The sequence below is a fragment of the Salarias fasciatus genome, chromosome 17 (assembly GCF_902148845.1).
Source record: "Salarias fasciatus chromosome 17, fSalaFa1.1, whole genome shotgun sequence".
In the NCBI taxonomy this organism is placed as follows: Eukaryota; Metazoa; Chordata; class Actinopteri; order Blenniiformes; family Blenniidae; genus Salarias; species Salarias fasciatus.
Window position 1 is genome coordinate 13,745,125 of NC_043761.1, and position 72,089 is coordinate 13,817,213.

General features: G+C 42.4%; 1 long non-coding RNA gene across 1 annotated transcript; it reads right to left on the reverse strand.

The window, feature by feature from the left end:
* Positions 1 to 15,852: 15,852 nt before the first annotated feature.
* Positions 15,853 to 36,595, reverse strand: LOC115404362 (uncharacterized). The gene is made up of 3 exons (XR_003933340.1): positions 36,520 to 36,595; positions 30,702 to 30,706; positions 15,853 to 15,863 (listed from the first exon to the last, which is right to left on the reverse strand). It is a non-coding gene; the product is annotated as an uncharacterized LOC115404362 (long non-coding RNA).
* Positions 36,596 to 72,089: the final 35,494 nt, after the last annotated feature.

Sequence of the window (72,089 nt, forward strand, 5' to 3'; positions counted from 1 at the left end):
GTTCATGGGTTGGGTATTGGATTTCTGAATGTAATATAGTGTCATGAAGGATGTGAAGTATCATTTTGTGGCCGAATCTCCGTAAAATTGTGAATCATGTGAATGTTTTGAAAATCAAAATGATGTAAATGACTGAGAAGATTACACCCTCTGTGATTTCTTCTTGTTTTCATTTCCTCAAGGAAACTACTCCACACTCTTCCGAGGCAAGCAGTAAACATAAGCTGTCAGCCCAGATTTGCAATTTTACCAAACAAACTTCTATCTCCACAAAAAGCCCGTTAGGCCCAATCAATGCCAACAGACTGACACCCGCAGATGAATATGTTAGAAAATCCCTTAGCTTGGAGAATAGGCGAGCAGAGAGTGCACTGGCATTCCTAAGGAGCTATCCATCATTATGATCTGAGCACACGCCAGAAACAGATGATATACAAACATAATATCATTAGCTCGAGCTTATCATGCATGAAATATAATTTTTCAGGATGGTGAGAGGAGAGAAAAGAGCAGAGAATACAGTCCTTTGAATCATTTCTGACTTTCTTTTGAAGCGATTTGTTTGGTGCAGCACCTAATAGGGGAAGAGCGATGGTAAATAAACTGTTAAAAATATGAACACACACAGATGGGTGCAACAACATGTGGCCAGCTCAGGTTGGCAAACTTCATAGACTTGCAGTGGATTAAAGGTTCTTGGTTCAAGGTCTTCAAATTGTATTTTTTGAGATTTTATCTAGTTAGAAAGACAAATCCATAAAATTTCTCATTTTAAGGTGTCTGAAAGGTAAAGCACATTTTAACTGATCTGGTTTCAAGCACTCAGTCTTAAAGGTAATTCCATGAATTGTAGATCAGCTTTGCTCAGCCAAATAGTGCAAGTAACATCCAGGAGTCCTTCAAATCTGTGTTAGTGCTGCCTCCATAGATTTAGTGGGTCAAGGAGAGCTGGGCACAGCAGGATGGTATGAGCACTGTGGGAAGAGTGCGAAGCACCAGACAAGGTCTGAGGAAGGGCAGCTTTTGATTAAGACCTTTCTACTACAATGCCTATTTGGAATTTTCACCTGCACACTGCTGCTTTAACGCAGCAAGGGTATCTGCAACCCTGTTAGGTTTTTGCTCTGGCTGAAGAGCAGTGTGAAGTGGCAGATGAATTGTGACACACAGTGTTGGTTGATTCTTTTTAAAAATCAAATTCAGCAGATCTGAGCTTTTTGAGGATTGCTTGCAGACTTTAGAAGTGTATATTGTACCTGTATGACAGGTTTGGTAAGAATGTTGTTTTTTTTTTTTCCACATGGCTAATTCTAAACCCAGTGTAGTCTCACATCCTTAACTTTTAAGCATACTTGTATCACTTAACTCAATTTTCATCCACCTGAATGACAATAGGTTTGAACTATAAATCATTAAAAGGTAGAAGCATTAAAATCCCAGGCAGATTTCTTTTGAAACCTTAATAAGTCTCAAAGAAAACCAGAGGGTAAACACGCCACACTGTCTTAGACATGCAAACGGAATGTATCACATTATTCTATCGCACGAAATGGAGATTTTATGAAATGACGTCTTGTCTCTAATTTAGTATTTATTTGGTGCATTAATAATTCAGAGTTTATACTCAGCAGACACATGAGGTACATAAACAGCGCTGGACTGTCTGCAGTTTAAACTGACATGATGGCATTGCACCGTTCACGCCTGTATTTCAGCTTCACAACCATCTTTGTACCTCATCATGTTACACTGGTCCTGTAGAGAATTGAGACCCGGTGAATATAGTGGATGTTTAATTGATCGTACTCATAGTCAAACCCCAAAACAAACTGATTGATTGTGCAATCGTTTTTCTATACCTAGTTGAAATGTGAACATTTACTTATCTTTACCTGTACAAGCAGATGACTGAGTGAACCTCAGGACACCTTCTAATGACAATACAATGGCCATAGATGCAAACCTAAACCAAATTTTTTAGGACTTCATGCCGTCAGTCCCTGCAGAGCAGATCCACGACTCAACCCTCCCAACATGTTCAGTGGGCCCGAGACTGTGCGACTCGGGGTACAGCTTTGGCTTTGGCTTTGACGTGCTAACGGATGATACCTGAACTCCAGGAGGGACGAGGCCTGGCACCGATGTCCAGTCAGGGCTCAGCAGTGCGAGCTGATGGACCACCCCGTGGGGAAGCAAGTGGCTACCCGAGCATGTCAGGCTGGAGAGGGAGGAAGACGTAGGGGGAGGGAGGAGGGAGGGAGGAGGAAGAGAAGAGGACAACCACGTGTAAGACAGGACATGGTTTGTTACCCTTCTACTCTACAGTGAGGCCGGAAGGAGGAGGGGAAAATGATGGAGAGGTTATGGAGCAGTGGCACTGATTGAAAAATATGACGTTTACACAAAGAAACACAAGGAAACTAATTCAATTTAAGAATAAAGGAGACATAACCCAAAAACAGCCCACCTGACTGTTTATATGCAAACTCTAGCTTTCCTCCATTTCCACATTTCTTTGACAAACTCTGTAATATCACAGTTAAATAATCTCAACTCATTCAGTTGCAGTGAGCAACCAACTGACTTTCAACAGATAGTTATAATTGATTGTGTTCTCCTGACATCTATTTCATAAGACATTTGTGAAATACAGACTTTCATATTGCCGGAAAAGGAAATCAAACCAACTTTATAAACATTCAGGTGCAGGTGACAGTGCATTTCCAAAAATCACATATTTTTGGTAAATCAATAACTAGTATAAACAAACAGCAACTACTCCAAGTGTAGTTCTTCAGCTCAAGATCCGCCCATTAAAGTAAGCATGGTAACCCATGGTTTAATAACCTGTAGCAACAAATATGATTTGGATGGAAACTGTTCTATGGAGTATCAGGAAAATTCCAGCACTTTGCAGCTGCAGTTGTCATCACTTCAGAAGCTCTGCGTCCGGGACCCACAGTTGGCATTGCATAAATAGCATTTTAGAAACGTGGTGTGTTTGGAGCCGGGCCTGATCAGGCAACTGTGGAGATTACGGGCTGCACTGTGGTGTGGCCTGCAGCTAAGAGTGCAAACCTTTTGCCAACCGTAGCTGAGACAAAGACATGGCAGGAAGCATAAAGGGGCTTTTGAGATACAAAATCTTGTTGAGTAAAGCCATGCTGCAAATGCAAAGCGTCCTCATCTGTTATTGTGCTGAAAGATGGCATTAAGGCAAAAGCACAGCTTACTCTTGACTAAGCAGCAGTGTAAGTATGGATTACATTGGAAAGTGTATTTGTTTTCCTTTTTTCTGCAGTTAGCAAAGCCAAACTGACTGGGCAAAAAAAAAAAAAAAAAAAAGTTTGCTCTGCCTTGATATGATGGAAACGATGAAAAGGTTACAGAAAAAATAAAATGCCAGACATATTTCGGATTTCACTACATCTTCCAGCTATATCTGTTCGAGTGTGTCTTCTAGCCGAGTCCCAAAGAGCACAAATTACCTTACAAATTTGTGCCAAGTCTCTAACCGTTACAGTATCTGTACCTGTATTACAGAACATCTTTCTATACAGCGCTGACATTCAGTGCAGGGAACTGCAAAAAAAAAAAAAAAAAAAACTTTGCTGGACATTTTCCCAGAATTCCCTACTGAGAATCAGTTGGTCGGAAAATCTGTACACACCTGGGAATAGCAAAAAGGAAATCCTGGATTAACATATCAATGCCTTTATAAAGTTAGAAGGCTGTGGATACGGGTTCTTCTTTCAAGGTGATGCTTTATTCTTAAGTTTTGAAGATGCAGAAGTGCTCCAATTCCCCAAACTTCCTGTCCACTTGGTAAACTTTGTTTAAAGAAAATGCACAGAAAGAACAGAAGTGCTTTAAGTTTCATCTGAAGTGTGTCAGGTCACAGAGGACAACACTATAGTTGGGATTTGGTGCAAATTTTATTGGTTTGTTCAAACATGAACACATAGAGAAGCTATAAATGCTGCATGTTTTACACCTGAAATTTGAAATATATCATCAATATCATTGGAACAAAAGTTGCTTCCCATGGATTACATAAAATTAGGGTGAGGCAACAGAAACTGAAACAGAAGTGTTTGAAAGAACAGATTTTCTACAATTCAGCTCTCAAAACCTGTCTGACCTTCCTGTCAAAGACAGCCTCAAATAACAAAAAAGCTAAGTTATGTTGCATAAAGATACACAAATGAACACCAACAATGGCGAGTACAGGGGCATTCTTCGCTTTTACCAGCAAACAAACACGCCTTCATTATCTTCACTTCAAAACATTGGCGGCTATCACTGCCACAGGCAGTTCTTGTCCAACAGCAGTGGTTTCCCTGTGTCTCACTTCTTTTTTTCTTTTTTTTTTACAATTCATGTAAAAATGACAAAATAATGCCATGGATCATAGTGACCAGTAAAATCCATGTTTTATACAACACAAACTCGGAAAGGCTGCACAGTCCTAGAGGGTCAGGGTAGTACAGTAAGTTTTGAGTGTGTGCTCAGCATCACTTACCCTAGGCCGAATTTTATTGCAGAATTTTATAGCAGAGATTTAGACGGCGGGATAGAAGGACGGAGAGGGAGAGACGGGGAAGAATGAGCTGACATTTTGATTAAGGTACCAACAAATTTTATTTGCTGTTTCAAAATGTCTCCTCTGTATTTCCCACCGGACGTCTGAGGTTAGACGGGACGGATATTCTGTCCCAACTTCAGCTGTCAGGCATCGATCCTTCCTAGATTACACATTGGCTGCAGCCGCAGTTCACAGCAAGACATGTGTTATAAATTATGGAGCAGCGAACAGATGAGGACTATATCTCCAGGGCAGATTTGCAATGTACCTAATGATAGGATTCAGCGTAAAGTTTAAACGAATGTAAAGGTCAACAGAATCCAAAGCGTGGAGCTGGGTTACTATTGACCTAAGGTAAATATCAGCTTCAAAAGAATTATTCAAAGTGAACATTTTACAGCTGCTACTGTACTAAGGCAGAGTGGTAGTTTTGCTGATGCCACATTCCGTTACACAGCTCCCTAAACCGAATAAAATTCCATTTGAACACAATTCAGAGCTAACTGAATATATTCATTTTCAGCAGACAAACAGTTTACACTCTATTAGGCTACCGAATAAGCCGCTGCATATGGTACAGAGATTGAAAGCAGGAAGTGGGCCGCAGCTAACGTGCCAACTCTGTACTTTGGGAATCCTCCATGCCTCAAATAGACAATTGTCTCTGGTCGCATTTATAAACTGACCCATCACCAGTCATCTCATTAGCCGTGCATCACTCTCACTTCTCTTCCTTTCCCCCGATCACGCGAACCTTTTTCAATTCATTATCAAACTGAACCGAAGCAAGTAGGACAAGTACGAGCTTAATGATCATCTCATTAAAATGGTGCGAATTTCCAGCTGAGGAGCGTGTTTGTATTGTATCTGATGGGGGGGAGAAAATCAGGTCACAAATTTGTTACCTAATCATTTTCTCTGCATGAACATTAAACTACTTGATTTATTTCTGTTGAGCTACACGTGAATGTGAAATCAGGTTTCGTTATCCATGTGAGCAGAGGGATAAAGTAAACTGTAAATTCTTGGTTGGTGCTTGGATGTCAACACCCCCCCTTTCAAATCCAGAGGAAAGTCTGGAGGAAGATTTGCCACTTTTGGGATTGAAATAGGAGTTTACATGTGTGAATATGCATCCAAGTGTGCTTTCAGATTATTTATGTAGTGTTGCACTTCTTTAAGGGTTAGCGTTGGGTTCACTGAGTTTGCCTGCTTGCCAGGATATGAAACTCGGTAGTGGCTACTGTGGCAAAGGGACGCTTCCTGTTTACATATTATCCCCTGCCTGGGACTTAACCTGATGTGCGGGGTGTGTTTCTTATAATTCCATAACTGTGGGCTGCCTGCTCCCCTTAAACTGTGCCCTCTGGTATGAGCCTGAGAGGATGAGAAAGCCCATCTCTTCCCTGCTCAGTCTAAATCTGACAGTCTTTTTGCCTTACGGGGTGATGAGGGGAATTTCTTTTTCTTTTTTTTTCTTTTTTTTTTCACTCTTCCCAGAGGGAGATGGGTGACTGCTATGCTCACAGCATATAAGAGGATCACACGGCAATGCTGAGGAGTTGGCCATTTCATGGCAACTCCGTGCCGTGACAGATGGGCAGTGTGCTATTGCCATAGCCTAGAGTTTAAAAACCCAAGCTGCTTACTGAGTGAGTGAGATGAGCGGGGAGAGATGGTGGGTGGAGCCACCGGACGGAAAAATAAGAAGCAGGGAGATAAACAGAGAGGCGAAGAAGTGACAAGTGGCATAAATGCTGTGATTTGACAAAGAAAAGAAGAAGAGTTTTAAGGAAATGCAACGTGCCAGGACAAAAACTGTGGCAAAATAAAAGCACAAATCGACTGTGGACATCAGAGGAGAGAGTATTGGAGCAGAAGCGAGAGCAAAACGCAACCAATCTTATAGCCAGCCTGGTGGGGAACCATACGTACGAGCACAAGCGCTAAATTAGTTTCACACAGCGAGCTCATCTGTTGCTACAAGAGTATCTCTTGCTCACAACCTAAATGGAGAAAACAAGACGACTTCTTCTCTGCGACAGATAACTCGGTTTGTCAGAATGAGAGCAAATCCTGCTCATGAAACTTTGTGGGTTAAACCACTTTTGGGTAACACAATGTTTCACATGAGGATTCATCTAACTGGCATATTTGAGTTAAATACTGTAGGAAATTTAACGACGTTAAGTTTTTTTGTTTTTTTTTTTCCTCTGAAAACTGTAGAAGGTTTGGATTCTCTGTGACACATTTATTTTGGTCTTCTTCTAAGTGAAAAGAAAATAGTGCCAGATGCTTAGCAAAATCCCTGCGAGTCCCTGCAGCACCCGGGCTTATTGTTGACATTTATCTTCAGGTTCATCAAAGCCCAACTCTGATACTGACACACATCTACTAACAGGCTAACTTCAGAAGGGGCTCTCAAAGGCTCAGATTGCTCCTGTACGTTCAGCTTATTCTCATTTGTAAGACTTATTCATCATTCAGCTGTCAGATTGTCAATTATATGCTCGGTCCAGTAATCAGGACTGGAAGGAAGTGCTGGATATAAATCATGTAAATCCTTTTTATCCCCAGGTGGGGAGGTATTTTTGTTGTTTCTCTCTGACAGGAAAGACAGTACGCGACAAGCTCGAGAAATGTGATTAATTAAACGTAAACAAAGGGAGCGATACAGCTGAAACAGTCAGATATCAGCGTTGTACAGTGTTAGAGCTAGTAAATTATCTCGAACAGGACTAATTGCTGAGTAAATAGGATACTAAATGCAATGCTATGCAAAGTAAGTCCATGGACCCAGTATATTTCTCTAAAACCAAGTTTGACTTTATTTCGATGTGCTGACACTTCTCGGACACTTCTGGAACCCGCTTACATGACACCTGAAGTGAAAACAAACTGTTTTTGTGTTTTTGTTTCAGGGAAGATTTCCGTTCATATAACAACATTTTGAAAACAACGTCAGCGGCTGAAGTCTTGAGTCTTCACTTGAAAACTTTGTCGTGTAAATGGGGTTGGAGTATGTTTGTATCCGTCAAGCCTCACAGCAAGCCGCTATACAGCAAATGTCCACGGATGTATCGCAGCAATAAACTGTACGTCTCGACCTTCATTTCCTCTTTTGGTGGATGTTGTGTGATGACAAGCTTGTTTGTGTCTTTTCTGCATCAGTGAAGCGACACTGCCTGAGGCGGCCATGTGGCTTCTTTGATATTGTCGTGCGAACGCTGTAAACTTGGAAATGGGACCTTCCCAACTGATAATTATCCCAGCTCCCAGCAGCATGAATGAATGCTTATTAAATTCTTATTTTACAAAGCGTTTTGTTTTTAGTCTGAATGAGAATAAACAGGGGAATCAGCTCAGCAAAGCAGCATTTATTCACATTTTTATTATTCTTTTACTTGTCCACTCGCATGTGTTTGCGTCCTCCCAGAGAGGATGAACTGTTTCTGGAGGAGAGTCTTCTGCAGGAATGTGGGGTTTTTTTGTAGCCCAATAACAGGGTGTCATTTCAGCTTGATAGTCACATTTATTGAAGTCCACATACAGGCCTCTATATCAAATGGAGGAGAAGACAGAGTACGGACGCCAAGCCAGACTGAGAAATATCTCAATCGACAACACACCTCAGTAAACCGGTCCAGTTCACGGACCCCATGATTACTAAACAGACAACTATTTCTGCAGAGTGAGGAACCTGTTGTGTCTGAATTGGAAGGACTTCTATGTCCAGAGACAGAAGGGATCCAGTTGCGGAGCGACAGGTCATGAATTCACTCCTTTAATAAACATACTCATCCTGGAAACGTCGTCCCCCATAAAATCGAAGGGAGGAAAAGAGCCGGCTCGCTGCGCTGATGCTCAGTTAACTTTCTCTACATTGAGACAATGAAGTTGGTGAACTGTCAGGAGTTAAGAGATGCTAAACACAAAGCTTGAACAAATATAGATATTTTAAACAGGATTTTATTGAATGTGAAGATAGGCTTGTAAACCCTCTCGTAGCCCGATTTGAAAGCTAAAAACGTGTTGTGTTTGTCTTAAAATGTCAGTTCAATTACTGAATTCACTAAACTGGGTGTGTGTGAAATCACAAATAAAACAAGAGTTTTAAGATCCCACAAATTTTACATAAATAGAAGTACAGAAGTACAGAAAGAATTTGGTGAAATGCAAAAGCACTTATGTACTCTCGTCATTTAATACTTGAACTTTTTATAAAATGCCATGACAGATTTCTGAGAGCTATATTTTGACTGTCTTGAGAAAGTTAACATTGATTTCACAGCTTCTCATGAGTTGCTTGATGAAAGTTAAAGCGTCGCTTATGTTTGGGGATCGGACAGACTTCTCAGACTGTGACAAGGTGCTGACAAGTGTATTGCCCATTTATATTTTTCTACGTTTCACAAAAGGGGGGCTGAGCTTCACAGCTGTTGATGCCACTGAGCAGTGGCTCCAGATAGAGGCGATTATTTTGTAAAGCTGAGGTGTGATCCGAGCGAGCCTCTGCACGCCTCTGGAGCGCTGACAGAATCAATACATCTAAAGTAGAAATCAAACCGCAGCAAACCGAGACACTCGAATACACACTTCCACCTCGGTGTGCTTCCACTCCTGGTACAATAGAGAGGCACTTTCCCAAAGGACCGCCGAGGACTTCGGCTAAGCTCCACAGGAACACACTTACATACGTCCATACAGCCGCGCACACGGTTCCCCGTACAGTCTTTTTCCACGCACATTTCCCCATCCCCTGTAGGGCAGCCGGCTTTCTTCAACCTCCAATTTATTGTGAATTACCAGCTGTCCTGCTGGAAGCCCCAGTGAACACTGCGAGCAATCCTCTCGACTTCCCTTTATTTATAAACTACTTCCTTCCAGATTTGCTTTGTAGGAAAAAAAAGAAAAGAAAAAAAAAAACCCCTCTTCCTTCCTCTAGAACAAGCAAGGAAAGAGACGTGACACCGAATGCAGAAAATGCAACAAAACAAGCTGTTTCAAGACTAAATCTCCTCTGTGTCTTGATACTATTAAGGGGTTGAAATGGATGAGCAACATGGAAAAGACAGGAAGGTTCGGGCAACTGGATGCAAATAAATGAGAGGAGATGGAGCACGCAACCTTCATATGCGCTCTATGCATTGCAAATCATGCTTACGTTATGCAGCCATCATCTTTTATGCAAATTGTTTGAGTGCTGCAACAGCGTCTGATACATATTCATGCGGCAGTAGGAACATGGCACCTGTCTGCAGGCCGGCTGGCTATGTTAAATCTCTGCGTTAATGTAGAGCATATGCAGAGAGGGCAGGATGATTATGCACGGGCAGATGAGACGCTCCTCCGAAAAAGTAAGACCTGAGGAGAAACGACCCGTGATGAATCCGAGCTACACCACTGTAAATATTTCCATGCAGATCTGTTTTTATTTAGTTAAACAGACAATGACCTGATTTGCATTTTATCTGATGCAGAAAAAAAAAAAAAAAAAACATTAATTCGGCGGCAGATTATAAAGACTTGGCACGCCGCAGACTGCCGCAGGTACGCAGCTGACGATAGCCGATGTTGTGTGAATCAGGAGGTGAAGAAGTTTCTCTAGGTGGGCAGTCGAGCAGCGAAACACAGGTCAGGTCCCATCAAGGTCTGATCGCACCAAGCGAGGAGTCGCGGCGGAACCGAGACGTGTGGATGAGGGCGACATGGGTTCCGATACTGAACTGCGGCTCTGCCAATAGAAACGTATTACCTCAACAAGTGCAGCTTAACAGATTTATCTGCCAAGAAAGAGCTCGTGCATCTCGGATAAATACATTTCATGTTAAAGGATGGGAAACATAATCCAGACGGTCGCATGACTGAACAGTGAGAGGGAGAAGAGAAATACGAAAAGTTAAAGCCCATCAGAACTGGGTCAAACAGGTGAATTTCAGTATATTAACATAAATAAACAAAGGCTAGCGTGAACATGCGGGTATGTGGGCCACGTTTATGCTCGGGCTGCCTGAATTTAGGTTATAGCTTGAGGGAAAAAGCCAGAAGACATCTTCGACAGCAGACGTGCAACAGAAGCGAGTCCATGTTAACGTGAAAAGACAATTCCCAGCGAATCCACAAATCTGGAAGCTCTCACGCTGCAAAACAACAACAAAAATAAAACAACTCGCCTAATTAAAAGCTACACTCAGAAAATTAGACAATGTAAATTTTGAGGCCATAAACGAGGACGCCGTGCTGAACCGCTCCCACTCGGCGCCGCTCCCCGCCTCTCGCTTCTGAAAAAGGGAATTACATGGCTGCGTGATTTTCTGTCCGTTCTCAAGTAGACATTAGTGAAGACATCCTGCCACTCTTGCGGGGATCCTATTAAGACAGGTAATTAAAGGCTGCGCAAAAGAAAATTGGCTGAGGATTGCATATTGAAAAGAACTTTGAATGTGGGCTATAAATCCCCTGTCTGTCTGTCTTTAGGGCTGCTTTGTCGGAGTGTATTATTCAGGAGCCTGTTTTGGCCGAAGCCGGAGAGAAACATATGCTAACGGGAAGGGGGACAGAGAGGGTGTCCAAGCGACAGCCATTTTGTAGGTGACCTACTTCTGCTTTTAATGAATTGAGGAACGGGAGGGTGCGCGTAGGCTTTGCCAAAGAAAGCCATTCGTCCTTGATGTGCCTTCAGTACACAGTGTGGCACAAATATTTTAGAGCCGCTGGCATTCCCAGGTGAAAGCAATGCTTTTAAATTACAACGACGCTGATTTATTCAATTCACACGTCAGCTGCGGTAACAAAAGCATTCATCATAGGAGCCTGATTTGCATTCCGCACAGTGGATGAACCGCGTTTGCCTCCCTGTCACACCAAACCATGTTTATAACTCCAATCAAATTATTGTATTCCGATGAACATTTTCATCACCCAACACCTTCTGAAAGCTCTATTGCCGAACCGCTGATGAGTACAGCTATCGCCAATTGATTGAACATTCGAGTGGAAAAAAGCCCTGCGTGAAATCAAGAGCCTGCAGCCGCATGTATATTGACAATTGAAGGATGACGCGAGAGAGCGAGACAATAGAAAGCAAGGCATCGAAGGGACTGTAAATGGAAACAATCAATATCACGTAAACACTCTGGCAGGAGGGGTCACCGGAGAAAGCACTCCAATGCACGCTCTAACTCAGATTGCTATTGAGGTAAGTGTCAATGCAACACCTGGAGCTGTGGAGGGGCTTATGGGTAACTTAAAAGCCGCAGCACTGAATGAGAGCCGCGAATGGATTCTTATTTGGAGTGAGGAGAACTTCACTGAATCACCTTTAATATGGACAAATGGCTCTCATTATCTTCTTCTGCGCGGAATACCAGTCAGTGGAGGAGGCCTTTAAGAAAGGAAATCTGATTCGAGAGGGCTCTCCATCTCTTCCCTGCTTTGCCTTTTCTTTCACTCCCTCCTTTCACTGTCTGTGATACTCAGGAGAGCACAGCCCGGAGAATACAGGGATGCACACTTCAATTTAGAAAGCATGAATAAACAATGGGGTTTCCATGTGCTGTAGAAATTTCCCCTGTCGACATTGACTCCGGCGCTCCGTGGCCGATACACTCGCGCACGTGTGGCGCTCACGCGCGCGCGCACAAACCGGATAAAGATATTTGGAGTTATGAACACTGACACGATGTGGAATATCTGCTCGCACAAAATATCTCTAATCACCGACTCTGACGGAGATATTCTGACACGTGGAAAGCGAAATGGAAAAAAAAAAACAAAAAAAAAAAAACACTGGCTGGATTTTACTCACGCTCAGTGACGCACACTGACTCTGACAACCACAGTTTTATGGATGTGCGAAGGGGAGCTAGAAATTACTTGCTCACAGCGGAGTACAGTGTGACAGTGAAAACTGCAGTGAGCACAAATTTGGATAATGGTCACACACACTGAAAAGCACAAACAGCCTGAAAGTAACACTGCTTTGTTACAAATCTGTCTGAGGCACACTTTTCTTAAGAGAACAGTGAGACGGAAACAAATTGTTCCTCCCTCTGTGCACAAATTACGATACGAGACTCATTGCGAGCGTGCACGTGTGTGTGTATGTGAACGTTCCACTATACTGCTGTTTGTGAGTTCTTCAGAGAAAGCATACATGCATGCGTATGTGTGTGTGTGTTTGTATGTGTGTGTGTGTGCAACCCCTCGATCCTGGTCCCTTTAATTCTGTGAGCTAAGATAATGAGAATTTTATCTGCGGCTCCTCTGAGGCGTGGGGCTCTGATTGAATGGGAGCAGAGTGTAACGGATGAGACGAGCGATAGTGGGCCGGCTAGGTTACACGCAAGGCAAGCGAACGCACCGCCAGCGTTCTCTATGGGGAAACGCGGAGAGTGTGTTTGTGCCAGCATTGAGGGAGGTAATGGAATGTGCTGTGTACCTGTGACAAAATGGGAGCCCCTTGGGTTGTGAAGGATGCCACGGCTGTGATAATAATAATACTCACTACTTATCTGGAAATAGGACATGCTGCAACACTGCACCATGCAACATTTAACAAGGGTAAACCTTGAGATTGTTTGTGATCATTCAGCCAGTGGAAAGGCGGGCAAACACTTGGAAGACTTCCGTCTCTTTCTGCATGCAACCTCACACGTTTCCTTGCATCTGCTGCCGTGATTAATCTTTTTTCTTTCTTTCTTTCTTTTTTTTTTTTTCTCAAGATTGATCTCCTTAATGGCACACCTGATAAGTCAGACGTCAGCTTCAGTTAACGGCCAACAGAGAGAGAGGAAGAGGGTGCCGAAACGTAAAAGTTAATAAGATAAATCAAATTAATTAAGCCGCACTACTTCTCCTAAATGTGGAAAGTCGACTGAAGCAGCCCCTTTTTTGCTCTATTTTCTCCAGAGATCCTTTTTATGGTTATATTCAACGTTTTACATCGACAGAGCAGTAATCCAAAAAAATCATGTCTTCTCTAATTGCCCGCCATCACTTTTTATCTATGACCCAGAAAGAGATGCTTATATGGTAAATGCATTTTTTTACTTGCTCATCTCATTGTGGAGAAAAAGGATAAGATGAAAAGCTTTGGCTAAAAATACGCCAGTGTCTGCCAACCAGGATGTAAACTGTATGATTATGTAAACAAGATTTTCAAATCATATACATATATATATGTATATATATATATATATATATATATATATATATATATATATATATATATATATATATATATATATATATATATATATATATATATATATATATATGATTTGAAAATATATAGAATATATAAAATATATATAGGTTTAAAGTGAAAAGTCTCAGTAAAAGAAGAAACACACTTTAAACTTTTAAATAGAGTGTTGCCTCTTTTTATCTTCAAAACATCACACTCACATAACAACCTCCTTCTAAAGCCTACTATTCCAATCAGGTTGCACATAAACAAACTCTGATTTTTAAAGTGCACTTTCTGGAGCATGTGTGTTGTTTTTAGTCTGGGAGCTCTACAGTCTTTTTTTTTATTCTAAGGTGATGTTGTCCTCTGGTGAACAGGTGAGTTCATGATAACCATTACACAGTGACTAATCTTACTCCCCGGTGCTCTCGTCATCCGGAGCTTTTCTCCCGCTCCAGTGATAAAGATGCCAAAGAAAATGTTTTTGAAATTACTTCTTTCAGCTTCGTGATTCATTATCAGACAAGGATCCATCTGCGTCAAACCTCTCTTTTCCACGGCAGCAGAGAAAATTTGTCTCTCGTAATGAAGCAGAAAGACGAGACGGATAAATAAATGCACAGGCCTCTTGGCTGACTTGTCTGGGTGTGCATCTTAGTTTCTTTCTTTTTTTTTTTGGGTCGTGTCAGCTGGCTTTGTCTCAATGGGGTTTTCCCTAATCACTAGACACTTTCCTATTAAGAAAAGGACACTTTTATATTGATAAAAGCACCTCCAACACTCACATAATCAATCCTTTGAGTCACAAAGCAAATGACGTGATAAATGTAGATAAAATTTAAAAGGGAGAAGCTACTTTATGAAGTATTTGTAAAGACTAACCTGGGAGATACTGACAAACGAGACTTATATGAAGAGGAGTTAAGTCTGAAGATGACAAAAGTCACGTCTGAAAGAAAAAAAAAAAAAAAAGAAAATCTCTAACCCTGGTGAAATTAAGAACCATGATTCCAGATACGTTGAAAGAAGTATAGCTGACTATTAGAGTGGGCCATAGGTGGCACTCAAGAAGATTTATTCATAGCTGAGAACAAATGTCAACAGTGATCACTCTGCAGATGCGATATGAGACGGGCCAGCACTTGATGGGCACAGACACATATTGTATATGCATTAAATACAGGTTACATAAAAGGTTTCCAGTGTTCCCTCCATTACGTCAGGTAACGCTAAGTGACGGTTACTGTGTGTACATATAGGAACATCTGAGCGTGCAGCTTTGCCATGAAAGTATAATCCATGGGTCTTTAAAGAGGATCAAGTAATTGGCAGCGTATTCCCAGGATGTCCGCTGGGAGGGATACAGGTAAACTAATCTTTGTATAAATATTGCAGTTAATGTATTGCACTTAATGTATGTGAAAGAAATGATATAAATGGCTTACTTAAGCATTGACCAATCGGTAAAAAAGCTTTAAGCGGCGATCATCCCTCATTTGTATGTATGTGTGTGTGTATATGTGTGTGTTTGTGTGCTTGTTTTTTTTTTTTTTTTTTGTCTTATACTGGTGGGAATTGCACACTGACCCATAGAGACTCAAGGGGACAAAATTAAGGGGTCTCTGTAGGGGAAATCACATGTATTTTGGTTGAGTTTAAAGTAAATCTGCAGAAACAAACGTGTGTGTGTGTGTGTGTGTGTATGTGTGTGCGCGCGCGTGTGTGTGTTGTATTACTCATTTAGTGGGGACCCTTGGGGGCAGACCACATTAGACAAAAAGCAGTCCCCCCCCTCGCCGATTTAAATGCATTTAATAGGTTAAGCTGTGGCTGTTAGAGGTTACAATTAAGCTGAGGTTAAACGAATCGAGTCAGAGTCAGTTATTGTGATGGTTAAATTCAAGCTCGGGGATTCAGGAGTGCATTAGGGAAATGCTGGTGGTTAGAGGTTACCACAGATTGCCCATCTATTCAACGATTTAGTGCATAAACACATGCAAGCGTGCACGGGGGGGGGGGGGGGGGGGGGGGGGGGGGGGGTTCATTTGCACAGAGGAGTCTGGTGAATCTGTAAGGAGGATGAAAATTCTGTTGAGAACAGTCCAAAGTGTACCGACAGGTGAAAGAACACAGGTTCAGCTCCTCATCAGTTCACTCAACCGACCTCTGACAGTCACAAAGTTTCACTGCTAACATGATTCTTACACAAGCGTTATGTTGATATTTAAAAAGCACTTTGAGACGCAGATGTAATCCTTCACTTTTCCCGTGTAAACACCAAGGAGAAAAAAAAGTAATTCCAAATTACTTAATTCGGAATACACTAATTCTGAGTTAAAAACGTAGCCTTGGCCAGTGTATATGTGTTTCATATAGCCAAACAGTGATTTCATGTTTAGCACTTTTTTCCCCATAACAAGTTTGCATGTTCTCCCTTTGCATCCAGGGATTTTTCCAGAAATTCTGGTTTCATTCTCAAGTGCAACAACATGCTTGAGTTTAATCAATGACTGCAATGTTACCATGGCTGTACGGTACATAAAAGACTGATCACCCACCAAGGCAGAACCCGATCCCCGCTAACATTTGCTCCAGTTTATGGAATAGAGCAGGCTAATATGCTCAGTCAACAGCATTAAGGAGAAGGAATCAAGGAGGCCATAAAAGTGTCAGAATTAAAGTACCATTCTGAACAAAGAGTGGAGGCTTCAAAACACTCAACCGCTTCGATTGCTGTCCTCTCATCCCCTCTGAGTGGTTTCATATCAATTTGCAAGTTTATTTATGTGACTCGCAGTAATGACCATCTGATCTCAAGAAAATATATGGCATTTCCATTGAGACTGGAGAATTTATTTGAAATTAAGTAGCACATTTCCGCACACTTGGATTTGTCACCTCAAAGAGAGAAGTCTTTTTGATAGGTTCTGATGAGCATGGTTTGCTTTTATAAATCTGTATTAAGACAAAACCTGTCAAATGTGAAAACTTGACTTTGGCCAGCGTGGGATTTGAAACTGTCAAAAGAATGGCAACAGACAGACGAAAACAATTACTTCAGTTTCCAGCCCAAGAGCTTACAACGCAGTGTGATGCTTGAATTCCCGACTTCTTCAAGTACTGAAGTGAATGACATGATAAACAATGCCTTGGGTCCTTGGTGCAATGGGTTTTGTCATTGTGCAGCAGATCAGCGGTAAGGAAAGCAGATATTGTAAAAGGCTCCGTATGAACGATCCCAGAGTCAATACGAGGTCAGAACTAAATAAACTTCAGGGATGCTGGGACTATTGACCCACAGCATTAATAGTTTGAGCTTCCCCACATTGACATGTGCTCACATGTTAGTGACAATGCCCTCTAATGGACACATTAATTATGAAAAGAACAAAGATGGGAGGCTACAGAGAGAAATGCTGCCATTCGGCACAAACACTGTTTTGGAAAGGAATAGGATGAATGCATGGTCGAGAAAAGAGCGGGAATGAACCCCGACGACAGAAACATGTTTCTTTGTTATGTGTTGCAACAGAGCATTCGTTCATGAAAAAATAATGCTGCTCCAGAGGTCGTGAACAAATAAGTTTGATGAATTATTCACGTAGCGTTAGACGCTCGAAGAGCGGCAACATTGCAAGGTCACTACGCAATGGTCTCCACTGCACTGAAACAGGGTGACTTCACTTCTTTTGGGGAATGTTCAAACAACATTGATCATTAAAAGGTCTCTAACTGGTTTATTTTAAGCTCCATTTATCTAACATTACCTAACAATGGTGCATTTGGATTTTCTTGGAAAAAAAAGTACTTTTGAAATCACTCTGCCTCCTTCTCGATGGTGGAAATGCTGCTGCTGCACATGCATACCACAGCTAAATATTTCTTCTGCACATGCTCAAGTAGATCTACAATAGAAATAATAATGGCGGCCTCCAGAGTGTCATGACTCCCAGTCCATAATTTCCTGGGAATGGGTAGTTTTATAGTTGACAGTCCCCTGCAATACTACACTATTTGCCAAAAAGAAACTGTATCTGCTGCAAATATCAAACCGGTGAATAATATATTATTATCAAAACCCATTATTGGCAAAATGACATTTCATGCAATAAAAACTTTTCTGAAAGTGTCGTCCTTCAAACAGAAAAAAACAATTTATTTGTGAAAACTACAAATAAAAAAGTGTTCCTCCCAAGGCTGTGAGCAGAAAGCACGTTTTTGAGTTAAGGAACTGTAAGACTCAAGAAAGTGCAATATCATTGCAAAGTGGCATAACAATGATCGGAATTCAACGATAATAAAGAGATATAACTTCAACATATCTCCAGGTTCACGCCTTTTTAAAAGTGCATTTGGCCTTCATCTCTCCCAGCAGCCTCTTCCACTCTGGCAAACCGAAACCATGTGGAGATTGTGAAGTGGGAGGTTGTGCATTAACTCCTACTCTGAGTAAAAGACTTTACATCTTTACACAGAGAAACCATGGGGTGCATAAGAGAGACTTTTCTAGCAGGGGGTGAAAATTCAATTTCATTCTTTTATTTCCCTTCATCTGATAGTGTTTTTTCCTTCGTGGGAGTCGACTGATCAAGCTCAAGCACGGAGGATGTAGTTGGCAACTGTCTTTCCTCTGAGCTCCACTCGATATCATTCTATTAAAGTTTGAGAGTGCTTTTCTACATTTTTATTGATGTGCCAGTCGCTAAACAGTAGCAGTGTTGAACAAATTGATACGTAAGATAAAGTCATAACCCCAGTGTTAACCTTTTTTTTTTTTAAACAAATTCCTAATTGCTTCTTTGAAAATACTCAAAGACAGAGAGCTTTGTAAGTGGACCCTGAGGGATAAGAGTCAATGAGAGGTGCTTTTAATAATGCATGGCAGGGAGGCAGGAAGTCCTTCAAAGCTCTGCCAGGTTTTTTTGGCAACAGAGACGTTGAGGATCTTTGTATTACCTTGACACGCTCAATCTACACTAAAGAATGAGACTTACAGCCAAATTAATTATTTCGCATGAGCCGGAAGTGTTGGTTTCACGTGAAACATAAGATCAAATAGTGCTGTAATTTTGCTAACAGATTTAACTGCGAAAGAATTTCAAGGCTCACGCCAGCGCTGCCACATCCTAAATATGACCGTTACAGGTTCGTCTTTGCTTCTCGTGTCGGTACTCTAGGGGATTTAAGGGGATTAGCTATATATTTCAACTTTACAAGTGTGTGGTTTCCTTTAAGGCAAACTTATAAAAAAAAAAAAAAATAAATAAATCATCAACACGAGTATAGTGTTCCCCTCATCCACCAGAAAAGCTTGTGACTCATTACTTTACTGCTTTCTACAGAAAAAAGAAACCTTTCTGCATGTGGTATTCAGCCAGTTTGTATGTACTGTCTGCACTGAATGCAAAGTATGGACTCACTTCCGCTGCTTTTTGAAACTGCCGTGAGGTCGCCCTTGATGTTGTCAGGCTGATGGCAGACTCACTTCCACCTCGCATTTCAAGATGAGAAGTGACTCATTCAGCGTCAAGTGTGCAAAGGTGGTGCAGTGTATGAAGCTGTCCTTCCCGGAGATCGGGAGCGGTATCATTCTCTATCGCTGCACTCCACAAGTACCCATAGACGCGTCGATGCTGCTGGTCAGTTTACAATTCTTAATGCTCATAACATTGCACATTGCACTTTGAAAGGAGAAAATGATTACTTATTATATCAACAATGTAATATGATTCAGCGGCATAGTGCAGAGAATATGGCCATGAATATGAGAAACACTGAATTAATTCCTCCATCAATGGCTCAGCATCATCTACTATTATCACAACCTCTAATTATTAGAGTATTCACCTATCAGTTACCTACACTGAGACCTTTGGACCGAACGATGATCAAAACAGTCAAAAACGCATTTTCGCCAGGAATTCTTCCAGATGCGCACGTCCCGTAATTACTGTTCAGTTTCTGAAACATGCATTTGTCCACGCTTATCAAGACAGTGAATCGCAGCTTGTAAAATATGAATCACACACCGCTACAAATGATTGAGCTCAATAATTTGTCTTCCATCCAAATAGCTTTTAATGACTACACAGCGCTTGTGCGTTATTGTAATCGCTGGTTGTTAATTGTATTAAATCATAATTAAGAGGACAATGGAAAGACAAATTCAGTGTTGGCTCCATTGTTCTGAAAAGACAGTTATTTTTCACTTGAGATTCTGTATAATGAGCAGTGCCGTGCCATAAATAATATTTAGACAGTGGCATTGTTCCGGCTTTCCGAAATCAAAGTAATCGAAATACCAAGCTTTATCTCTGACTGGAAGTCTTAAAGTGCTGATCCATTATTGTCTCCCACAGCCTGTTACAACAGAAAAAAAACTGCTGGGTTCATATGAATATCAAACCGAATCTCATAAAAAAAACAGTACAAAAATGTGCTCTGTGCAAAGCACGCATGTGTGTTTGCATTCACAGAGTACACAGTGTGTGTGGTTACTCTATCCAGCAGTATTTGGACAACATTTCCACCCAGATGCCAGATTTTCTCAGAAGTGGATCGATGCAAATGGCTAGCTGTTGCAATCACAGATGCCATAAGCAAGGACAGACCGGCAGCCAACATCTCTCTCTCTCTCTCTCTCTCTCTCTTCCTCTCCCTTTCACTTGCTCTGTCTCTCCATCTCTGCTACACGCAAACTCTCTCAGTGGCACAAAATGATCTACCCCTCTGAGCAAGAGTCTGCACTACAGGGCGGCTGCTGGCATCCATTTATCAGCACTGGGCACATCCAGAATATTGTCTCTCCTTCTAGCAGGGAGCAAATCAAACAAATGTTGGGAAAAAAAAGAGGACAAATGATGAGTGAGAAGGAAATGGGCAGGGAAGAGGAAAAGCTGTTTAGCCAGGTTAGCAGATAAAAGCAAAGCACTTCAATTAAAATGCTACATTAATGTCACTTATGAGAAAGTCGAGTTAGACCCACAATGCACTTTCTGCTCTGCGCATCTCTAACTGCTGCCGCCCACAGATCCCACCAAACACACACACACACACACACACTGGATCCATGTGCGTTCAACCTTCTATTCCATCATGACTCCTCCTCCAGCTCTGATTATCTGTCTGCTTTCAAATTTCTCTCTCACTTACACTGGCTATCACAGTCTCTCCCTTTTTTATTCTTCCATCTAAATTCCTTTTCTTTAAATTGCTTCCTCTTCTCTTGAGCGTTGTCCTCCATCGCCTCCCCATTTTCCTTTCCAGCTGTTACCTCCCTCCTGCACGCGGTGAATTATACAGTGTATAATATACTGTATACATCCAATTACCTTTACAAATGTGCATGAAAAGATGTGACATGTTTATGTATGTAAATGAAATGCACATTTAATCATTTGTATATTTTTAGGGCTGAATCGTAGAATATGTATTTCAACGTGCTTTTCTTTTCTTTTATCGTTTCTCCTCCTCCCGATCTCGCCATGCTATGCGGCGGTCTCGCCTGGTTGACTCGGCGCCGGTGGCCTTGCAGACGCCTAGCTGTGCCCATTACCTTAAGCACGTCTGGCTGGGGTAAGCGAGATTAGGGGAGGAATGAATAAGGCTTCTACAATGCGAGTGTGGGGGTCACGAAACCATAAATCACCCGCTCGCCTTCCACAGCCACTGCACCTCCTCCTGTGTCAAAAGTCTTTGACCCAACTACAGTTTCCCTCCCGTGCCCCTCCCTTTTGCCCTCAGTGTCGCCTCTGCCTTCCCCTCCTTACCCGACTGCTTTTCCACCTCCGTCACTGCCTTTCTTTTCTTATCTGCGCTCCACTCTACTCACTGTACACTTTTCCATCAGTTTGTCTTTCTGTCTATCTCCAGCACCCTTTTCAGCTGTCTTTATCTCAAAGTTATCTTTCTCCCTGCCCTCTCCCGTAGCTTTAACGTGCTGTCTCCAGTCTTATTCCTTTCTCTTTTTTTCCCCCCAGCTCTATCTTCCACATTCTGGTCCTCCTGCTGCTTTCAGTGGAGCGTGTAGAGGAACAAAAGAGGCAGTCTGGGTGGTAAAATCAGTCGTACTTTGGATGTGAGCAACAGCACCTGAGATGGAGAACAGAAAAAAAGTCTAGCCTCATGATTTTTTAGCACACAGTAAAACAGTTTTTTTTTTTCTCCTTTTGTTTTTTTTTTTTTGTTTTTTGGACTCCAGTGCCTTCACTGTGTTTCCGCCATGCTGGCACACAATTGAAAAACATGCGAAGAGCCTAAAATGGTTTAGGGACAAAATACCTTGGTACTAAATGGCTGTATTTGATGAGATTAGATTAAACGCTAATGATCCCTGTGGGGAAAATTGGGTCCTTACCGCAGAAAAGAAGGAATTCAGCATGGAAATAAATACAAGATGAGCTAATAGAGAGCATAAAATATGTGGCTCACATCTGCAACCACTAAAATCTTCTATTCTTATTATTGCTATAAAAACAATGTTTTAAGGAAACAGACTGTCCTAACAACGGTGGTTTATCTTTAAAGGTATCAGGGTGTGTCGACTTTTTTCAAAGCAAAAATGACAGGGATGTGCAGTGCAGGGCAGAGTTCACTGGTTCATGTCTGACTGCTTGGCAGCCATAATGAGAATCTGCACAGTAATTTATAGCCTGAGTCAGGGCATTAGTTCCATTTTCAAACTGGAATAGTCACAGCAGTTCATCCATATGCTCAGAGAACCCCAGAGTTTTGTAATGAGGCAATAATGGAAAAAGAACCAGGGTCAGATGCATGTGCACACACACACACACACACACACACACACACACACACACACACACACACACACACACACATATGAGACAGACTTTCACGATGCTATAAAGTGCATTTCCATTTCAGCAACACCGGGGCTGCTGAAGTTACTTCATGTTGTCTGAGAAATTAGAAAAGTGAGACAGCCAGTGGAAGATGGGTGAGGAGGGAGGTCAGAGATGGATGGATGAGGAGGTCTTGGAGAAAGATATAAATGGAACGGCAGACAGTGGGAGAAAGAAAGACCCATCATCTAGCGCAGTTACTGCCCCCAGAATGACAGCACTGTGTCTCGGTGCGTACAGGTGTGTGACTGTGTGTGTGCAGTTTGTTTGTGTGTGCAGGTGGATGAACGGCAAAGACACACAGCCTTCCTTATCAGCGTGTGTCATCAATATCATTGCGGTGTGGACCCAGCTAATTGCCGTATGTCAGAGAAAACAAATGCTCGGCCAACGCCACTAATAAAGAGGTCTGACAACTGCATAACTAGAGTGAATGGACTCTGCCATCGCCTTGGGTGGAATACAGATGTGTTATAATTATGTCACGAGCTTAGTGATGGGGAGTCATGTCACCTTCCCACACGCCTTCCTGAGTTGGACATGTTGCCCCCTGCTGGCTCTGCTGGAGGTCTCCAACCGATGTGCTCCAAAGACAGAATACTGGTTTTACAAGAAGACAGCCAAAAAGTGAAAAGGGGAAAAATGAGTCTCTGTACGTGCTGTTTCCTGTGAGTGGTCCATGGGAACATTTCTTTTTTCTTATGATATTAATGGTGATATATGACATAAAATGTACAGTGATCAGGTGAGTCACTGTTCTAAATCCAGCTTATATGAATCCATCTGAAAGCACAAAGTGTTTCTGACTTTAACTTTCATAAAGTTAAAGTCAGAAACTTCTTATAGAAATGAAAACTATGAAACTCTTTCCACTTTATATGTCATTCAGGTCCTGGTGTTTCAAGTGCTCTAAGTGAGGAAGCATTTTGTTCTGAGGGAACTACATGTCCAAATGCCTTCATTATGCCACCGGATATTTGTTTTGTCATTAGTATTGGTCAGATAACAAAAAGGAAAGAAATTTAAAATGATACCACCAGGCTTTTTATGAACTGACAAGGAGGTAGAAGAAACTTTTTTTTTTTACCTTTTATTAAATGATTATAAAAGTTCTTTGAAAACAGCGGAAATACTGAACAAACTCTCAAACTGCTGCCAATATATTTCAGATTTTTGAAAATTACCTGTTATAGCCAGCGCCGCATGACATGCTATAAACAGTATATTCTCAGAGTTGAATGTTATATTTCATGAACGCTTTCAATTCTCGAGCACATTTGCCAGTGATTGGAACACAGATGCAGAAGTCAGACGCTCCATAACAACAGCCCACACTCTGTCTGTGATGACGCTTCTATTTCAGGCAATACAATCACATAGAAAGGTGGAGATGAAATGGCTTAGTCATAATCAAGCATTCCTTCCACGGAGGTCTGCCCAACCCTGTAGAATGGAGCAAAGCTAAACTGTCCCAATCACCTTGATATGGACTTAATGAGTGGCTTTAAATTCATCTGCCAATCACGCTGACTTAAGGCAGTGAATCCTCAGCCTGAAAGACCGCACCTGCGTATATCTCGGCGTAACTACATCAAAAGTTGATGGTGGAGGAGCGCATGGCGGCTCATTGGTATGAGCATAGGGGTCTGTTCGACAGCGTTAAGCCTCGGCAAGTTCATTAAGCAGCATGAGAAGGGAAAGACGAACAGTGGGGCAGATAGACTGCCTTGATCAATGTAGATGAATGTTCTGCACTGCTGCATGAGAGGCCACAGGGATAAAGCCTGAAGTGAATTAATGTGTGTGCATTAAGGATGTGCAAGTAAGTGCATGTGTGGGCGTAAGGAAAGAGTGAGGGCCAGTGAGAACATGCAAACAGCAATCAAGTGCTAAAGACAGGTGAGAAAGAGAGTCAGTAAAACTAAAAGGTACCAAAGAAAGCCACGAAAGTCATGATAAAGACAGAGGATATTTCTGACATGAATCCACATATGCAGTGATGTAATCCTTTAACAATCTGAACGAAGCACATATTTCTAAAATTATGCTGAATGTAAATTCAGTGAAAGCAATTTATAAATTATAATTAATTGTAAGTTAATCTCATTCACAGAATGGAGGTTTTGAACAGGGTCAACTCAGACTTCATGTCTCCAACCTCCTCTGGTACAGGGGAGAAGCTTCCTCTCACTTGGTAGTTGAAATCAGTTTAGACAGTCCTCTTCTTGGATTTCCCAGCACACCCTCACTAAACGGTCGGTATACTGCTGTTCTGCCTCCTAATTCAACTGACCACCAGATGGTGATCAGTTGACAGCCCTGCACCTCTCATCACCTGAGTGTCCAGAGCATACGGTCTCAGGTCAGGAGAAATGACAACTAAGTCGATCATCAATCTGAGCCCCAAGGAGCTCTGGTACCAGGCACACTTATGAGCATCCTTGTGTTTGAGCATGGTGCTTGTTATGGATACTCTTCTTGCACAGAAGTCCAATAACAGCTCACCACAGGAGGGCCGTTTCCCCAGTCAGTCACTTCCAGGTCACCAAGTTGTTGCCACCGTGAGCGTTGCCTACTCGCTCTGAAAAGACTGAATGCTCTGAGCTATATATTGAATAAGAGCATGCAACAGAGTTTTCTCCCCTGCACCTTAAGCCACAGGGAGGTGACCCTTCCACCCACCAGAAGAAATTCTGGCTGTACGGCTGTCGGCTAGGGGCTCATGAGTATCCCCATACTCACTTAGTTCCAGAGCCACTGCTGTGCATGAAGGTGAACCCAATGGCTACTGGTCAGAACCTCTCAACCTCTTGCACCAGCTCTGGATTCCCCCCCGGGGCACCACGCGGCGGCTCGGCAGGGGCCAGAGGGGTATTGCTCAAGCTGTGTTCAGCAATAGAAGACATCCATTGCTGCTTATACTCTGTTACGTAAAGGCCAGGATATTCTGGGGCTATCTTGGTTGACATACCTTGACAGTATAACATGGAACTTGGGACTGGCAGACTAGGGTGGTGGTCCCTTTTCAATATAGAAGTCTAGAAACTGTCTGCCAACTGCTGGGGTATCACACTTCTCAGCATCCTGGGGAAAGTCTTTGTTGGTGCATATAAAAGAAGACTCTGACCCATAGACAAATCTCAGATGGAAGATGAACAGAATGGATTCCAGCCTGCCTGTGGAACAACAGACCAGCTTTTCACCCTCTCTAAAATTATCTAGGGGGCACGCAGTTGAATAGACAATCCAGTGTATTTGCATTTTCTGGACTTACAACCATACCCCCTGAGACGTCTTGTGAAAGATGCTCAGGGAGTACGGAATAATGAGGTAGGGGTTGGGTCGCAGAGTGACATCTCTGCTTTTCTTCTCCTGATTCCATCACATCAGGGAAAAGTTCACAATTGAGAATAGAACAGTTGGGATGCAGAACAGGATCAAAGTGAAAGTCAAGCTGCTTTCACTCCATGCTGAGAGAGGTTGAAGGTAGTTGAGCATAGCTGCCAACTCTCACACGCTGGCCATGAGAGGAGGTGTGGCGTGAGAGAGTATGAATCCAATCAAAGTTATGAGTCTCATGGCTAATGCGTGAGACCTGGCAGCGATAGTTGAGGTAGTTTGGGAATCTAATCAGGATTTGCTCTGGACCCACCCACTAGAGTAATCATATCTCTGGTTTGGCCTGAGAGTAGCTTAGGATCTCTTCAAAAGTACTGGAGGAAGTTGTAGGGAACAGACATCTATGAGCTTCATACTGTATTGTACTGATAATCTTCATCAATAGTAGTACATCGCGTGGAAAATGTGATGTCTTTTTGAAAGATTCAGACTGAACTTCTCATTACTATTTGATGGTTATCCATTACATTTTGTGCTGCTGCTGGGATGTCAGCTGTATACTTTCCGTGAGCGCGATAGACACAGCTCCACAAACAAGCCAAAAAAAAACAAGATTGAGATATCAAACCGCCGACACAACCTGGCACAGTTACAGGAAGAGCCAGAAAACAGGATAGAGATAGTGAACTGCAGACACAACCCGGCGTCTCTTCATCATCGAGACGACCGTGACAGGCGCTGTGATGGTATGATGGGAAAAACTTCAGTCACTTCGGTCAAAAGGGAAAGATGGAAAAAGAGAAAAAGATGGAGGATAGGGAAAAAAAAAACAAGTGTTCTGTCTGTCTCCCAGCCTGTCTGAGTCTGTCCCAAGGCACTGTCGTCTCCCTAAATTAGAACACTTTGGGAAATGAAGAAGGGCGCTGGGAAGGCGAGAATGCTTCGAGGAGAGAAGAGGAGCATCTGAAAGAGTCTACTGTTTCAGGGAGGAAGCCGCTTTTCCAAACTGCAATGTGTATACAAAACAGCAAAGAGGGGGGATGTGTGTGTGTGTGTGTGCGTGTGTGTGTGTGTGTGTGTGTGTGTGTGTGTGTGCAACTGAGTAAACATTTATAAAGCGAAAGAGGAAGTCAAGGACGAGGCCAACTCGTCTTTAATATAGTTGAATTGTGCCGGAAAATCTCAAAGACAGATGCTGGAATATCATTTGAAAGCATTTGGTTTCTGACTGGCTCAGCAGACGAGCTGGCTGGCACTTGTTGCCAGCCAAGCTCAGAGTCCCTATCCTGATCATTATTTTGTTTCATTTCACTTTGTCAGCCTGCTCCACTGTCAATCTGCTTTGACTTTTGTTTTATTTTACTTTCTCTTTCCTCAGAAGCACTTTTTTTTATTTTCTCTTTAGCTTTTCTGCCCACTGAGGTAAAAACACATTCGAGGAAACAATATTGGAATGTACTGAAGAATCTATAAGCACCTGGCTGAGTTTACCGGTTGTCTGTACAAGAAGAATAGAGCAGTTCTATAAAGGCAAAGACAAAGTGACAGCATGTAGCAGCGAAAACATCTTCAGGGATGGCGATAGAACACAATGTACATGATTCATGACTGAGAATCAGACAAATGCTCTCTTGTTTTTTTATTTATTTCTCTGCATGTGAAGGGGTGAACAATAAAACTGGGCGTGATTGTGGTCATTACCTTAAAAAACTATTGTACTTCAGAATAAAGGAAAATTAATTGGAGTAAAGGCAAGAAAAGGAAATCACCTCAGGCATGATCAAGCCCAGTTCACTTGATTCAACCGAAATACTGATTCAGTATTTCATGACTTTTCAAAAGGGTGCAAGAAGCACTGTTCTGACGGATGCTCAGGATGCAGATTGTGTTTGTCTCTCTTCCTTGGGATTTCAATGCCACATTCAGTGCCAAACAATGCATTTCATTGTGCAGTGAAATAATCCTTGCATGCTCAATTGTTAAATCAATAAGCAATGGGAGGTTATTAGGCCACAGCCTGTGTGAGGCTGTGGTAACAAGTTTTCTTGCTCTAAGGACAAAGGAGCAAACATTTGACAGCGGGAGGAAAAAAAAAATGCAGCAAACAAAAACATCTGCTATTATTCAATTCCCAGTTGGGGCATATCTTGACCTGATGAAAGAGAAATGAATAAATCATGCTCCATTAAATGTCATTACGCCTGTTAGCAAAATCTAATTCTACTAAAGTTCAGCGCCAGTTTACAAATTGAATGTAATTGCCCAGAATGCAAATGGGCTGGGCCGTTGTTTGTGTGAATGTGAGACCAAGCGGGAAAAGTGTGTGACGTGTGTGTGTGAGAGTGAGAGAGAGACAGAGTGACAGAGAGAGAGAGAGAGAGAGAGAGAGAGAGAGAGAGAATGCATAACCAGGAAAACCTTTAAGCACCACCATAATGGGCAACACTTACTCTTCAGAGTTTTCATTCAGAAGTGAGCGGCAACAACGCCAGGGAATTGTTGATTGTCAAGGCTTTAAAAACTGATGGTTTCATTTGAGGAAAAAAAAAAGAGCAGGGAGTAGAGATGGGGGAAATGTAATTACCCAGCGAGAGCTGTGTGAGAGTTTTACTGTTTGATAATTATCCCTTAAAGGCATGTTAAACTTTTCCTTAGCGATCTGTATAAAACTCCACAGAGACCCTGAAGTAGAGGGGAGGTCACCCGGCTTCAGGAGGGAACAGAGAGGCAGAAACAAATTAGATAAATGTGAAGGAGGGTGAGGATCAGATAAGTAGAGGCTTGCTGTGCAAAAACAAGACAGCACAAAAGCTAAAGAGAAGAACAACAGGAAATAAAAACCATACATCACAAAGCAGCATAGTCTGGAGGACAAGTTATTACCTTGCAGAGCAAACAGATGCTTCGACATGTAGCTACTGTTCTCCCTAAAAGGAAATGTTGGATTTTTGTGGAAAGTATTTGTCTTTTTTTCCTTTTTTTTTCCCCCTCCCGTTTGGGGGCTGAGGCTTTAAAGCGTGCAGCCTTTTGGAATTGGATGACTGAAACATTTGATGGAGCACTTTTCATTTCCTCAACTCACTTTACCGTGCCATCTGTCTCATTCATTGATGTGGCAGCACAAACACACACATGAAGATCATCATATGCAGGGAGTATTTAGAGCAGCTCTGCTTTTGCTCCACACACACAAATGGAATCGGCATGATCCGTGTGCACCAATACTGTATTCTACCGCATTGCTAAGCGGCCCATAAAGTTCTCCAGTCAGAACAAGCAGCATGAAAGCCTGACCTTATGGCACTGCTGGGAGTAAAAATGTATTTGAGTAAAGGATCAACATTGAAATTCCAAATAGAAACAAGTTTGGAAGGGAAAGTCAGAAAGAGTCAGGTCTGTTTACTCTCCACAACTTTTCATGGCACTGCCCTGTTCTCAAACTCCAGTTGGAAACTTTCCAGAATCTGCCAAAACACCATGCGGATATATTTAGCTGGAAAACACACTCCCCCACACAAGCACACACAAAAAATTTTCTGGGTGGATTTTGCAACAGAGAATTAAAATCAAGCATCTGTGATTCATCATGTCTCCCGTCTCCTCATGAACTCATTAGAATGTCACATTAACCTCGTGCAGCCAGATCCATGTCACATCAGACCTTTTCATCAAAGATGAAGCTGTTTATACTTCTCCTCCTTATTGGCGAGCCTCCAAAATAAACCAAACAAGAAATGTCTTGATTTGGAACTGCTTGCACTCTTTCATATGAGCCCTGGTTATGTCCATGATCCAACCGGCGTAGATCAATCTTGTATAAACCCATAATGTCTCCCTTGTGGACAGAGTTAAGCGTCTTTATCAGTGACATTAATCTGATGATGAACTCTTTCTGATTATTAGAATAGAGTAGAAAATGCCTTATTAATCCCAGAGGGAAATAACCATGAAGGATTGGCGAGTGCTCCAACGGTACACGTGAGTGGATGTCGAGGCCCCCAAAGAATTTTTTGCATGTGTGCAATTATAAGCAAGTTCCCCCAAAGTTTTACATACTGTAGGAGGGAGTCATATGAGCTGAGCCAATCGGTAAAATTCAGACCATTACGATACTTGAAGGAGAGATTCAAACCCAAATTCACCAAACAAAACCTATTTTCTAACATTGCCTTTTTGGGAAAAAACTAACTTATAGTATCACTTGAAACATATCAAAAATCAAGCTTGGCTCAGGCTTTGAATATTTTACTTTATTGTATATATAACTATATGACAATGCCAAGTCTTTCAAAGCTCTCCAACAATATGAAAGCACAGTTTCAGTCATAGGGGACACGAATGGGTTTAAACAAGCATTTCCTCTGATGTAGGACATCTGTGTATTACACGAATGCCTGTGAATTTGCATGAGTTATTGTTTGTGTCACTCGGTGTGTGTTACTTGATTTGCTTGCAGGATCCAGTTCCATTACGCCGGAGAGCCAATTAGCATCTCTCAGCTTGACACCCGGCTCGTCAGGACTGGCACGCTCATACATGTTAATTGCGGTCTTGAATGGCCGCAGAGGTTTTGACTGCCTCATTACAGTGAGGACATGCAACGAACAACCACTGGGCTGATGTGGCGAAAATCTCCAAGCCACCCACCCACTCCCCTGTCACTACCTCTCAGTCACTTCTCTTCAGTATGGCTTCCTGGGTCTCTCTCCACTACAGAGTTAGTAACACTCACTTGAAGGAATGACCTTCTACCGAAAGTGGAGCTATCTTAATAGAGTGCCGCAGGAATGAGTCCCGAACGTCGGAAACAAGCCAGGACCCTGCAATCATTGGCTTTTCTGAATGGATTTTTGGTCAAATGCCTGAAATAGGGTCAGTTGCCAGCAAAGGCTCGGGCGCAATAGTTTTCTGCAGTTTACTCCATGAGATCGAAACAAAAAATGTCAGTAAATAACTTGAGTTGTCCCTTCTAAACCATGTCTTTAAATACATTCAGCTTCACACTCAGTGGCATTTTTAAGAGTGGACCAAAAACTGTAAAGATTCTGCATAGCTGACACGGCCTGGAACTTCAGAAATGCCTTTCATAACTTCATGAACACAGCTATTTGCTTTCAAAATGTGGCGATATCTTTTCTGAATTTATATATTACAGTATTCTGCAAAGTCTGAAATCCAAAACGTTCTGTATTTTAATTCATGTTGCTTTCAAAGTCTCAAAAGAGTCAAAGCATACCACTGTGTCTTTAGAATTGAACTGATAAATACTTCTTTTCCTGCACAGTCTAGATGGCAGCATTCATACGTCCACTAACAGAACACACTAACACAACTATTGCACCAGTTTCCACAGAAGTTGTTGCTGAAACCACATACTCATGCGATGTACGGGGCTTTAATGCTCTAGTTTGTAGTTGGACCCACCGTCAAGCCACTGTCTCTCGTCTTATATTAGACGTAACCGTACCGAGGGTATGAACGAATCTCTAAAACTGCGCGGTTGTCCTCACATGGCCAATGCGTTGTCCTCAGGAAGGAGTAGAAATAGTGCATTATTCTCCCCATTACTCTTCAGTTTCTGAGATATTAGCCGACGCTGCGGCGGCGTAGATAAATGTGAAGCCATGCTTATCTTAAAATGTTGTGCGAAACCTCTTGTGCTTCTGAGATCTCCTGGTACAGACTGAACTCGACAACACTCTGAATGGCGAATAAAGAAATAGACGACACACCTCTTGAGAACTTTCAGTTATGAATTCCCGTCTCCCACTCTAACATCTCCATTGTTTTTCCACATTGTAGATTTTTCTGGATAGTAACTCCAAAAAAGCTTCTGCTGAAGAGTTGAGGTCGCTAAATCAAGTGAGAATTTTAAGGTTTAACAGTGACAAAGCTGAAGTCAAGGTGACAGCTGCAGCTCACTTATAGCCTAATATAAATCTTTTTCTTTATATTTTCTGCAATAATTCAAAAACCAATATAGAAAGCTTTTGCTTGAGAGGGAACTACAAAAACGCCTCATCCCCAGAGCTCTCTATGCCGCAGGTTAAGAAGCTGCAGACAACAAATGCGGTGTTATGGTCATCTGAGAACGATCCATTATGAGACCTGACAATTCAAAGCAGTGGCTATATTCTCCAACCCGGCACTGCTTCTTTCTGTTCTGTCACTTTGCCACATCTCAGAGATTTTGGTTGGAAAACAACAGATGAGCGAGCTCACGCTGCGCTGATAGCGATGCCCCATATTGGCAGGAAACACATGCAACATCAGCAAAACAGTGCCAGGGAGTAGCAAGAACAGAGGGACACTGGGGAGAAGATATGTTCGAGAAACAAAGGCAACAATGACAGAGTTTAATACGAGCGATAAACCAACTGTGAGGGAAAAAAAACAACAACTAACATTTAGAAAAGTTAGAGAAAAGCAATAAAAGGAAGAGATGACCTGAGGAGATGAACTCAAACAAAATGATTGAGCAGTTCTGTAAATGGATAATAAATAAATAAATAAAAATCATTAAAAAGAGAAGAGGTTGCTCAAAGTTCAATTGAGATTAAATAAAGTGAAAACAAATTCATCACCGACTTCAAGTCTGTCACACTTGCAAGTCGCTGGTCTCAGAAAAAAAGACGCTGGCTGTCTGGGCAGTTTGTGTTATACAGATAATAAGCAAAGCTTTAGCCATTAAAGCCACAAAAGATGCTTTGATTCACTCAGTCTCTTGTATTGCAATGATGAAATGACAGAAAAGAAATGGTCAGACTTTAACATGGCAACTTATGTGACAAACATCACCAAAGACTAGTGAAGACAATCAGTAGAGACAGTTTGATTTAACAGACTCGGGAGAGTTGAATGAAGAAGGTGCCCACAAGAGTGATCTTCAGTTAAAAGAACAGATGAAAACACAGAAAAGAAAGCAACAACCAGATTAGTCTGGATCAGCAGCGCATTGCTTCTGGGGCAGGTACTTCTCTCTGAACTATAGAGACTAATCCATCAATTCAAACACAAGAGCTGCAACCTCAGTTTCTTTCTTTCTTTTTTTTTTTCTTTCAGTTTCTAATTCTCACCCAGACTGCATGACACCTGCGCTGTACACCGCTCCAGTCTACACGAGAGGTGACGCCTGACAAAGCCAGGAGGACAACATCATCAGCAGACAACAAAGATGGCACCTTAATGTCATCCAACTGGAAACAATCCAGACTGGAGCTGCATCCTGATGCCCTGCGCACAGAGAACACTCATGTAGAAGGTGACAAAGGGCATCGGATCGAGAGGAACCTGGGTTGACCTAACACCTGATGCATTGCTCACAACAGGGAAACCTGCTTCTCTGAAATCCCCAAATCATAAAAAAGAACAAGATCATGAGCAGCGGAGCTGATCGGGTGAGTCTCAACATTTTTAGGAGGAAAAATAGAGAGAAATCCTAAAAATTTAGGTAAGAATTTCCAATTACTGCTCACCAGAATGGATAGTACTTAACCCTGTAAGCTTTAAAGAATAACATATTTCAATAAGTGTAAGATTTAATTAAATCTTAGTGTATGAAAACATGTACTTCATGTGCCAAGCAACAAGAATATGAACTGGGTACACTGTCACTTCAATGTCCTACGTGGCAGCAACAGAAATGCACTTGTTCACATACTGTATAATGTTCTGCTTATTTAATTAAGGTTGACATGTTGGGTTTGGATGAATTATGCCAACGTTGCATGGCCGATATACGCAAAGTTGATACAGTAATATTAAAGTGTTTAACGTGTAAGTTAGTCTGCTCTCTGCCAATCACTGATATAAGGGAAACGCTGCAGCCTGGACTGAGTGATTGAAGCTGACTCCCATTCAAAGCTCTCATTTTATTACAGCGCTGCTTCCAGGACACTGGCCAAGTTCTTCACTACAGTAGAGTTTGTGCCTGAACTTTAATTTTACACACACACACATTTGCGGATGCTGATGAACCTCTATGACATCTGCTGTGAGGCTGTTCTTGAAAAAATTAATAAGAAATACAATTTTTCTGAATTATTTTTGTCAAAATATATGCGAAAATAAATGGTCAATGTTGGAGAGGAAGCAGAAAGGAAAAAATGAAGAGCGGAGGAGAGAGAGAGAGAGTCCTACAGCATTGAGGGGAAGGTCAGAGAAATACAGGCAGATGTTAGATGATGTCCCAGAAGTATTCTCTTCAGCGAAATGTGCGATTCCCGCTCTGGAAGCAGAGAGAGGGAGGGAAAGAGAGAGAGAGAGAGCACGTCAAAAACAGACACAAACAAGAAATACTCCGATGGTGGCAGCGTCCCAGCTATCAATGAAGTTCATGCATTTATGTTAATTTGGCTTGCAGATGTAAACACATTTGCATGCATGTGTATATATAAACATAAACACAGACACAAAAAGCTCTCAGATTTGCATTTTGCAATCGTCCTCTTGTCATTGCTAAACCACTTCCATATTTCCCCTTGTGAATAAACTCGGTGAGGAAATGCACAGACATTTGTTGCCGTACCCTTTATCTTTTGCTGCTTATAATACAGGCCGCGTTTTTCCCGCTGTTGCCAGACTGCCACAGCAACGACACACGCACCTGCAATAGCTACGTCAGCCCACCCAAGGACATCCAGCATGTCAGCTCTGATTAAGCCTGCACTCAGCCTGTAGAATAGAGTTCTTGGGTTGGGTTGGGGGGGGGTATGGAGGAGGTGAGTGTGTGTGTGTGTGTGTGTGTGTGTGTGTGAGAAGAAACGACTTGTGTCCAGTAATAAATCGCCGCAGGCAGCCGGGGCTCTACAGAGCCGCAGCCCAGCTGACCCCCAACAGATGCCGGCTGGTCTGGCCCTGCCAGGAGCATCCGGCCTGTGGACCGGCACCATCATGAGCGATGGCCGCCATCCAAAGTGTGGGGGGGGGGGGGGGGGGGGGGGGGGGGGGGGGGGTCTGCCGCCACAGGCGCAGGTGTAGACATCGTTAACATCCAATAAGAAAAGAGCGGAGCCCTGCGGGTGGGGCAAAGTGATATTGATGGAGGTCTGTCTGAAGTTGCCTGGTTCACTGAGCAAATATGAGAATAAATATGGCCTTTTGTATAGCGCGCACCTTTCATTAGTATTAACCAACACCTTCAAACGTACACGTGGGTGTCCACTGACAGTGGGTTGACAACTTCCTTCTGTTTGGAGGTTTATTTGCGGTTGTTGTTGACAATTCTACTACACTCCCCGTCCTCTTTCAAAAGATGCAGCCAGCACACGATGCAAAGCATGATCCAAATATACTCTTCTGGTGCCAAGTCGGCAAAGTCAATTATGTTTGTTGTTTATTAGAAAGTTGGAAGAATATATGACCATTTGCCAAGTTGGAAACATGGTCGACTGCAAATTAATCCTGTGAGGATTCATATTGTTTGGCAAACATTCTTTCCTTCCTCATTGTGCTGAACTTGCCAGGAAAATGAGTCGCTGTGTGGAAAACAAGAGCGTCCAAGGCAAACAGCAAGAGGACAGACCGGGATGGATACGAAGCAAATGGTTTGATGACTAACATTCAAGAATGAGCTTCTCTGGTCATGTAACCTTGTCCAATGTCAGGCAGAGTCTGCTAATGAAGTTTCGTCTTTGAGTGTAAATTATCCTTTCATTACATTTGCCAGTCTTCATTAAGGCGCGCAGCCCGATGTTAGTTTTCAGCAACAGTCTCTTCAAAAGAAATGGACTCTTTGGAGATAACATCAGTAGTTTTTGGGATGTTTGAAATCTGAAGGAATCATAAGTCCAAAGTCTTATGTCAGTCACGGTTTAATGTCCAGGGGTAGAGCTAATCTCTTTAATTTTGTAAATCTCACTGCTTCAAATCTGACGTTGAACCATTTCAACAAGCTACACCAGATGTCATTCAGATCTCAAAGAGAACTCTCTTCATCTGAGAACTCTCTCATATGAGCTGGTGGAGGCGACTGAAGGAGATGCCGTGTTTAAAAATGGCATCACTGTGGCTACTGTCTTTAATGAGACCAAAAAGAGAAGAAAAGTTCAAACCTACCTTGGCTCTTCATCAGCTACAAAGATACAGAGATGCCTCTGGCTGCGCCTCTGGCTGGGATAAGGAGGACTCACGAGATTGAGCCCATATAACTATCTTTGAATTTTTTTTTTTTTCCATTGGATTCCATAGGCCTGTAAAATTCATGAGGGATAAAGAAAAATACACGTTTGAACCAAGCATTCATGAAGCACAGCAAGTTCTTCATACAGGTTTTGATATTGTGCGCCAACATCTAATAACTGTAGTTCTATGGATATTCTATTCTGTGTATAGGCAACTGTGTATTACAGGCAGGTCAAAGGTTTTTCAGTTCAAGGGTCACATACAGCACAGTTTCATCTTGAGTGGGCCGGACTGGTATAACAGTGCCATAGAAACCTTTGAATTTAGATTGTAAAGTTTTTCTGTGTCATGGCGCACAGTACACATGATGAAAATGTCTATATTTTCACAAAACTAAACAATCACTAGCAAAAAGTTACCACAATCTTAACATAAAGTCAAATTTAGCTAAACGTTCTGGTGAATAGAATACAATGAAATATCCATAAAGTTTCTCCTATACCTGGAATGGAGCCTCTTGGGGCTGGTCTTGGGCCACAGACCTTATATTTGGCACCCGTGGTGTAAAAGGGAGTTTTGGCTTTAGAAAAAAAAAAAATTGCATTGAGAAGTGTACTTAACATGAGAACATTTGTAGATAAGCATGATTAATTAATGAGGGAAAATCAATCAGAATCATTAAAAAAAAACAACTAACAAGTAATTTAAATGTCTAAAAAAATCTATTGTGATTGACTTTGATGAATTGGACAATAAATCTGCGTTTGTACGGCCAATATAAACCGAAATTAGATGTCTATGTTACCTGGCGTCAGTCTGCAGGAAAGTAAAGCCAATGAATACACGTACGAAGCACGCAAGGTCACATGTCAATTCGCCTCATAACTGTGTGTGCATATGATGAATGTGAACAGCCATGAGCCGCGTGTGATCATTCACACACAAGGAGTAATTATTTTTAAGGAGCTAATCTGAGATGGCTTTTTAATTAAAAAAGATTATTAAAAAGCACCATAATAATAAAAGCCATGAGGAACTGTCTCTGATCTGATTTACTCGTAATTAATCAATATTTGGTAGCATTTCTCTGGCGTGCAGCCACTTCCTGCATTACTGTATATTGAAGCGCGTTACATGCCGAAGGCCGCACCCATGATGTTCACACTCGGTTTAGCAGCTAACAAAGACTTCAAATAAAACACTGCCACCTCCACAGAATCGTAATGTTTATATCTACCTTATCTGCAGTAACATATGATTATGCCCTTCAAACATCCTCATCAATTTGTCTCGTTCGGGTTAAATAACAGCGGCGGCGTATAGACGTTTCCGGGGGGCCTGATAAATCACCGGTTGGAATTTCACGAGCATCTGCATTTTTTTTTTTTTTTTTTCCCGTGCAAGTTTGGAGGTGGTGAAGCTGGCAGGCACACGCTGTGAAGGATGAGTAATGACGCCAAATTGAGAGGCGGAGGAAGTAAACACACTGGGCTGTTGTTTCTATCGGACATTTCACCCCAGGGCTGTCGTCACAGAAACCCCTTCCACTAAAATTTATGACGAGCCGCCCGTGCCTCCCACTGCAAACGCTGAGCAATTTTACACCTAGGGGGCACAGAAACCTGCCTTAGCCATTCCTTAACTCCCTCTTCCTCTCTTTTTGCTCTTTGCCTGTCATTTGTTTCCTCCACCTGCGTGGTTAGGTGTGGACTAAGTGGTTCCTGTCATCTCAGACAAATTGTTGGGTGCCACGCACGGAACCATGGGATGGTTTAGCGGAGACAAAGACCAAAAGAGATGCAAGCACGGTCCCATCTTCACATCTCAACCTTAATACGAGCGGTGCATGAACTGACAATCGCTAACGCTACCCTCTAGCCAAAAAAAAAAAAAAAAAAGGAAAGAAAGAATCCAAGCGCTTTATTTTCTGGCCTTCTTAAACTGGTAGGTCAAGCTACAGGGCTGGCCCACAGCCCACGTCTCAGGGATGAAGCTAAGCCTGGCCGTATCCTCAGCCTGGCTGCCAGTCAGCACGTCCCACAATCCCTGGCAGTGGGAGGAAAAGCCTCCTACTCCGTCCTTTCCATCTTCCTTTTTTTTTTTTTTTTTTTTTTTTTTTTTCCTTGGATGTAAAGGTTATCTGCAGCCATCCTGTCTGGGGCCTCTGGCAAGAGTTGGCGAGAGTGGTCCGCCCGCCACAGGTGTGAGCGCTGCAGATAAGCAAAAGAAGGACGCTGTGGGTGAGGAGGTGGGACGGAGGATGGCAAAAAAAGATATGGAGGTCCATCATGTCCTGGGACTGACCTTCATTTACAATTTCGTACACAGATTAGGTGCTCCCGGGATGAGAAAAAGAAAATGACTATTTTGCAACGCTAAACACCACAGAGCCGTAATCCTCAATGTTCCGGTTAGGACATGAGCGAAAGATAACGACACAGAAATACAAAGACGGATGTCAGAGGTGCTGGTCGAGAAACAGCCTGCGCATGCAGCGCGGAGAATAAAGTATGCGTCGCGTAGCAATGGAGAGAAAGGCGGATGTGCACTTGGCTTCGGAATGTTTAAAGGGCTGTAGAAACATGAAGGATTAGGATCAGGGATATCATCTGTTCTTCCCGCTTTACAAAAGTGAACACAGAGAAACAGCGGCAATGTCCCAGGGTTCACTAGCTCACTTTCAGCGTGCGTAGCTCCCCCATTAATAACTAATAGGTGGAACATTAGGGGGAAATGGTGAGTATGTCTTGAGGGCTTACATTAGAAGCGCGTACAGCATCCCCTTATCTGTGTGTAGGACAAGAGAAGGGTGGGGAGAGAGAGAAAGAGAGAGAGAGAGCGACGGGGTGCGTCGTCCTCTCGGTGACTTTCTTCCTCCATTAACTGCCCTGGGAGGATAATTTGAGTGTACTAAAAGTGCACGGAAACCACGCAGATGTATGCAGACTGCTGAGCACAGGCACATGTGCAGCCACTCCGCGGCGGAGGAGCGTACCCAACGACGTCCCCGCTACACACGAACACACACACAGAAAGACATATGAATATCGCGCATGAATAATGAATAACCAAGAAAGAGTGGGGAGAATGATATCGCTGGATCCAACTGGATCTGCAAGCAGGGAAACTCGTCAAACAATATGTGCCACATCCCGATATTAATTTTGACTGCAGTAAGCCCTCAGTATTGACCGCCCTCTTTCCATTTTGAGCGTTCATGCATTGTGCTCTGCAATATAATCATCAGAGGCAGCAAGACAATATGCAGACTCCATTATTACGTATTATCCACATAATGAAATACATTAAGGCTCAATTGAACTGTACTGAACACGTTTTCAGACAGAAATAATGCGTCAAATTGACTTTTCTTTTGCGCAGTGATAAAAAAAAAAAGCATATAACTGGGATACTGATAATGAACATTATGTGAGCTATTTTGTTTTATCCCCCCCTTTCAGTTCAAATTAAATCCACTCAATAGCGAGTGTTAAAGGTAATATTGAAGGTTACAAAAGAATGAATGAAATTAGCAATTTTTGTCCTGCAATTATGTTTCATTTACTGAAGTAGATGAGTTATAAAGTGAGGGGACTTAGATTTGCATTATGCACACAAATACTTCTCTAAGACACCATCAATGCGACACTGCGGTGTCAGAGTTGAGACTGCATTGTGACAGGATATATAAAAATATTCAAATCAATTAATCGAAGGACTTATGCAACACTCTGAAAGCTGCGAATGCTGCTTGTATGCTTTGCACTGTACATAATTATCATAATAACTAATGATGATTCATGGATTGTTTTTCAGAGATCAGTGATGCACTCAAATTGTGGCATGATTAGGGAGGAAAACTGCCCCCTGTGCACTCAAGTAGAGGACACCACTTTTTGAAATACAACCAAACATGTACATATGTCTGCACACATGCACAGATAATAAGAGCGAGAGAGAGAGAGAGAGAGAGAAAAAGCGAGAGACCCACTCTTCTATATCTCTGGCTAATTTGAGACTCGGGCTGCACAAACATCATTAATCAAGCTGACTAAGATTAGTCACTGGCAAGCTCCCCTACCTGTTTATTATAATTAAATCGATGTACGTGTCATTGCAGGCGTGGACCCGGAGCATGGTGGAGGTGTTACGGACAACGCAAAAGATGGGCTGGAAAACAAAGAAAACTCACAAAAAAAGGTTGAAAAGCAGAAATGGAGAGATGAGTGAACGATGTAAAAGAGAGAAAGGGAGAGAGGTTTACTGCTAGATTCAAGCAAAGTCTTACAAACTGGACATGGAGGAACCTTGTTGTACTTAGCGTTAAAGATAACCTCAGCAAAAAAGGGTTCATGTGGAAAGGCTCTTTTCAATGTGGTTCAGACTGTAAAGCCCCCTCTGTTCACAGTTGCAAAGCGTGGCAGAAAACATCTCACAAAAGAAAGAAGTCATGATGGAAAAGCAAGACATAAAGAAAAGAAAAGGGGGGGGGGGGGAAAAAAATGCCTCCTTTCAGAACCTGACCGAGAAAAAATGTGGCGGACCAAACACGTTGAAGCAAACAGTCCCCCGTGTGAGTTCTGCTCGCCAACTGAAACCAAAGTTTGTGTGTTTCGTTTTCCGTGTCTTCTTTCTCACGTAGTACCAGGGGTCCTCCATGATTGTCAGGAAATAAAACAGAACGGTACATTGGCTTTGCTTAAGAAGCCACTGTGTCCTCAGTGCTGTATGAGTAAATTGCTCCAATATATACCAGCCTCCACCTATTGAGGAGAGGGGAAAGATGAGGAGATGAGGAGCCAGGCGGGTGAGCAGGCATGCAGAAAGGCAGATATTTGATTTGTGCCAGATATTGGGATTGGGGGGGGGGGGGGGGGGGGGGGGGGGGGGGGGGAACGCAAGTGATAAAGCAAGTGAAGCCACTAAAACTTTTTTTCGCCGATAAGGTGACATGTGGCTCATAAAGGGAAGGTAAATTGGGAGACTGAGGTTTATGACTGTGGTGGTTTGGGCAGTAGAGGGCCGGCGGGGAGGAGCAGCTGAATCAGAGTGTGCGAGGACGGACTCATATCTGGCCGGCACATATGGATACCAGACTCGCCATAAAGTGTGTTTGTCAGGGAATAAGCTCCATCCTGCCATAAAACACCTTCCCTGTCAGGGATTTTGATAACTGCACCTGAATATTTTATGCACAAGATATTGTGGCGATATTTTCCCAAATCTGTTTGTGTTGTTACAATGCAACCACACAGATGTGGTAATTATGCTTTTGGCTGGACTAATGCACAGTTTAACTGTCCTTCAGAAACGGGCCTGCAGATACCGAATTAATTTAGCTTCAGTGATCTGAATATTCCCATTTCAACAAGAATAGAGTACATGAATCAAAACTAAGCAGATAACAAAACTGAGGTGCTGATAATGTGGCTGGAGTGACTCACATTTCAATGGCGAGAAATAAGAGGTGAACCGCCGGCGTGGTGAATAAAACATGAGCGCAGCGATAGGGCCACACTGACCAAAATGAGACAGCTATGGCTTTGTACTGCATCAACCCTCGACCCTATCGTCAAATTGGTCGACTTCACATAGTTCCACACCCCTAACACACACACATACACAAACACACACACACACACACACACACACACACCTGAGTGCTGCAGGAGAGGGTACTGAGGCTTGTGATTAGATGGGCTCCCATCTACATTGCAGCCTAAAGGTGGCAAGTGTCGCACTTTATTTCTCAAAATGAACACGTTTCCTTTCGACTATCTTCCAGTGAGAGGACGAAGCATGTCCTCGCTGCAGAGTCCGTCTGTGCGCTTTGATAAAGAAGACAGAAATAAGCCTAAAGATTCTCTTGCAAACTATAAAAGATTTATTATATTCTCATAGTTTCTATGAAATGTTTTTATTTCTGAAAAGTAATTAGGCTGATGTCATCAAATTGTGGAAAATTGATGTTGGAAGACGATAGCGATGAAAAAATTCCACTGAAATACCAATTAAATCATGACTAAAACATTTTTTTTACGCCAAAATGAAGGCAATGTGCTTTTTGTAAAACAGAAATGAGGCTAACGCTATCACCCTGGCTGTTTTGTATGTGTGCGTGGCTTGATATTGTGTGTTTTGAGTTAACTGCATATGAGAGAGCTCTGAGTTCCGGATTTGAAATATTTTTTAATTAATGGAACCCTGTAATAATAACCATTCAGCCGAGGTCGGGACATGTCCGCGAACCCCCAGCAAATCGCACCATGAATAAAGCTAAAATACTTGCCAACCACTACAGAAACAACTGGCCCAAAAAATTGGTGACACCCTGTAATAAAAAGAGGAAAAATAATTGACAAGGCCTGTCTCCCTTGTTGCTCAAAATGTCTCCTTTTTCCAGCGAGTGGGTTCAGTTTCAATGCAGTCTGCAGCGAGAAAAAGAGACGGTCCCGAGGAAACGGACCCCCTGCAGACAGCCGAGGAGACTGACAGAAGAATATGCTTACTGCTTTCAATTAAACAGAGCCAAGTGAAGCTTCATGTGCAAATTCCAAGCTCTGGGCGCCGGCGTGCAGGCCGTTGGCAGGCAGCTCAGCGACACCCTGCCCGTGATCATGAGGCCAAGCTCAGCCATAAAAATACTACAGAAAAGCAGGCTTGGCTCCCAAATCGTACTGGAGAAAGTGGAAATCCTGCCCAGGGCTGCAAGAGTTACACATTTTCTTCAGTGCCAGCATCCATGCACATGCCATGGCTGCAGCGCTGGTGTTAATCAGATGCTGCTTTGGAGCAGAGGACGACTCCTGAGCTTTGTGGGTGTTTGAAGAGGGATGTTCTGAGGTCGGCGTAGGTCATGGGGTAAATGCCTGTGTGTTTTAATCTTATGGGTATTAGGACGGGATCCCTATATGCTGATGGATTGCTGATGTCAGCTCATTAGTGCGGCACTACCTTTGCAAAGTCATCAGTCCATGTAGGTGGAGCGGTGCTCGTTGGCTTAGCGGTGAGCAGGGCAGAAGACAAAGCAGAGGTGGCGAGCTAAAAGCATACCCACAACCGAACAAATGCAATTTATGCATTAAAGAGACAGCATTACAGCAATGAAAAGTGCTTTCCTGCCGGCTGTACTATACGCACATGAAATGTACTAAAAACAAACCGACATGTTATTATGGAAGCAAAAACCTCGTATGAAATGCAGGAGCTTTACATGGCCGCTTTCATACATCATAAAATGATGTGAGTAAACATAAATCAGATGTGGCGGGATTTTCAGTCACTCTTGAACACTTCGGGGAGGATTTGGACTGACATGTTAGACAGGACTGTAAAACTTAATAATCAAAACACCAAGTTTCTTTGGGGAGAGAGAGAAAAAAAATGTTTTATCCCCCCAGTAGCAAGATAAAACACTCCGGTGGAGTCTGTTCCAAGGATAACTGAAGCTATTCTGGCAGCCAACTGTGGTCCTACTCTTTACTAAAACTTAAATCTGTCACTCACCTGCATAACTCAGGTTTAGGGCTGCTTCACTGCAACGGTGAGACAAAAGCGGCAAAGCCAAATGAATCCAAACAAGATATGAACTCTTCCAGCGCTCTACAAAACACAATCGGGTCTAACTTTGAAGCCAATGAGGTTCTAAACAAGCACAACTTCCTCTGCCATGTTTGAGGTCAGGGACGAAGGAGAATTAGGACACTGTATCTGGAGATTCGTTGGAGAGGGGGAGAAATCGAGGTAACGCCGAAGAGACATCGCTTGCTGTGTAATGGAGGACTGCGGCGGGTGGCTCGCCGCACGGCGTGCTGGTTGCCTGGAGCACCATGGCAACAGGGAGAGAAAAGGATTGAGAGAGGCGGAGGTTCAAGGACTTCACTTGTTCCAGCAACATTTTAATTACTTTGGGCATCAGCGTTTAGAGAAACTGATGCATCGAGGAGCTCCAGCAACAACCGGGGAAAATCCCCAGAAGTTTTGATGCTTGATTTTTTTTTTCTTTTTCTCAGCATTTTTTTTCTTCTTCTCACATTTGTGAACTGACTGCAACAATTGGAAATACAGTAAGATGAGAGAAGCAGCCTCATAATGAGGGGGGAGAGTCAAGGAAAAGCAAGAAAAGAGGGTGGAAAGGAAAAGCAAGAGAAAGACAAATGAGAAGGGAGATGAAGCAAAGTGAACGCAGATAGAGATCGACAGAATGGGAGATACAGGCTGTTTGAAGTAGGAGGTTGGTAAGAGATATGAGGAAGAAGGACCGAGGGAAAAGGGATCAGGAGGATTTGTAAGGATATGAAAGCTCCAGCATTCCCCTTTTAGATACACATACACTTAAAACAAACCAAAAAAAAAAAAAATTATTTGGAGGAGGGAATCATTGGGAAGAATGGTGCTGTGTTGGTTTGATTGAGAGTGCAGATGTGTGCACATCCTGTATGGCGACGATATCTGCAACATACGTGAATTCTGCCGGTGTATTTTTGTATGTTTGCTCATGTCGGTCTGTGTTGCAAGAATATAGCATGGAAAGGTTTTTTTTTTTTTTTTCCTTCCTTCCTCACACCATGCCTAACACGATCAGCGCTCATTAAGAGCTCTCCAAAGCCGATGCACCGCACAGACGGAAACGCTCTCCAAAAGACAACCCCCGAACCCGGGAAAAACACACGGCTTCCGGCCTCTAAGCCTCTTCTCCGGCGTAGACAAACTGGCATGCACTTCAAGCTCTGGCATCGGCGTTTAGACTTAACGTGATCCAAAAAGTCTCACGTGGATCTTTCTACCCATCTAAAAAAAATAAATAAATAAATAAAAAAAAATTACATTTAATTGAGCAGAGTTACATTTCTTGTCATCATAACTGATAATAGATTGAAGAAGTATAGTTAGTGGTTTTACATTGAAATCCAGAATCCATGCATTCACTTAAGTAGACTGTGTAATCTCTGCCTTCAGGATGTAATCTACCATCTCATTTGAGTAGTTTTATGACTGTATCAGATTATATTACTACTATTTTGTTAATCAAATTTGTCTAATCTTATTACATACTCTATAAACCATTACTGGCCAAACCAGTCCACGGGTGGATAATCCTGTGTCATAATCCTCCTAGTAATATTGGTGAACCTTTAAAATCCTCATTTCATTTCGTCACGTGCGGCACTCCAGCCGTGTCGCTGCATCTGGCTGAACGGCGGAAGATACAAGGGGGAAAAAAATAACGTCAGAAAAGAAGTGATTCATTTTGTGAAATGCGGCAATTCTTCACCGCGATGCTAAAGCAGGATGGTGGGAGGTCATACGAGCACATCTTATGTGCATAGACGCGCCTGATAATGCGTTACGACAAGCTAATCCATTACACCTGTGGATGTAACAACTCATGTAGTGCTGTAATATGTTGTGTGAGACGAGGCGATGGAGCACATCAGGGGTATACAATCGTCCTTGTCTGCAACATGTTTCTTTCTCGGCGCAGGAGGGTAAGTATTTAGATCCCCGGGGATATGCTCACGGATGAGAGTGGCCTGTGGCTGTCCCTTTGTTGCCTGTAATGGATTATTTCATACAAACATGCAGTTAGGCTGCGTTGCTGATGGATAGTCGCCATTGTTATGGTAAAGTCACTCTATCGCCTCCCTGGCTCCACCATTAATCTCAGTCAAGTCAATGGCGCCATTGTGCGAAATTCCCCATTAAACTGTACCACCTTGACTACAATGGAAGTGTCAGTGCAGTACCTTCCAGACTCTTCTTTCTGGGCTAGGGAAGAAAATTAGATGCTTTCCTAACAGATTGCATGGGTTAATAGGAGCATTTCAGGACCTGTAGAATGTAAGAGAAAAGAAAAAGAAAGGTTGTGTATCTCATTTGGAGGTGGATTGTCTGTGGTTACAGGTTAAAGGTAACTAACGCCATTTCCTCCACAGGAGTGAACCCGGCTAACCTTCCGTGTTAAACAACATGGGTGCGTAACCTTGGATTGAGGGATGGATTGGATTGAGATAATGGAGAAGAAGGAGGAAAGAAGAGACAGAGGCTGACAGAAGAGGCGGGAAAAAAAAAAGAGCGACAAAGGTAGTCTCCACATCCACGCTGTCAGGCTATTGTCCAATGTCGCTTCTCTGTGTGACAAAATTCTTCTCTGAGGCTCGCTCGGTCTCATTTTCCCGTCGCCTCATCTCCCATTCTTGTTCTCATTCTCTCGTTCCCCCCGTCTGTCAATTTGTGAAGGCCCCACATCATTACTGTCAAAAATCACACTGCAGCGCCACTACAGAAGCCACACACACACACACACACACACACACACAATATCACATACACAGACACACACTCGTACTTACCGCCCACTCATGTGTTGAAAGAGAGTGACTTTTTTCCTCTGACACTCAGTAGCGAGCTTCTCCCGTAGGAATCCGGAGCCAGACAGACAAGCAGTGTGAACTTGGAAGAACGGAAGTCTTTGATTTTCCTGTCAGACAATTTTAGCCCCTTGGCCCCCATAAAACACTGTCTCTATGTTTATCTGATTGTGTCGCTGTCTTCTTAGTGTTTGATGTGCTTGTTGCTGCTCCTAGTCTCAAAAACACTGCAGTCGCTGCATTCACGATCCGTGCCATCCCATTAGTATACCCGCTCGCCATACAATGCCGGCGACCTTTGGCTCGCCTCATCGAACAGATGTTTGTTTAAAAGACCAGAACACAATCAGCTCAAGCTGGAACAGAGTGAAATGAGTGTGAAGAAGGGACAAGACGGAATGAGAGAGAACCTTCGTAGATCATTTAACCGCCGGGTTCGATGAGAAGCTAAAACCCAATGCCTCTTGGAGTCAGGGAGGCAGGTGATTAAACCCTGTCATCAAATCTCACACCTCCTTTTCAAACCACAGGAAGCTGCTGGAGAGCTCTGATTACCATCAATGACACTCCACCCCATCCATCTGATCCCCTGTAAGAGGCTGTTAAATCCAAATGGGCTGCCCTGTTAAAACTGGTGTCAAGTAAATAATAGATCTTTTTTATCTATAGGTGGGGAACTGGATCAACATAAAAGTGAGCTTATCAAATCCAATAGGTGAACAGTTAAAAGGTGCTCTAATCAGATCTGGGAGTGCTTCCTCTCATGCACCTCTTGTTAACTTCGGACTGGGAAAGGAGGTTCGGTGGTTTCGCCTTGAAGTGGGAACAGTAACGACGTGCGTCTGTAGGGAAATTCCTGAGCCAATGAGAGGCAGTGATGTTTCACACTCCTGTCATTTAAACAGACTTCATGTCTGAATTTTAGTTCAATTAATGTAAAATGTGCTTCATACAGTTTATTTTTAGGCATTGTTTTGAACTACATGTGAAGTCATAGAAATAATGTGTGACTGTAACATCAGCTCCACCAGAGGAGCTGATTTCTGTTAATAATAAGTAAAAACAATTAGAACTAAAGTTCCAGTTAGCTTGACTTTGCTCGCTTGTGAAAGAAGTTGAAGCCGTCCTTTTCCACCCTTCCACTATGAGAATTTCCAAGAACTGGCGTTATTGCCTTCTGTAAAGGAGGATTTATTACTATTTCACTAATCTCTTGTTTATTGAAGAAGGAGCATCGCATTAATCCTGGACTAATCCTGGTAAATGTCATCTCACTTTTTACAAGATCTCTCTTCTCCATTTTGCATGTTCGAGGTTTACTCCAGCTGTTTAAATCGTGCGTCTTCTCATTCTAATTTGTCCACGTTTGTCCAGCATCTTCGTCCAGCTAATCCAGCTGCATCTGAACTGAAAGAGTGAATCAGGCACGAGAAAGGCCCACATAGCGGTGGCAGCTCTGATCTAACTGAAGGAGACAACTGAAAAAAACTCAGGAGTTGCATTTCCAAGAATTGTTTTTCTTAATTGTAATTATAGACTTAGAAAGTCAGTGTAGTTATTAACAAATTGTCAGAAACATGCACAACAAGTCTCAATACAACTCACACGTGTGCAGGACTATTTACTGTGGCCATGCATGTGCAGTAGTGGCATTTCAGAAAAAAATCTCCTCCATTTCCACAGAGATGGCGGAAAGACAGAAAGGATGCATTAATCAATCCTGTTAGTTCCTAATGTTATTCTCACCTTCTTCAAATAATAACATCAGAAAAGAAAACGATGCATCGGCTTTACACAACTTTTCACATGAGCCTATGACACCTTTCTGTTTCTCATCAGTAATGATCTGAATGTGGAAGAAAATGCATAGCCGTGTATTTCAACATTGTGTTGATTTCTTTTGTTTTGTTGCACTACTGGAATCTGTCAATGCGGGGACCTTCGACGTCTCAGATCTGAAACGCTCAGCTATTATACAAGCTGCATCGATTTTATTGCAGATGGACACTTTGAAGTATACAATTATCCCGACATGCACACGACTGTCATTTTAGACTGTCAATTTGTGTCAGATACCGACAAAGGAGCTCCAGCGTTGTTGAGTTAAGTGCACGCGTCGCGCACGCAAAGTAACAACATTTTCGCACCACTGCAGAGGATGACGACACTGAGAGACACACACTGCAGTCATGTGTGGCCCCGTGGGCTCAAACTCCGAGTGTCTCATGCGTCTACACACAGCCTATAACTCTGCCCCGCTGATCGCAGGCGCGGGGATTGCCTCTGCCGCCTCCGTCCACCCGCCCCGGCGCTCCCCAACACCTCGTCCCACCGGAGTCGTAAACTGCTCCGGTAGCAGCCGCCGAGAGCGGCGAGGCCGACACGTGACGGCGCGCGCTCACTTATTCACACGACATTCAAACACGGTCAGGCACATCGGGGCGCATACATAAAGAAGCCAGGCACGCGGGAATAAATAAGCCACGCGAAATATTCCGGACGATCTGTTCAAACTGCCGCGTACGTGGAGCAGGAGATGAGATTTGTTGAGCTTCGCATTATTGTGTTGGTTACTAATGTACGAGCAGACCTAGTTGTTAGTGCTTTATAATAAACGCCTGTACAGATGGGGGAGAAAGATGGGAATTGAAAGCGGGAGAGGGGTTGGGGGTTGGGGGTGGGGGGGAGTTACCCGCTGACAAATGAAGAAAGTGAGGGAGAAGCTCATTAAGCTACTGTGGTTGAGGGAATAGCCAATAAAAAGCAAAAGGATGATCAGGAGAGAGAGCGAGGAAAGAAAGAGAAAAATAGATGAGAGCGAACACTGAGGAAGAAAAGGAGATAAGCGAGGGAGGATGAGGATAGGGGAGGAAGGGAATTGTGGGATGTTTTGAAATGAGGAAAGACAGTTGCAACACACATATTGCATTTCTTCCCTTTCACGTAAACCTGCCTTGATGTCACAATATACTACAGAGTGCAAAATATGCCGCGTTCCTCGTTCACACTCATTTGAATGAGGCATCTGGACATCCGCTGCTTTATTCTGTCATGGTTCATTCACTGTAACAGCAGCCTTTTCTCTCTCTGTACTCATGCCGCTGCTATCTGGGCCTCGACGAGTCTCCCAGGGCAGCTGACTTTCAGCTTTGGAGTCACTTTAGTGCCGGACCATCCAATAATAGGTATTACTTTGCGCATTACTCTTGCTTTGGCTTCAATGAATGGAAAATAAATGATTGCTGAGATGAGCTCTGCTCATCATCTATTTGTTAGCAGCTGTCTGAAAGAAGCAGAGTGTCTTTTAAAGGTGAAGAGCCATTAAAGTAAACTGAGATGAAGTGGAGGTATATGTGTTGGTCAAGCATCAAATCTCAGAAGGAGTGCGTCAAGAGTAGGTGGATAAAATGAGGTGGATGCAGCTCAGGTCTGGACGTTGGTCGATAAAATGCTAAATGCAATGTTTTAGCTGAATGACCAGCCTGCAAGGGGTCAGTCACAAATTATACATCAAATGGAAATTAGTCTGTAAAATGCAATTCTACTGCTTTGTTCTGACACTGAAAGAGGAAGGAAATGCATTTCCTGTCCTGAATCTCGTGGCTTCAGGTAGGCACTTTGGACATACTCCAAGCTAAGTTGTACTCAGTCATAGATTTTGTATCACCCTGATCTGCGAAATTAACCTCTTGGTTTTTTCGACCTCATAATGGAAGCTGCAGGCCGCGACGAAGGACAGTGGTGCGTCTCGGGACATTGAGCTCCTAATCATCCCGCCGCTCGTTGCCCCGAGAGGTTTGTGACTTTGCTCTTTCTGAACTGTCAGACAGTAGCCCATTAACAATTAAGACACACAGTTCACAGCACTTTCAATGGCAGAGAAAGACAAACTTCGCCGTGCGCTGTATGGTATTCTGGCATCATATTTTAAAGTTCACGGACGCCGGTTTTATGATGTAATGCTGAACTACTGGGAATCCAAAAGTACATTTGAGAGCTAAGATAACAATGCTTTATCAGTACATTTACATTGGAGTTTTATTATATGCCATTACTGTAAGATAACAAGGTTATAGAGCATATAAAAACACTGCTTTAGGTTCTGCTGGCCAATGAATCACCCTAAAAAACATATTTCATGTTATCTAAATCAAATCAGAACATATTTACTAACCGGAATCCTATGAAGTTTAGTGGAGGCTCGGACATATGTTGAAATATTGCACATGGCAGTGTCACTGTGTCCTGTCCTTTCCAATATGTTTATAGTGTGAGCCCAGACTGCCATGTTCACTTCTATAATCCGATGTATTTGCCAGAAAACATCAAAGTCACAAACTTTATTTGATTTAGTGACAGAAAGAAGATTTTAGAAGATGTAACATCCTTGGGGTGAGACACTGTGTTCACTGTATTAGTATTATTATCATTTCAGCAAAAGTTAGTAATTACGTAGCGAAGTTAAGACATAGCTCAGCAATAAAAACATGAAAATTTGCAAAAAGGTGCAATAAACAAGAATATGTGAAGATGTGTACTGTACCGTGGACTTCTGATGACACCTGGGTTATTGGTTTAAAACATGTTTGTGAACTACGTTTCGTACATTTCCTCAAGCCACAAAGCATCCCCGCAACACATTTGTGATATCTGCAGGCTGTGAATGCTTGCCAAGGAACAGAGATAGACGGCACTAAAGCAGGGAAAAAAAAAACTGTTAACCTATGTTTATTTACTGATTCAGCCTTTGATTGAATCAGCTCTAATTTCCATTTCCAGCGCAACAATGTCTCTCCGAAGCAATGAACTCCATTAAGATATCGCTATGAGAGCCATTGAGCCAGTGCCAAGATGCCGGAGACATCTGCTACAGCAAACCGTATCCGGAGCGGGAGCGGCCATTGATCCAAACGACATTGTCATTCACTAACAGCTATAATAGTGAAACGCATCAAGAACAACAATGAGTCCCAATACGCAGAGGTGCGGGAACATCTGGAGAGCCGGTGCAGAGAGAATAATCTCTGCATCGACGTGAAGAGGTGGTCTCTGGCTTCAGGAATCTGGGTGTGGCTGTGATATTTCCTCCCCGGCGAGGAATGCCCGACGGCGTCTCGACTCAGGAAGCTGAGGCGTGCTGGACATGCAGCTCAGTCCTGAGCAGTGTGCACAGGTGTGCTGTGGAGAGCGTCACGGTGTGGCACGGCCGCCGCTCTGCCGGAGAGAGGGAAGCTCTGAAGAGGGCGGTGAAGGCTGCCAAGAGGACCGTGGACCATCCATCAAAGACATTTTTACACCAGCAGATGCAGGAAGAGGGCACTCTGCACCTTGGAGGACTGCACTCCCTCTTTGGCCCCGTCCCCTCAGGCGAGAGGCTGCAGAGCATCAAGAGCACAACCGCCAGACTGAGGAACAGCTTCTTTCCACAACCTGTTACACTATTGCCCTGTAGGTCTGAAACCCTCACTCCTTTATTTCCCGGGACTGGAGTACAGAGTTTCATAGCACGTCACGTAGCAGTGTACTGGTGTGACGATAATGAGTTGGTTGCATCTCCCATCATTGGATATATTCCCATACATTATTGATAGGTAGCCAGTAATTGAAAGCATATGCTTAAAGGTTTTTATCTCAGTCGTTACATTACTGATGTTTCCATAGCTCTAAGCCATGATACTAAAATGTTCCAATGAATAAATAAAGTGATGGAGGTTTAAAAAAAATCCTGAAAATGGAAGGGGAAAGAATATATGATATCAAGTGCAATAGTATTTTCTTTCCAGATGGTACATACTGGAAGCAATGAATGAAAATAAAGTCCTAACTGCCAGTGAGATTTACTTGGTCATGGTTGGGATGGCGTATAAAAAGAGTCTTAAAACCGTGAGTTCAGGGAAAGTGTCAGCACTCCATTTTAGATTATTCAACTGAATCCACAGTTTCCTCCTCCGCTTCTTTATTGTACCACTCTCGCCATCCTCTTCTTTTTTTTTTTCCATTATGCAAACTCGCTCTTTGATCTCAAGCAGTGAAAGGTGGCTTTATCTTAAAACAACAGAGAGACAGACGATCAGAGACTGAGGAGACCTCAGAGAAATGTGAATGGAAATAAAATGATAGAGAGAGAAAAAAAAGGAAAACGGAGGGCGAGGGTGAAGTTTGCTACAATAACCCAAAAAATGAACTATTTCTCAACAGGAAGAGGATAGAAGCAGAGTACAAAGTCCACAAAACATCACACCTACTCAGCTTTTCCATGAAGGGCATCTGTATTGAAAAAATGCACTTTAGGACAGGCGCATTGTGCATGAAGGAGAGTAATGAATTCACGAGGAATACTACAACATGATCCTCAATATAAATGTTGAGTTACCAAATGACCATATTAGAGCTCTCTCGTATAGAAAACTAAAGTCTTGAACTCAGGGGTCAAATCAAACACCGCAGTATCCTTGAAACAAATTAAATCATCATATTTCTTCTTCCCTCTGGCTGCAACAGACTGTCTCTCTGCTCTCCCCAAGACGGAGTCCTTTAGAGGTGTTTCAAGTCTTGAAGCCACGGATCACACAAATTGGGAAAACAGCGCGCGCATTTTGGAGACAGCTTGAGAGATGAAGCTCAAACTCCTCTTACTTTTCACACCTTCGTACATCTTAGCAATTGCTGCATAAAGGTGATGTGCAAGATCTAGACCCTTTGATTCAGATGTATTTAGGGAGGATTCAGGTACTCTTTGAGGAGCCAAAAGAAAACAGAAATCCTTCAAAGAACAGTGAGTTCAGTTTGCATTAGAGAACGCCACAAAATCAGTTTTTCTGGAGCCAGTCCCAACTTACACTGCAGACACACAATCACACCTACACTTTTGGGCAAGTCGACAATTAACCTGAGATCTTTGGGGTTTGGGAGGAGACTGTCGCACCCAAACACACAGAGAACAAACAAGTTCAACACAAAAACGATGCGATTCTGTCTTATCTGTCTTATCTCTACAGCAGCATGGGATAATAGGTTGTTATTTTGGTGTTGGAAAAATAGAGAAGCATGATAGGCCCTTGTTAAACTTGTACATGCGGTATAAATCTGCTTTGCCAAGTGTTTGCTGATTTTGTACTTTTGAGTTTTAAGTTCCCACCTGCTTCATTCAACAGCGAGTCGCTTCCACTTATTTAGTGGCGGAATGGAAGCACTTTTCATCAAGGACAAGTGGACTGCACCGGCTGAAAATAATAATGCAGTCCACCTAAAGACATCCAATAAGTAACTGGAAAATATTTCAAGATAAATAAGACACATTTTGCTGGGAGCAGGACTCCAGTCGATTTCAGAAACGCCTTGTTTCTTTGCTGAAGTGAAAATAACTCCACGCTTTGGCTTTGTACTCTGGGGATGTGCTTGAATGTTTTCCAATTCGTCAATCGGTTGCTTGTTAGCCGGTTATGCTAATAGAGAGTACAGAGCTCGGCCTAGCTTCTCGATTTCCAGCCTCATCGACTTCCACACTCTCCTGCGGCTGCCTGCGAGGTCTCCAGGTGTAATCTTGTACTCTATTCCTCAGCTCTTTCTTCCAAAGGAGAAGTCAAGCAATCAAACTGATCTTTCATACTTACCTCATTTCAGCATACAGGACAACGGGAACACCTCTCATGATCAATGCAAACTGTAATTAAATGAAACCTTCTCTGATGACGGGAAGCGATCCTGAACATTTTAACAAGTGTATCTGATAATGCAGCCTGCGAGTGTGTACAGTACACAGCTTTCGGGACGTGTTGTTCACCACGATCCACAAAATGACAGAACCATAAAGACACCAGGCATCGCCTCATTTCAATCACATTTCACAGAAAGTTGCTAAAAATAGCTTAAAAGTCACAAAGCAGACGAGGAGGGAGAGGGTTTGTTATGTAATGTGCACGGCGGCGTGGGTATGTACTATTATAACGTCTATTTTTTTGTGTTTTCAATATTGCATTGTTTTTATTTGTTGTCACATTTCAGCGCTGTGTTATTATTCATCACTAGTGGCTCGTAGTCTTTCATGCACACATCAAAGACTACGAGCCATTAATGCATTCAGAACGCAACTGAACCGAATCCAACTGAAACTGAGCTGAACTGGCACAGAGAGTAAAAAAAAAAAAAAAAAAAAACTGACTTTCAGAGGCAGAGGGGATGAGCCGCAGAAACTAGAAGCTGAGGATTTCTTCTTCGAAGCAGAGGACGGCGAGATTGCCCTTGCAGTACGACTACCTTATCAATTTGATTAGACTGTGAAAGGACACTTAAGATCTCAATTGCCGGCACATTAGTAGTCTACTCAGCCCCCTGCCTTGGAATCCAATAGCTAATGTTTGAGGTAGTGCGGGAGTTAAAAAAGATTATTTGATTTCACTTAGATATGTCTCTGCATGTGAAATCAAATAGCGATTAGATAACGTGCGCGCTAAATTCGAAAGGGCCCGCTTCATTGGGAAGATTGATTTGCATTTCAAATGTGTTTGGCAGGCAGGAAACACAACAGTCAGTCCTGGGGAAAAAAAAAATATATATATATGGAAAAAGCATTAGAATGGCAACACCTATTAGATGACAAAGATTACTACATTTCTGCCTTGCCACTGGTGAAGATTAAACTTTTAGCAGCTCCGAAAAACAGTTTAAAATGACAAGCTCGGATGTAGACGTATGAGATAAAGTTTCAGTATTTCCCTCTGCTCTTAGCTGTAGAGTGCAGCACCAGGCAAAAAGTAATAATAATTCAATCTGTGAAAAATAATTCAGGAAGGATGAAGGGGCTGAGCAGATTTCCTATTAGACCTACTTTAAGCTCAGCTTTCAAAGAGAGAAGGAGAAGAAACGAGAAGAGAATCAAAAGGCGAGTTATTTTCATTGTGTTTCTCTCATTCTTTGTTGTTCTTTTATCCCTTGTTGCTGTTTTTATTTTTATGAATTCGCGAGGCTTCTTTCTTCTTGTTTTCAGATTTACACAATTCTTTTTAGGTTAACTAGATGAGAGTAAAATGAACCACAAACATATTCAGGCACGCATGGAATATATGAAACAAATCTCTTTCCTTGGAGACGGAAGAGTATTGAAGCATTTTTCAATGTATAATCAAACCCGGGTAAATCTCTGCTTTTCGGTTTAAGCCCGTTGATAATGTATACCGACAAATCACGGGCTCTGCACTTGAGTTGCACTCCACAGCGCCTCGACATTCTGTAAGTCATTCATCCGCGAAGAATCATCTGGCAGTCAAAACCTCATTAAACTCCTACCTCTTTGACGTGAATAAGGGACAGTCTAAAGTCGCAGGAGAGACAATTGGATTTGATCCGTCACTTTCCCATAAATACGCTCATTCAGGACCTGTGGATTGCTTCTGCTGTGCTGCTCATCACATTCAATTCTTTAGCCCTGGATCCAATTTTCACAAAACTTATTGGAGAACCAAAATAGCGGTGGAGCTTTTCGCTGCAGATGTCCTCGTTGGAAAGTAAGCCCATGCCCTGATTGTCTGTTTTAAGCAAGAGGCACACGTGCAACATGCCTGCACATGCACACACCTGACGGCGGAAATAAAATAAATGTGAGTGCAATAATGTTTTCAGATATCTAATATTGTTTTGTTTAGTTTTCATCTGAATCAAAAACACACCTCTTGGTCTCATAGTGAGACTAATCATTACTAACATAGCAGCATATCCAGCCAATAAAGATGACTCAGATCACCAAGGGAACAGAGCAGATTTCCTTCATGCTTTCTTTTTTTTTTTTTCTTCCTTATTTTCTCCTCACATCTTTGCTCTGTCTGTCTCTGCAGGTCTCCCACTGCCTCTCTAACTAATTCCTCTTGCCTTGCCTTCATTTCACCTCTTTTCATTACCTCAACCTTTGCCTGTACTCATCAAAACTCCCCCGTCTTTCTCTCTTTGTCTCAGGTCATCAAGCTCAGACTTTTTACCTCATCAAGGTAAGCTGATTGAGCTCCGGCAATCACAGATAAGATGCCAGCCAGTGCTGCTGAGGGGCGAGGGAAACACATTCCTGAGGAGCACACACACACACACACACAACTCACACAACTCACACACAGCGCAGCATGCAGTATATACATACAGGCCATTGAGCTAATATGCTGATTATTTGCCGTGGGGCAAGGGTGAGATCGGTTCCTGCATTTCCAGCTCTGGTTTTTTTTTTTTTTTCCCTGTCGTTTGTGATGAGGCTGCAGTGTTTGCATCTGAAACGTCGAACATCCCATCACCTAACCCATTACTGCAGCAGGCACCAAGGACAGAAAGGTGGGACTCTATAGGCAAGCAAAGGCAAATGTGTTTAAAAGAGAGATATACCAACAAATATATATATATGTCGTGTGTGTTGTGAATTGCGTGTGGTCATTTACTAACATGGAGAATTATAAACATAAAGAGATTACAGAAATGGAGCACACAGTTTGGAGAAGTGACAGTATGAGGCAATTTAACTGAAATGTCCCCATGGGGTAGGAAGAGGGTGTGAAGTGGGTTCGCAGTTTATATATTTATGTCTTTTTTTTTTTTCTTTTTCTAATCTTTGTTTGAGTGTGCACGTTTGGGATTTTCATCCTTGCATGTCAGCGTGTGTGTGTGCGTGTGTGTGTAAGCTCATGTGCATGCACGTATGTGGGCGTGAGGCTGGATCGCTGTTATATAAGGCACTAATTGTCATGCAGTGCGCAAGGTGCAGACACTAACCACAGACATGAAGCTTTCTCCGAGCCTACAGCAATTAATATTAAAATAATAGTGAATAATGCAGCCGCTGATCCGAGGGAGACCATGTAAACATCAAAACAATTACTGCCTGCAAAGCTCTTGCTTTTAAGAACAGATTTCGGTATATTCTGTCTTGCATGTACACCGATGTGCTCGTATTGTGAGTATATGAGTAGATTTTCTTGTGTGTGAACCTATGTGTATGCTTATAAAGGCTGGTTTACGTTGAAGGAACGAGGAAAGGAATGCTGCAAATCACCGCACCCCATGAGCCCGACACGAATGCCCGAATTAATAAGTGCGAACCACAACTAAACACGATTTCATGTGACGCAGGGAGGGTCCCAACACATGCATGTATTATATATAAGCTCGAGACCAAATCACTTGAGGACAAATTGAGTAAATAAAACTTCTGCAAATTAGTCTGTGATGGGGTTTTTTTTTTTTCCAGTTGAGAAATATATATCTTACAAGATTTAGAAAAAAAGAAGAAGAAATAAAAACCTGGTTGGAGATTTTCAATGCTTTCACAATCTGGGCTTTTAATCGGTTCCTGTCATGATAGCTGAGAATAATTTAGGAACAGAGAGATGTAAAATATGGATGGAAATATATCAAAGGGCATAAGGAATCGGATTCAACAAGAAATATAATCAATTTTGTATGAGATGACTCTTAAGCAATTTGCACCCCAGTGTCGGCGAAGGCGTCTCAGACCCAACGCGGCGATAAGCATCAGTGTCCCGAACTTTTATTTTCTTTGCTCTCTTGATCCCCCGCAATCCAATTTTTTCCGATAAATAAGACAGTCTTACAATGCTCTGGAGTAATCTTCAAGATATGCTTTTCATTACATGTCCAGCACTCTTAAAACATAAATGAAAAATAATTAAAAAGTCTTGAATTTGCTGTCGTTGCGATTTGATCATGGGCTCCTCTTCCTCCCGAGGCGAGGACTAAACTCACTGCTGGGTGTGAGCTGCTCCTCTGTTGCCCTCAGTGTCCTTCTGAAGGCAATCAATAATTATAATTTTTACTACCATTTTTATTGTTGTTGTCGAGGTTGCGGCTACTCCGGTATTTCTTGTTGTGAGAAAACCTGTCAAGCAAACAAACGACATCAAGGTCTTAAAAGTCGATGGTGAGCAACGCTCTTCTCTCTGAGGTTTAAAGCTCATGCTATAAGTTACATATAGTCGTGATAAACTACAGCGTCTGATCACTTTTTGTTCACCTCAAATCATAGGCAGTGGTTCCCAACCTTGGCTGCAGAACCACCTTTAGGGCTGCAGGGATCACAGTGCGGCCTGAAGCGCTGGCCGCCCTCAGGATGCCGAAATTATATTAACACATGTCAAAAAAAAAAAAAAAAAAAAGGAAGAAGAAGAAGAAGAAGACACTTTCTGTAGAGCTGCCGTCAGAGAGGAGGTCTGTAGCTTTTCCTTCAGGCAATATGGAGGTGTTTGAGGGAAAGGCAGGGATCCACACATTTAAATTAGACACTTGAGCTTTGATTACTCCCAAAATACCTGTGAACTATATTCAGTCTGTCTCTTAACACTTACACTGTGCATTAGATGCTGCTCATGCTCTTAAATAAAGTATCCTGCATTTTATAAACTATTTTACATGAGAAAAGCACATGGATGCTCACTGTTGCATGTGGAATAGTGGAAAAACTGCAGCCATTCACACTTCACTGTGGTCAGAATGGAAATAGTCACATTTAATAATGAAACAGATTGTTTTCCAGACGTGTCAAACTCATTTCTGTTCAGGGGCCACATACAGTCCACTTTCACCCTGTGAAATGTGCTAGACCAGCAAATTAATGTCACAATAACATCTAAGTTGAAACTTTTGAAAAAGTTTTTCTTTGCTGTGGCGCGGAGTATAAACGATGAAAATGTCTGTGCTTTCATCAATTCAAACAATTAATTTGGAAAATGACAAAAAAAAATAATAATTTTAATGAAACCTTCTGGTGCAAAAAAAAAACAGAGAAATGTCAAGAAAACTTGGAACACAACCTGACAGCATGACTTTGAGGCTAGTTTGAGAGAACTGAAATAGTTATCTTTCCTGGTAGCATCACCAATGTCTCAGCTCAGGTCTGAGTGTGGCGTTGTGTCTGCCACTCTTAAGAAATTTATTACGAAAAGTCAATGCAGCTGATGCAGCTTGTGCTTATTTCTTTGCATTGAGCAATATGGCCGCAGCTCATCGCCACGTCTTCCTGGGTACATTTTTAGGTCTATAAGAACTTGGAAAGCATTTTCTTTCAGAGATCTATTCCTGTTGCGCATTAAACATAATTTAAGTTATTAATTGTTCAGTTGGTTTTGCACATTCGTCATATATGCCTCCGTGACTGTTTGTCTCCTAATTGCTTCATAAATAGGTTTCATTAATCAGCGCCGCTTTAGGACCTAATGTGTCTGGCGGCGATAACATGGCGACCACAGCGGAGCGATGAGGCCGCTAAACTGCACCCGGTGGACTTTCTGGGTAAAACATTCATAAACATGGTTTCACTATGAATATGAAACACAAACCAGAATGTCACATGGCTGGTGAGCTTTTCCCACTGTGAGTTGTAGCCTTTCAATTTTTCATGTGTTTTCCCTGCCCTCCAGACAACCATTAACCTCCTAAACTCTCGAGGCTCCGCTGAAGAAATGCACCTAACAGTTTCTTAACCGTGCAACATGGAAAAGCCATATTGGCGGCTCTGAAAAAGTCATGAATAGAGAATTTTTTGGCGTGTTTTTTTTGTGGTGTATCTGCTACTGCTGCATTCCTGAGTATCTAGAAAGTAGGAGAAGGGAAAACTTACGAGAGGGAAGAATGAATCCAATGCTGCGTTTAATGGCCTTACGAGTTCAAAACTCAGTCTGAGCAGGAGCGTTCAAGGTTATCACAACATTGCAACAACTCTGTGGAAGCATCAAGGGAAGCTATTCTGGGTTTTTGTGTGAATAAACTGAACTATTTTTTTTTCTGACATGAACTGTAACAAGTCAATAAACTGTTTTTTTTTTGTCAATGTGCATGTAGAAGAACTTCAGAAAAGCTGTGCTTTACTCTGTCTACACGGAGTCGGACCATTTTCTAAAAGTTGTCAGTGGCTCAAAGCGAGCATTGCTGGAGAAACGGAACCAAAACACAACCTAACTTTTATGTTTTCACTTGAAAATGATGTAGAACTAGGAAACCAAATTCAAAGGCAATTGGTATCTGCCATAAATGCAAGTAAGCTTGGTAAAGTGGGAAGTTGGAGGAAATTAGGAGACAATGATACCTGAAAGAAGTCCAAACACCCTAACTTATGATGATCAGCAACTTCAGACATCTTAATCTGTGTTTCAGCTGATGAAACCTTGTTCTTGATCTGTCTAAACATCTTTATGAGGCTGACTTAATTGGAAATCACACTTTCCCAGTTCCTCCCTGCAGGACCGCACCATAAAAATCACAGGATCTTATGTGCGGAGTGAAACAGTAACCAGTCACCCAGGTAGAAAGTCAGCACCCTGCAGTAGCAAGAAGAAACATGGAGACCTGTGCCTCCTTTAGCTTGAGGCTGTCTGATAGGAAAAAAGGAAGAAAAAAAAAGAAAGAAAGCAAGCTTGATGTACTTTATACATGTAAGCCACGTTAGGAGACGAGATAGCCGGGGAGTAAAAACTGGCCGTCTTGGAAGCCCAGCCAGCCTGCAATGATTAATTTTCTTTAAGGTACACTGCATTACTGCATTCCATTACATACATAGCTATCTCATGGGGTTCACACAGTTCATATTGTTAAAGTCTGAGAAAATAAAATTGAGAGAACCTGCAGATATCAGCAAGAAATTGCAGTTGTTGTTTTTTCTATTTATTTATTTATATATTTTAAAGCCGAAGGAAAAAGCAGACGCTGTTTTTGTTTGTTACCGTACAGCCACCACAAATCAGATGGCTTCCATGCGATATTCACGTCAAGACCATTTTTTTCCCCCCTCCGACACCGGTGTTCACACTCAATCCATTCAAAAGGTGAGACAGCATTCACTCAAAGTCAATCACAGCATAGTAGTTCACAACCGCTTCTTTTTTTATAACCACACAATTACAATATTTATGAGAGCTCCTGCTGATGGAAAGACTATTTCGCTCCCTCCCTTCACTATCTCCCTTTTCCTTTTGTGGCCTTGTTCTTTCTCTGTGAGCTTATTTTAATGAAAAGTGTGATGCTGAATCACTTGGGCATTCGCCGGGCTTGTAATTTCCACAACACGGTGATGGGAATAATTATGAGCTGAGGGTCCTAAAGACACTGACAGCTTCCAGATTAAAAACAGCAACGAAACACGGGAGAATAAAGGACAGAATCCCTCTTCTTCTGTGGCCTCGCTTCGCCCCCTGAGAGCCTCCAACAATAAATCACATGAAATGATTGAAAAATGAAATGTTCATTACAATGACCCCAGACAGTGAGCGAAAGCATGACAGAGGGAAGCAAAATGACTGCATTTAAAAGAGGAGTGAACAGACGGGAACGCAAATGTCCCCATCAGGGTGAATATCGTCCAGTACAGCTCCATCAGGAGCGGGTTATTGATGGCGAGTGTATGATTGCGGGTGGGTGGGGTGGCATTAAAAATACTAGCGCCACCAAAGCCGCCGCCACGTCGGCTCTCCTTCATTCCATTAAATCTCGCTGCTATAATATGCGCCGGAATTGCTACGAGGTGGTCGTTCCCGTGCTGCAAATCTAAATCATATGAACTCGCGGCTTGTGTCCTGGTGAGAGATGACTTATTCATGGCACAGTGTTGGTACCGGGGGATGATTATCCACCCGTGGGCCTCACCCAGATACCAAGGGCATTGTAAAGAAATGTTAACCCGCGATGTGGGACTTTATGTGCTGCCCGAAGCGTCAAGCAGGAAAAAGATTTTCAGATGGCACTAAGGTTTATTAAAAGGTGTCAAAGTAAGGCACAGTATGAAGTGGTATAGCACAGCTAAGCAGCAAACAGCGTGAAAGGGTTTCTCAGCTGCAATATGTAGATCTAGAAATCCCTTTTTTTTTTTTTAAGTTGAGTTCAGGAAATACGTAAATTAAAACAACATTTTTGTCTGTTTTTTGTGTGAAAAAACTATTTTCCGAGGTAAAAATTGCAAGTTGATACACACAACCAGGAGCGTGACAAATGGAAAAATGGACAAGATATTTCACTTTTGCAGCATTTTTCCACCGCTTGAGTGGTCCCCAAAGCACTTTACAATCTTAGACACATTCACACACCAATGGAGGCGGCAGCCTTGCAAGCCACATTTTCAGCACCAAGTAAATTTAGAAATAAAATCCATTTTTATTCTGTTTTGTGCCAAGTAAATTCAAAAAATGTATTACATGAGGGGTTTTTTTTCTTTTTTTTCCACATCAGATTCCCTGGATCTTCCCTGTGAAATTATGTGAGATGACACAGGCGGGCAGTTATTAATTCTGAGGCTCCCGGACCATTGTGATGCATCTTCAGCTTCACAGAGTGTCTTCACACAAACAACATCGCTGCCTTCAGATATCTGCCGAAAATGGTGGAGTAACGGAAACACGCAGTGACAGGCGACTCAAACAGTCGATTAAATATGAAACACACAGACCCGCTCTTCTATCAAGTGCTTACCAGGAACATACAGAGTTAAATAGCACTCTGGCGTTTATTCACGGTGGGTACATTACCAGTAGGGAGTAAGAGAGACTTGACCATGATACTGAATGAGATTTTCATAGGAGCATGAATTCCAGCACCGAAGTGTGACAACTCGTCCTCCAGTGGAGGTGCAGTTAAATTTGCAGATTCCTCATATTATTTGGATGCAACACGGAAAAAAAAAAAACATTTACAGCAATCCAGTCCTAATAGTCAAAACTCACAGACCAGCAGAACACTCGCCTCCACAGAGGCATGCCACTCATTCAATCATGGAAATCACATTTTCAAAACTCAGAAATGCTGACGATTACACTTCACACTACAAATTAAATAAAAACCATTTGCATATATTTGCCAGGCCCCCCAGACCTCTAAATAACATTACAGTTTTGGATACAAGCTTTTCATTTTAAACATGTTTACCTGGCATCTAAAATAGGGTTGTGTAAAAGCATGAGCCAAGTGAAACAAAGTTTCATGTTTGTTCAGAAAACACCGTGATGTGATAAGTGATAAGTGTTTCAGGACACCCAAGGTCACTGTACACAATGAATATTGAAAGATAAACAAAATAAATGAAATAAAAGTAAAAGCATTATAAACATCAGACTAACATTCTTTAACATGTATTTGCCCACTGAGGAGATAATAATGAGGAGGAAGGGACCCAGGACGGAGCCCTGAGGGACACCAGAGGAGAGTGGAGATGATTTTAATTGAATGAACTATTAGGTTTTTCGCTTAAAATTAATCAATGGCATCATTATTAATATGCATATTAATAATGAAGATTTATTGATATGTGCACCCAAAGAAAAAAAAAGTCTGTTTTCCAGTTTTAATATAAACTTTCTTTACAAGCTATTGTGAAGTGTGATTTGGTCCATCTATTAGCAACTCACCATCAAGAGTTAATGCTTTCTGGCCAAGATATTTTGGGCATTTTTGTCTTGTTATTCTGCATGTTTAATGATCTGCTGCCTAGAGTATTCAACTTCTTAAATATTTAAACAGTAAAACACAAATCAAAGAGTGCGCACACAAACAGGAACTGGCATGTTGTTGTAGTTGGGCCATTTACGCACACCAAGGACTTTCTGGCAACTAAAATACACAGCATGGTTCACAAGAGTAAATGTTGGGTATGTCCTTTATTGATGTGTAAACCAATTGGAGTTGGCAAAAAAAAAATGCATTGAAGTTTTTCAATTGATTAGAAGTATGGATCATTGTTTAAAGAGTAAAAAGTGCTAATTAAAGTTACTTACTGTAGGAAAAGTGAGAATTTAAATAAGCAATGTCTGTGTTGTTGGTTGTAGAGCTACACCCACATTCAGTTCAACGTGTTCAAGTTTTAATCAGTCAGGACGAAAAAAAAGGAGCTTTATAAACCTGATGCCTCTCGACAGCACCGGCTTCATATCAGATCCAGACGAGAACAATCTTTTAAAAGTATGCTAAAACTTTTCAAAGGCACGAGGACATCAGTGTAACACTGATATGAATTTGAGATGACACTCACCCTTGAATGAACTTCATGGCTGCTCTTGTGTCTTCATTTAGAGGGGATTACACGACATGTGCAGCAGCAGCTGTGGACACAACTGCTCAAACTCAGATCCATGTTACAGCCATAAGCTCCTTCCACTGTCTATATGCATGTAATCCACACACATTCACCCACTTACAACTGCACGGAGAGACACCAATCAAACTAACAAGGATGTCTCCGGATTTTCAGAGGGAGCAAAGCAAATCCATGACGCACTGGAAGAACATGGGAACCACTGGCAATGAGTACCAGTTTCAAACCAAGAACACTCTTGTTGTGAGGTGACAGCACTAACCACTGCACCAGCATGCAATCCAGCAATTAGATGCAGTTAATATTACGTAATTGCATTCACCTGGAAGATCAAGGTGAAAGCGACGCTTTGATCAGATTAAATTTCATTTAGTCTCAATTTAAAGCAGCAGGCACCTGCAGCCCCGAGCAGAGAAACCACTGAGCAGGCACACCAGGTCACACTGAGGGCTCTCACAATATTATTAAAATACGTTCACCCGAAAAGACCCGCAAAAAAAAAAACTCTCTCATGCAGATCATGACACAGTGAAAGCGTTGTATGCATATCCATATCTGCGGTGATCCCGGCCAAGGCAAGGGAACTGTGGGTAATGGTGGCGCCTGCTCTGGGGAGAGCAACTATTTCATGCCTGGTCACTCTGGCCTCTCCGAACACAGCGGCGCGATCGATCCACACACACCCTCTCCCTTTTCCTGCCTCGCCCTGCTTCTCCCCCCTCTTTTCTAGGACATTTTACACTGCCTTACGCACTGATGCATTTGATTGCACAGCACCCCACGAGGGCCAACTCATCAAAAACTTGATCCACGGAGAGGCAGGTGGGGGAATAACTTTGGTGGAAACCTGTGGGCAAGATAAACTACGTTAAAAACTCAAGAAAACTACGAAGCAGAACATTTTCACAAATGACAAAATGTGCCAAAGCAGCTGAGTGGTAGTCGGTGTAAAATATATACGGTAGATAACATGGCAAGATTTGAGGGCAGGCAATGGACATATGGCTTTTGGATAGCAAAACAGGAATTTAAATTGCTAAATTGTCAATAAAAATAGGTACTTTAATGTACTTTTGAAATTGTTGGATACGAAAAACTGGCTTTTTGAATTACTGCATACCTGGACAGGTTGCTAACCCATCATAGGACAAACATCGAGACAGATCCATCATGAGTCCCAGTCCAGAAGTCCGTTGAATTTGCTAAAGGGCCTAACTGTAAAATACCCAACAACCCCATCAACTCAGTGTCCTTCAGTGAGCCTCAACGCAGCTTCACACTAGCCATTAAATGATTCAGCGGGCTGCCCCAGCTCTTTACTTGAACTTGTCACAGCTTTACACTTCATTATTGATGAGACACTGAGTGCGAGATGCTGAAATATGCGAGATTTGCAAGCTTCTGTCAGATTGAACACTCTTCGCTCCCAGAGCCTGTACCATCATCTGTGTTGTCATGAAACTGAGAAACTGGCAAGAACATTATGTGTGTGGAAGTGTGTGCCACTGCCTCCTCTACCCTGTACTTGGCAAAAGATGACACCTCATTATAGTTTGGATATCATCTGGCCTCAACCTCTGGCCCCGGGCATTGCCGCTGGAACTCGACAACACAACACAGAGTCCGTTACGAGCAGACTCAAACTCATGTCCCACTCAGAGGCAGCAGTGAGGAAAGGCACTAAGCTACCTTTTCAGATCCAGACAAATATATGCATGCTCTTTTTTTTTTCAAAACAAGCAAGTAAATATAAGAAATCGGGATGAGGTAAGTCAGTCGGCGCTCGCACCAGAAACCCAAGCGTGATCCTCAGAGTGGGGTTTGGCTGAGCGGGCAAGTTGTGCAAAATTAAATGTGCTTTCTAATGTATGCAGCTCTCGGTGAAGGAGCTAGGTCAAGAAAAGCTAAATCATTTGTGCATCTGCTTTTGTAAATGTACCATCTTGCCACCTGTGCATTTTAGCATACTCCTGTCCTGCTCCTCTTCACTTTCACCTTCTCTTTCCCGTTCCAGACCGTTTTTCATGGATACAATCTCACCAAACATGGAAACATTTAGGTTTCATTGCTTGGAAAAAACAAAAGTTTGTGGTTATAGGATAATTTACCTTAGACATTGTGGTTTATTAGGAGTTTTCATGTTTGTGCATGCTTGTTTAACCTTGTGACGGACTGGAAAGTTTTCCAGCACCTATCCGACTGTTCACATGAATGTCAAGTGAAATATTCACAAGTGGATACAGAAGACGGGTGAGAAGAATGAATGTCGATTTGCATTTATACAAGATGGTCCAAGACGGCCTTTCTGTGTATCTACAGTTGTTGAAATGCCAATCAGAAGAAATATTTCCTTGAATGCCACCACTGTGTTGAAGTGTTGACTCCACATTTAGGGCGCTGCTGCTTTTCTTTTCTATCTTCAAATCTATATGAAAGAAGAGAAAGGCTGTATGTAAAGTGAAACAGATGGGGTCATGGATTCCTCCCTGCTCAGAATGTCAATGCTTTAATTTGCTCATTCGTTATTCAAAGAAACCATGAATTCAGTTGAGGCTTCAAGAATTTTTATAAACCTAAAGGCAAGTTGTTCCTTTCATAGTTTTTCCTTTTTATCAAGATCAAAAGGTTACCTTTTTTTTTTTTTTTTTTTTGAAGAAGAAGAAGAAGAAAACAGAATTAACAAGGGCTTTGTTGCTTTAATTTAAAATGTAGTCTATTATGAATACTTTTGTAGAAAAATCAACTTTTATTTCCAGACATTTTCAATTTTTCTACTGCTTTCAATGGAAGTGTTTGCGCAAGTCGACTATATTTAAGCTGCAGGTTTGCATGTTATTTTTCCGAGAAGTCAACTGTTTTTGTCCATTAAACTTGATGTCAACATTTAATGACGTTTTTCTTTTTCCAATTACTGGAGTTTGAGCCTAAAGTTTCTTTCATCAACTGCCATATTTTTAGACATAATGTGATGAAGACAAAGGAACATTAAAATGAATAGAATAAATGTAACAGGTTTGACTTTTGTCTGCATGACTTCTACTCTCAAAGGAAAAGCCTCTACCTCAGAAATGTCAAACATAAGCCCCATGGGCCAAAACCGATCCATGAGAGACAGTGTTGTTCGGGGTGTAGAATAGATGCCTCCATGCCTCCATCAGCAAACTGAAAATATATATAACAGTGGCTTTACATTCACAGCTGCATGACCCCTGGTATTTCCTAAACCGATCAGTGAATCTACATGCCTAAGCCTAAAAACCCTTTTCCATCCTTGCTATTTTTATTGATTTATTTTTAATTTATGATTACAATGTGACCAGCAGCACCAAATCCCAACAGATCCTGCATTTTCATTGCAGCTGCAGACCCTCCCCTCTTTCTCTGTGGCCAACCTTCATTTTGCTTCACTGTACGATTATCTCCCCTCCTCTTCAGCCAAAGACAAAGAAAATAGATGGTTGGGGCCAGGAAATGTGGCTTTGTGCTCAGGAAACGAACAGCACGTTTCACTTGAACAAACTGAGAGTGCTTGCATGTATGCAGATGCTTGTGTTTGTGCGTGCATGTAGTTCTAAAAGCCAAAGCCTCTATTGTAATTTACTCAATTGGATTACATTGGTGCAGAGCGCTGCTTTCTTTGTAAGAATCGAAAAAGCTTTTCAAATCTGTGGGCCTGTGATTGAATTAGCTTTTGTTGTAAGTTGCCGTCTGTCACGCTGTGTCCGGGTGCGATGTCGCCATCCCGCGTGCCGCATGCATATTCAAAGACAGTGGCGGACTCCTCGGTCGGGCCCGTGTGTTCACAGCATGTGCAGAGCGACCGAGCATGTAATTCGTAACTCAGGGTAGGCCGTCGAAGGTTTAGCACGCTACCTTGGCTCCAGCAGCGGCGTGGCGTCGCACCGCTGCATCTGTGTTGACGCGCCATCTCTCAACGCAGCCGTGGAAAATTACAAAGGCTTCAACAAAGCCTCGGAAAAAAGCAAGAAACTTCTAGAAGCAGAACATCATTTCTTTCACTTGTGACTCACAGTAAATATGCATCAACAATACCAGATCCATCAGACACTGCTCTCTCTCACCAAGGCCATAAAGCCCATATTGAGAGAAAAATCTACCGAGACTCAATGATGAAGTAGTCAAATAATGAAGCTAATATACAACTTCAGTAAAAAGAAATGTATACCCTGAGTCACTGCTGACGGTGGTGCAGCGACACCAGCGAAGCTGCATATGCGTTTAAATTCAGAACAGAGTGTAGCGATGTGTCATCAGACGTTTATTGACATAATTTTACTTGAAGAGAAAATGATTCGCTCATTGACACAGATGTATTTTTTATGTCATGGTCTCTTCAACAGATTATATGAGTGTGATATATAGATTTCACTTTCCTACACTGTCAAGGTCACCTCAACTTTCACTTTTGGTCATTTCTATTTCCAACCAGTGAAATGATCATGTCCGCCAAATTCCAAGTGACTGTCGGTCTGGATTGTTGAACCCATGAAGCAGCACCCCCGTCCCCATCACCACCTCCAGACTGCGGCCACATGAAGAGTTTGCAAATCTTTTCATGATCGTTCAGATTCCAGGACGTCCTGCAGCCCTTGTTTTTAGTTGCATGTTTTGTTTAAATGTGTGGATTTTCAGTCTGTCTGACCTCTTCACGCCGTACCTGTATCTCATTTTCTCCTCATCTCATTAGTTTATGTAGATCACGCTGATCAGCCCCACTCGTGTCTCTTTTTCCCCTGTGTGTGTCTATATCTGGCAAAGTCACGATGCAGTGTCAGTTTAAAGGAGCTTGTTTTCACAAACACTCGATTTGAAACACTCTACACTTAATTCATGCAATACTGCGGTAATGTCAACACTGCAGGGTAATCTGAATACACAGTCACATTATTCTCATTCTGTCAGGCATCGCAGATCCTTGTTTGTATCCCAGCTTCCTCAGCTCATAAAGTTCATCCACTCCTGTTTTCCAATCTTTTCATTGCTGTCTTTTTGTTTTGTATTGAACTTGCTTTTGTGTTTTCTTTCTTTTTTTTTAGTTTTTCTCGATTTAATTGCTCCGTCTTGATTTGAGCATCTTTCAACAATAGGCCAGCTGTTGTACTCTTGGCGTAACACCTGCATTGCTCAGTTGGTGGGAAGCATCGTGCAATGATAACAGATTTGGAAACGTCTCTGTTCAGGGTTTGCGTGTTCCCTCGATGCACGGTTGTATTTACACTCTTAAGTGTTGACTCTTAGTACTTCCTTGATGGGGGTGGGAGTGTGTGTGTGTTTGCCCTGTGATGTTCGCGCCACTTGAATAAAGTGATATCCAATATAATTGTGCAGCTAGTTTGCATCTCACTTTATTTTTCATTTGCGCACCTTTACACTCTACTTGAAAAGCTCAAGAGCATATCATCAAACCTGAATCATCTAATAATGACACAAGAGCGCCCCTATTAGTGGAGGTAAGTGAAAGGAAAAGTCAGTATTTACATAATTACATCTACTGATGCTAAGTAAGGGTTTATTGGATTTGCCTCTTTCTAAATGTATCGAGACTTAATGAGAACAAAAGACTCTGATCTTTCAAACTCCTGTGAAATAAAAGCGGTTGAATAACATGACATTTAAGGGTTCTTTGCATGTAATTGTAACTCTTTGGTAGGTTGCCGTTGATTGCCCACTTCTTATGGCTTGGTGTCCCTGACATAACAGCATAGTCGGAGGCTTTCAAGCAAAGAACCGCTTCTTAAAGTTGTAGAGAGAAAGGGAGAAAGTTGAAAAAGTAAAAACATTTCTCAGTTCAGGCTACAGTATTTGGCATGTTGGAAGTATTAAAACCCAAGACTTCCAAGACTGCTTGGATAACATATCTTCATAATTCCTGTGAACTCGCTGCCATCAACCCATCATTTAGGAATCTGTATGATGATAGTTGAAGGGCTGCCTCCCGACGCTCTCCACACTACGAGTGCACACGTCTAGCCAGCTGCAGAAGTAAAATATCGCCTTCGAGCCTCAATCACCGCGAGTGCACTCATCACTTTGGAATGAAGCATCACCACACCACTGATGTTTTTGTTTTGAATCGATAAATACATTTTGAACCTTCAGCGTGATTGACTGCATTGCTGCTGCAAGTCCAGACGGCACAGCGCGGCTGAAAACAAACAGGAGATGTGCTTGGAAGCTACACATTTCCTCACTGGTAAAACGAGCGACGCGCTTCAAACCCGTTATCCAGCCGCAGGTCGCTGGAGCCAATCTGGGCTGGTTATGGGGGCGAGGGCCGTGTACATCCTGGACAGGTCAGCAGTTCCTCAAAGAGGAAACATAGAGAAAGAGACAGCAAACATTCACACGTATGGACAGTTTAGAGACACCAATTAACTTCTGCCAAAAGAAAACCTCCACACACACTGAGACGGTGTAAACTGTACGGGAGGGCTCCAAAGTCTGGACTTAAAACAAAGTTTATCCACTGTAACTTTCAGAGCAAGAAGGTTACCTACGGCCAAGATCACGTTTTCAAGTGAAAATTGAAAACTTTTGGAGTTTTGAAAGTTGAGTGCACAACGACGGTGCTCAGAGCCACTGAAAACAGTATGACTGCTTCTCCATGGAAATGGGGCGGAAATGCAACTTTTCCCAAAGTCTGCAACTGCGCATGAGCACCACGGCTGGAGTAAATATAGTTCGGATGCACGTACACGACTAGATGGACAATAACAACATTGTTGGCCTTCAGAGTGTCATGACTCCAGGTCAATATTCTCCTGGGACTTAGTAGTTTTAGAGCATCCAACAGTGCCAAAGCATGCTAGCTGCATCGTTATCAGCATGACTGCATTTCCATGAGAGTGGAAATCATTTTCAAAACACTGCTGTGTAAACATGAAACTTCAGTAAATAACATTAAAACTAGGCTGAGACACTATATTGTGATCATCAGGGTTCTGGCCAGGTGCTTGGAAATTCTTTAAATTCTTGGTAAAGGACTCACAAAGACAGCGCAGTGTGTTCGTGTGCATATGTGTGTGTGTCTGTGTGTCCATTCTGTCATGCAAGAACCGCTGCAGCTGTCCTTCAGTGATGCTGACAGAGGATATAAATTCATTACTCCCTGAAGCAGACGACCCATCACTCTCAACACAGTGGGTCTGTATTCACATGTAATGCAGGGTTGCGTGTCCAACACTCATCTGCCTGTGTGCGTGTGTGTGTGTGTAGGTGTGTACTCTCCGCTCTGGTGTATGGGTGTCAGAGCTGGTGAAGGTCAACCAGATAGGTGGGGTCAGCGAACTGTTACTCAGCGGCAGGCATAACAGAATCTGCCAGGTATATTGATTGACAGCATTTACAGCAGACAGCTCCGCGTGGCATGTCGTTGACATTAAATTTAAGACTTCCGCCGCAGCCGAGGAGCCCATGATTATCTGCCTGCGTTCATCACGCTCCGAGACGCTGTTTTCGAGACCATGAGCTAACCACACAATGCATGTGAATATCGATCTGGAGGGGCTACCTTGAGAATGGAGAGAGAAAAACAGCGTGCGTG